Source organism: Chelon labrosus (assembly GCF_963514085.1).
Source record: "Chelon labrosus genome assembly, chromosome: 13".
Classification (NCBI taxonomy): Eukaryota; Metazoa; Chordata; class Actinopteri; order Mugiliformes; family Mugilidae; genus Chelon; species Chelon labrosus.
Window position 1 is genome coordinate 5,397,151 of NC_140346.1, and position 71,687 is coordinate 5,468,837.

The 71,687-nt window shown below is 43.2% G+C and overlaps 4 protein-coding genes across 5 annotated transcripts; 2 read left to right on the forward strand and 2 right to left on the reverse strand.

Annotated features, from left to right (window-relative positions):
• The first annotated feature begins 1,018 nt into the window (after nucleotides 1-1,018).
• On the forward strand, nucleotides 1,019-4,346 carry LOC311498327 (C5a anaphylatoxin chemotactic receptor 1-like). The gene has a single exon (XM_084558859.1). It carries the CDS (start codon nucleotides 1,111-1,113, stop codon nucleotides 2,137-2,139), a length of 1,029 nt encoding a protein of 342 aa, XP_084414985.1. The 5' UTR covers nucleotides 1,019-1,110; the 3' UTR covers nucleotides 2,140-4,346.
• A 524-nt stretch (nucleotides 4,347-4,870) lies between these two features.
• On the forward strand, nucleotides 4,871-6,909 carry LOC311497960 (C5a anaphylatoxin chemotactic receptor 1-like). The gene is made up of 2 exons (XM_084558368.1): nucleotides 4,871-4,893; nucleotides 5,108-6,909. Exon 2 carries the CDS (start codon nucleotides 5,120-5,122, stop codon nucleotides 6,143-6,145), a length of 1,026 nt encoding a protein of 341 aa, XP_084414494.1. The 5' UTR covers nucleotides 4,871-4,893; nucleotides 5,108-5,119; the 3' UTR covers nucleotides 6,146-6,909.
• On the reverse strand, nucleotides 6,907-18,322 carry LOC311497959 (dapper homolog 3-like). Of its 2 annotated transcripts, XM_084558367.1 has the most exons (4): nucleotides 17,988-18,322; nucleotides 11,227-11,359; nucleotides 10,742-10,852; nucleotides 6,907-9,802 (listed from the first exon to the last, which is right to left on the reverse strand). In XM_084558367.1, exons 1-4 carry the CDS (start codon nucleotides 18,216-18,218, stop codon nucleotides 8,277-8,279), a joined length of 2,001 nt encoding a protein of 666 aa, XP_084414493.1. In that variant the 5' UTR covers nucleotides 18,219-18,322; the 3' UTR covers nucleotides 6,907-8,276. The 2 variants fall into 2 exon arrangements, with proteins under 2 accessions (XP_084414493.1, XP_084414492.1); XM_084558366.1 differs by lacking the exon at nucleotides 10,742-10,852.
• Nucleotides 18,323-23,399: 5,077 nt separating this feature from the next.
• gramd1bb (GRAM domain containing 1Bb) lies at nucleotides 23,400-47,025 on the reverse strand. Its single transcript, XM_084558594.1, has 21 exons — nucleotides 46,101-47,025; nucleotides 43,878-43,898; nucleotides 42,062-42,085; nucleotides 40,113-40,133; nucleotides 39,446-39,469; nucleotides 33,970-34,054; nucleotides 33,128-33,231; nucleotides 32,931-33,026; nucleotides 32,521-32,601; nucleotides 32,277-32,392; nucleotides 31,322-31,478; nucleotides 30,724-30,913; nucleotides 30,436-30,579; nucleotides 30,226-30,344; nucleotides 30,001-30,143; nucleotides 29,749-29,852; nucleotides 28,293-28,593; nucleotides 27,308-27,319; nucleotides 27,055-27,162; nucleotides 25,967-26,087; nucleotides 23,400-24,327 (listed from the first exon to the last, which is right to left on the reverse strand). Exons 1-21 carry the CDS (start codon nucleotides 46,386-46,388, stop codon nucleotides 24,238-24,240), a joined length of 2,349 nt encoding a protein of 782 aa, XP_084414720.1. The 5' UTR covers nucleotides 46,389-47,025; the 3' UTR covers nucleotides 23,400-24,237.
• Between the last annotated feature and the right edge of the window lie 24,662 nt (nucleotides 47,026-71,687).

Sequence of the window (71,687 nt, forward strand, 5' to 3'; positions counted from 1 at the left end):
TCAGTTCTAGGCTAGCTTTTAGTACCGCAAGTCCAGTTGGTTTTACTGACCATCATCTTATCAGGTCTTATTTCCTTCAGCTGCAGGAAATGAATTTAATTAGTATTCTTCAGGAAACATTAAAAGTTACGCAAGGAAGTTTAAAGTTGACCACAAAAGAAGCTGCTCTCCATTTTTGCTGATGCTTCATGGGGAAGTGAAAGAAACCAATAAGCAAATTTGAAAAAAAGTTCAGTCAACTCAGTGAGTGGAAATTTTGAATTATGCACAACAGTGGAAATGATCTGTAGCTTGAATGCCATATATGAAATATAGAATTGAATATGTGTTGTGAATATTGTCAAAGTAAGAGAGTATAGGTACTGGGGAGATAGCACGCATACGTCTTTGCCTGGGGCCCCCAAAACTAAATGGACAGCTCCCTGTGCTTCTACTGCAGATGAGGAATAATGGAGAGTACATTCAATAGAAATACATATAAGCAACACCAACATATTTATGAGGATTCATATCCTGATATCACTGGTATGTTCCTGGATTTATTTTCTGTCCTTTTGTTGCCAGTGTTGTCTAAATTGTATCTACTAAAATGTATTAAACCATTGCGAATTTGATAGTGAATAAATACAAAAGGGTCTAATTAAATTGCATTGTTTTCTGATCTGTAGAATGAAGTAGTGTCAATGAGTTTTGTTTGGAAATTAACTTGGGTGTTGCTCAGATGAACCACTTGTAATCCAGAAAGGAGTCTTGTGCGCGCGCGCTTGTGTGTGTGTGTGGGGGGGGGGGGGGGGGGGGGGGGGGGGGCGCTGCTCTTTAAAGAAGAGCAGCAGCATAACTTCCTTCCAGCAGTGATAGTGAGTGAAACGCCAACAGAGATCTACTAAAGAGTAAGATGAAGTTTCATTTTTTTTTTACATTACATTTTAAATATTTAATTACATTTTTATTGTTTCTGTAAATAATTAGGAATGGTAGTGTATATTTGATTTATAATTGTTTTTTTTTTTTTATCTAAAACGTTGTCCCTCTATAGAGGCAATTTAAGCTCGACACTAGCAGTTATAATGCTTTTTAATGCTTGTTTTACATCTACAGCTTTGAAGAACCATGGACAACACCACGTACTACGACTACTCATCCTACTATGATGACTTGTCTGAGATTCTTTTGACTCCTGAGATTCACCCTATCCAGATAGCGGCTCTGGTCCTCTACGCCCTTGTGTTCCTGTTGGGTGTCCCTGGAAACGCGCTGGTGGTGTGGGTGATAGGGTTCTGCATGAAGCGCTCTGTCACATGCATGTGGTTCCTCAACTTGGCGCTGACTGATCTTCTGTGTTGCCTCTGCCTCCCTCTGCTCATGATCCCTCTTGCCCACGACGACCACTGGCACTTCGGACCGCTGGCCTGCACGCTGGTTAAGGGTCTGTTTTACCTGGTGATGTACTGCAGCGTCCTGCAGCTGGTTCTGATCAGCGTGGATCGCTTGATGCTGGTCACCAGGCCCGTGTGGTGTCAGAACCACAGGAGACCCAAACAGGCCGTCTATGGGTGCGTTGTGGTGTGGTGCCTGGCGCTCATAGGCAGCATCCCGCAGTTTGTTTACGCGCGGGAGATAACGGCAGGTGAGCACAAGCGAGAGTGCGTGATGGCGTACACTACTCCAAGTAGTGCCTGGACTTTCATGTTCTTTCGCGTCCTGCTCGGATTTGTCCTCCCGTTCCTGGTTATCGTCCTCTGTCACTTGATGGTGTACTGCAGCACGCAGAGGGGACTGTCGCGTGGTCGGAACCGCTCCAAGCGCACCCTGAGGGTCATCATCGCCGTGGTGCTGAGCTTCTTCTTGTGCTGGCTCCCCCTGCACATTGTGGACGCCCTCGTACTGGTCACCCCTCGGAATTCTCCACAGCACCCCAACATTTACGTGGCGCACGTTTTATCGCTCTGCCTGGCGTATTTCAACAGCTGCCTCAACCCCATGCTCTACGTGTGTCTGGGCCAAGACTTCAAAAACAGCATGAACCGCTCCCTGCGCAACATCCTCCACTTCATCAGCGAGGAACCGACGAGCAGGATGAACACCACTCACACAGAAACCAAGAGCACAACTAATGTAAAGGAGAATACACAAATCTGATGCTTTACTGACTTTTATAGAGACAGCTACTCTCACGAAAGACTCGCAATGGTCGAGGGGTCAGTTCTGCTCGGGTTTGACGTTAAAATGAATATTAAGACGCAATTGTATGACACATACAATGCGTTGGCAAAATTAAGTCACATTGGAAGTCTGGTCACATCCGTTCTGCTATATCTGAACTAATAAGGACTTCGATGAATATGTACAGATGTCACTAGGACTGCAGAGAACCAAAAATCAGGAACGGATTTCACAGTCAACAGTGTTTCTGTCGACGTTAACGTCTCATGCAACAACATTCTTCAGACTTCTGTTTTTTACTCACACACAGGGATGACCTCAGTGTGTTTTTATTCCCTTTTTTTATAATTCTATTTTTATGTTTTGCTTTTATGTTGGAAAAATATTCAGACTTTTTGTATTTAAAATCAAGGCCGGAATAATCGTGTAAGACATTTGATTTGCTTATGTGACTACAGAGATGTTGTCACTCATCAGTTTTGTTTTAAACCACAAGAGGGAGACACACTCCAGATCTCTGCTTTTCAATGGTTTAAAAGATGCTGGGCTGAGAAATATCAGTGACAAGACAGACCCTAAAGGCAACAGAATAGAGAAGACATTTTAAAGGTAACATGAGCTTTAGTCAGAAAAATGCAGTTCAGTCAACTGTGACTCTTAATATGTAATATAAACTCATGCTTTTTTACACCTTGTTAATGAAATAATAGTTACATAAAGTGTACGGGAATAAGAAAAGCAATAAAAAATGCGGCCAAGTACTAAAACAGAGAGATATTTTGTGTTTATTTACAAATTACATTCATTCCAAATCTAATTTTTAAAGGTGATGTCAGGGAGCTAAAAGAGGGCAACATTTTGCCACAGCAACATTTTTTTCTGTTTCTGTTCATGTTTTGTTTGTTTTCTATAATCTGTCTCTAATACAGCCTATTCCTTATTTAACATCTTCGTAGTAGATCACCACTTTGAGGTTGCTTTTGAGGACGTTTACCTGGTTTCACCTACAAATAATACCTCTATGGAGTGGGCTGGCTGAGAGATTGCTGTGGTCTGACATATCTGGAATCTGAAAAGTTTCTTAAAAAGAAATTTTGAGAAAAACAATTTTGAGATCTTTAGCGTCAGTGTTTTCCACAAAGTTGCAAAAACCTCTGGTCAGAGTTAGTTTTATTCTATTTTTCACATGCATGGTAAACCACAAAAAAAGGAAGGCAGCTCTTTGCTTTTCAACAGTTACAGATGCCACTGAGAACTGTAGTGGTTTAATAGTACTGTGATTTGTGTGTAGACTCATTTGTGAATACGTTGTACATATGGGACATGTTGTGTGTTAAAATGGTCATTATGAATGTGACAATAAAGTATTTGTCCTCTTAATACACTATGTTACTTTCTGAGGCAATGTAGCTTTTGTTTCACCTAAACCTTTTCCTTGATACTTTTATTCAGTCTTTAATTAGTATTTCCATCCTTTGTGGAGTTTGCATGTTCTCCCTGTGTCTGCGTGGGTTCTCTCCAGGTACTCCAGCTTCCTCCCGTCCAAAGATATGCTGGTTAGGTTCACTGGTGATTCTAAATTGGCCGTAGGTGTGCATGTGAGTGTGAATGGTTGTCTATCTCTCTGAGTTAGTCCTGCGATAGACTGGAGACCTGTCCAGGGCGTACAGCAAGACTATATCGAATATACATCTCCCAAAATCTCAGTTCTAGGCTAGCTTTTAGTACCGCAAGTCCAGTTGGTTTTACTGAACATCGTCTTATCAGGTCTGTTTTCTTTCAGCTGCAGGAAATTTAATTAGTATTCTTTAGGAAACCTTAAAAGTTGAGCAAGGAAGTTTAAAGTTGACCACATTGAAGTTGCTCTGCATTTTATATTGAAGAGGTTCATTTTGCCTACTTAAATACTTATATTTCACTGTTTCTTTTTAAAAGGCCAATAAAGTGAATTTTACTTTTTACCTTACAAGTTTCGGCTACTCTGTCTCTGTAGCCTTCATCAGAGGTGTCACGTGATGTTGGTGTGACGTCGTCTGTGTTGGTTTATACGGAGTTTTCCATCCCACCTGATCCAGTGTGGAGTCTGTCTCTGTAGCCTCTGATGAAGGCTACAGAGACAGAGTGGCCGAAACTTGTAAGGTAAAAAGTAAAATTCACTTTATTGGCCTTTTAAAAAGAAACAGTGAAATATTGCTCTGCATTTTTGCTGATGCTTTATGGGGAAGTGAAAGAAACCAAATAAGCAAATTCAAGGAAAGATTCAGTCAACTCAGTGAGTGGAAATTTTGAATTATGCACAACAGAGGAAAGGATGTGTAGCTTGAATGCCATAAATCAAATATAGAATTGAATATGTGTTGTGAATATTGTCAAAGTAAAAGAGTACTGGGGGGATAGCACGCATATGTCTTTGCCTGGGGCCCCCAAAACCTAAAAAAATAATAAAACATTGACAGCTCACTGTGCTTCTACTGCAGATGAGGAATAATGTAGAGTACATTCAATAGAAATACATATAAGCAACACCAACATATTTATGAGGATTCATATCGTGATATCCTGATATATGAACCACTTGTAATCCAGAAAGGAGTCTTGTGCAAGAGTGTGCGTGCGTATGTGTGGGTGTTGGGGGGGGGGGGGGGGGGGGGGGCGCTGCTCTTTAAAGGAGAGCAGCTGCATAACTTGCTTCCAGCAGTGAGTGAAACGCCAACAGAGATCTACTAAAGAGTAAGATGAAATTACATATATATATATATATATATTTTTACATTTTAAATATTTAATTACATTTTATTGTTTCTGTAAAGGGTTAGGAATGGTAGTGTATATTTGATTTATAATTGTTTTTTTTTTTTATCTAAAACGTTGTCCCTCTATAGAGGCAATTTAAGCTCGACACTAGCAGTTATAATTCTTGTTAATGCTTGTTTTACATCTACAGCTTTGAAGAACCATGGACAACACCACGTACTACGACTACTCATCCTACTATGATGACTTGTCTGAGATTCTTTTGACTCCTGAGATTCACCCTATCCAGATAGCGGCTCTGGTCCTCTACGCCCTTGTGTTCCTGTTGGGTGTCCCTGGAAACGCGCTGGTGGTGTGGGTGATAGGGTTCTGCATGAAGCGCTCTGTCACATCCATGTGGTTCCTCAACTTGGCGCTGGCTGATCTTCTGTGTTGCCTCTGCCTCCCTCTGCTCATGATCCCTCTTGCCCACGACGACCACTGGCACTTCGGACCGCTGGCCTGCACGCTGGTTAAAGGACTGTTTTACCTGGTGATGTACTGCAGCGTCCTGCAGCTGGTTCTGATCAGCGTGGATCGCTTGATGCTGGTCACCAGGCCCGTGTGGTGTCAGAACCACAGGAGACCCAAACAGGCCGTCTATGGGTGCGTTGTGGTGTGGTGCCTGGCGCTCATGGGCAGTATCCCGCAGTTTGTTTACGCGCGGGAGATTACGGCAGGTGAGCACAAGCGAGAGTGCGTGATGGCGTACACTCCAAGTAGTGCCTGGACTGTCGTGTTCTTTCGCTTCCTGCTCGGATTTGTCCTCCCGTTCCTGGTTATCGTCCTCTGTCACTTGATGGTGTACAGCAGCACGCAGAGGGGACTGTCGCGTGGTCGGAACCGCTCCAAGCGCACCCTGAGGGTCATCATCGCCGTGGTGCTGAGCTTCTTCTTGTGCTGGCTCCCCCTGCACATTGTGGACGCCCTCGAACTGGTCACCCCTCGGAATTCTCCACAGCACCCCAACATTTACGTGGCGCACGTTTTATCGCTCTGCCTGGCGTATTTCAACAGCTGCCTCAACCCCATGCTCTACGTGTGTCTGGGCCAAGGCTTCAAAAAGAGCATGAACCGCTCTCTGCGCAACATCCTCCACTTCATCAGCGAGGAACCGACGAGCAGGATGAACACCACTCACACAGAAACCAAGAGCACAACTAATGTAAAGGAGAATACACAAATCTGATGCTTTACTGACTTTTATAGAGACAGCTACTCTCACGAAAGACTCGCAATGGTCGAGGGGTCAGTTCTGCTCGGGTTTGACGTTAAAATGAATATTAAGACGCAATTGTATGACACATACAATGCCTTGACAAAATTAAGTCACATTGGAAGTCTGGTCACATCCGTTCTGCTATATCTGAACTAATAAGGACTTATGCCTCAGCAGTACAGATGTCACTAGGACTGCAGAGAACCAAAAATCAGGAACGGATTTCACAGTCAACAGTGTTTCTGTCGACGTTAACGTCTCATGCAACAACATTCTTCAGACTTCTGTTTTTTACTCACACACAGGGATGACCTCAGTGTGTTTTTATTCCCTTTTTTTTTTAATAATTCTATTTTTATGTTTTGCTTTTATGTTGGAAAAATGTTCAGACTTTTTGTATTTAAAATCAAGGCCGGAATAATCGTGTAAGACATTTGATTTGCTTATGTGATGACAGAGATGTTGTCATTCATCAGGTTTTTTTAAAACCACAAGAGGGAGACACACTCCAGATCTCTGCTTTTCAATGGTTTAAAAGATGCTGGGCTGAGAAACATCAGTGACAAGACAGACCCTAAAGGCAACAGAATAGAGAAGACATTTTAAAGGTAACATGAGCTTTAGTCAGAAAAATGCAGTTCAGTCAACTGTGACTCTTAACATATAATATAATGCTTTTTGCTCATGCTCAATGCTCATGCTTTTTTACACCTTGTTAATGAAATAATAGTTACATTAAGTGTACGGGAATAAGAAAAGCAATAAAAAAATGCGGTTAAGTACTAAAACTGAGAGACATTTTGTGTTTATTTACAAACTACATTCATTCCAAACAAGGCCACGTGATGGCATATACAAAAGCATACCTATGTACAGAGTGTGTTTGTTGGTGTCCCTGTGTTTCAATCAGTCTGTGCACCTAATCGCACCGTAAACGCATGCATGAATGTACACTTGTCCCTGACTCACAGATGTCCGGTTATTTACTCCCACTGGCTCCCAATGGACAGTCCACTGCAGTGTGAAGCCAAGATGGGACATATACTTAAAATAATCAACCCATGAAGTGAGACTGTTCTAAATGCAAACACACATTTGTTAACCTCAGTACAAATGAAAGTTCAGTCTGTAGGATATTGACTGAGTGCATTACAAATCTTAGTACCACGCAGTGAAATAGTGCTTTATTATATGGGTTTGTAAACTGAGGTTAATATCTTAAATATTTCTATATAGTTTCCAATGTGTCTCCTGGAAAGAATCACTCAAACTGGTACCGGTATGTGCGAATATATTGTCAACCAAGTCAGTACACTTCTGGTTAATGAATTCCTATTATTGATAGTGTACCCTCTCAAGATGTTTTGTCTTTGCATAGCTACTTATGCAAAATCAGAATTTTTTAGACTACGTTTCCAATAATAAATGGATATTTTGTGACTATTTACTTTAAATAGAGCTGTTCCTTTGAGAAAAATAAATACTGTTTCCTTGTTATTTGAAGAAAAAGTCATAGAATAGAGTTGAGCCGTCTGTGCCACAAAACACTTTTAGTGACGTGTTGTTTAAGATCAAGAATTGGCACAAATGTATGCGACATAGACTTGTATTGGGCCAACTCTACACTCTGTGAATTAATTAACCATAAGTGTCCGATAATTAACTATAAGGCCAACAGACATTAAGAAAAAAAAAATGGCAGCATATTCAGTCACTTAGCTTCAATGTGGTCCATGTCAACACAGTGTAGCTTGACATCAATTATCATCTGGAAAATGTCCTTTAGTTGAGTGTCTGATAGTTGCCAGCCCCAAGATAAATTTAACCAGACACTGCAGACAAAAGATCTCTTGCTAGATCTTTAATCATGACCTTCAATAAAAATGCATCCCACTAAGAACATGCTGTAATCAGAGATAGATTGAATGACAGGTTTCTTTACTTTTTTGACCAATTTGTGACCCAAGTAATGAAGGTATGAAAGATATCATAAAGGGCCTCATTATCGATGCAGTAGGTCTCATCTGTGTACTCTGACAATTGTTCTTTGACAACACAGAACCAAGTGTTATGGGTTTTAGAACTGGGTTTGACCTTCGACTCAGACAGTCGTCATGACTTTGAGCGAGCCAGAGCGGAATCGGAGAATCTTCTTTTTGAGAGCGTGGGAGGCTTTGATCTTGACAAAGGCTTTTGGTTGAGCTGAGGCGCTGGCAATGGCTTGCGGAGAAGGAGAGGATGAGGAGGAGGTAGAAGCAAGGCGGGGCGGCAGCTGCTGGGGCCACACCAGCCCCCCACTCTCATCTGAGTCACTGGACAGTGAGCTGGAGGCTGGGGAATACACCTCACTCATGCTAGACTCAGACTCTGCAGGGGCGGCAGCAGCATAGCCCTCCTCTCCCTGACAGAGAGGTGCTCTTTCATGGAATTCTTGGTGCCAGCGCTGGGTGTGCTGTTGTTGGTGGTAGTTCTGGGGTTGGGAATTGGAGCAAGAATGCCCGTGACGAGCTTTCCGAGGTGGTCGTCTATGTACCTGCCCTGGTGGGGTCTCTCCCTCGTCCTGGCTGAGCTCCAGGTTGGAGCACCAGCGTCGACTCCCATTATGGCTGTTGTTGCCCACCTGGGGTCCAGCGACCTGGCTTTGGTTCTGAGCAGGGTCCCCTCTGCCTTGGTGCCTTTCTGTAGTGCTGTACCTCCTTTCAGGGAGCACCCGTTGCCCTAATAGGCTGTTTTCAGACTGAGATCGACTGGTTTTACTGTTTGATTTCTTGGATCTCTGTCGCTCATTGTGACTTTTCTTAGATGTTCTGGACTTTGAGTTGTGGTGGTCAGGAGAGGTGACGGCTCGGTTGGGCTTAGGTTGCTCTGGATTGTAGTGTCTGGGAGAGCGAACAGGGGCATGACAGGCTTGTCCAGGGATATAGTGAGCACTTACTAAATTGTGCATGCGATGAATAGGTGGTTGTGGATGTAGATAATGCTGGGGGGATGGGGGTTCACAACAAAGGTCAAGAGCCCCAACACCACAGTTAGGGTCCAGAGAGGGCAGAGGTGATGGTAGCCTCCCAGCCAGGGAGTGTGGCCTGGACTGGGGGTAGGGAACAGGCAAATAACACTCTTCTTCCAAAGATGGGGCTTCTCCTCCACAGGCCTCCCCCTCTTGCAGGTCACAACCCCATCCCTGGCTCTTGGGGTTTGCTGAAAGGTCAACATGGGGCTGACCATGGGGGTCAGGAAGACGTTGCTCTGTGGTCTGAGAAGGAGTTCTCCTGTGTAGGGAACTGTGTCCAGAGGCACTGCAGTATGGGGGGTCAGGACTCAGGGTGGTGCGAGGCTGAGATGGCCGTGGTGAGAGGGTATGGCGCTGGAGGAGACTTAGGATGTAACCCTCCACCTTAAAAGCCTGCTGGTAGTCCTCCTCAGTGACTTGATCTTCTGCTGGTTGCTTTTGCCACTTGTGATTGGCTCCGCTGGGCTCCCAATCCCAGGACTCCACTCCTGTGCCCTCCTCAGCAATACACTCCTCAGCAATGCCCTCCAGAGGTGGGTAAGGTGCAGAGAAAGAGCGGGGCAGGGCGGTGCGAGGCACTGGTACATCAAATTCTCCATTCACCATAAGGGGGTCTCCTAATTACAGAAAGCAATACTATAGTAGGCAACGATTCACTGACATAATTATACAATTTTAACGTAACATGAAGTACAATAACAAGATGTGCAGGAGTAATAATAGGTCAACAGTCATGCATGATGCTAAGGAGTTAGCCATGCTAGTGGATCAGACACTACTTATTTGCGGAAGAGCTTTCTGCTATGTTAATAGCAGCATGCTAACATTCTCACAGCATGCCAGCTACCACACCTAACATGTTAGTTTACGATGTTAGTAAGCTAATATTTGCTAGTTAGCACTAAGCACAAAGAGCTGAGACTGGTGGAGCTGTCGTAAGTTGTTGTGTGGTCATGAAACCAGGTATTTTTACAATTTAGCTGTGGTGCTGGAGGAAAGAAAATGAGGTCACCAGATTTGCTGGGATCCATCTCCTGGAAACCAGGAATATCTGTACAAAATCCAACAAACCATGCAAGTCATCAGGGGGGTCAACTGACTAATGGACAAACGTTGTGAGCAACAGAGTCGCATCTCTAGTGTTGCTGATGAGGTTATCATCAAATGTGTTGTTTGTTGCATTAATTTCACTTGTTTGAATCCTCATTACATCAATGTGATGTTAACCACTGACTTCACTCACATGTTGATGATTCATTTATTTTTTTTCTGTCCCACATATGAGTTTACTGATTTTTCTTTCACAGAACATGAAAAGAAGTCAACAATCATAAATGCAAAACTCCACGCTCCAAGTAAAACTTAAAATCAGAGGCTACAGACACCAGTGTGTCTACTATCTTTTTCACTGCAGACATTGAGACAACTCACATTTTCTAATGCTAAAATGCAAATATTATGTGCTAATATTTGTACTAATTCACTCACACCAGTGCTATTTCCCAGGATGCACATGTGCAAGTTTAACTGTACCTCTGTCTCCAAATCTTTCTTACCCACAGACTTTGGCCTGTCGTTGGTGTAAACACAGGAAGAGACATTCTCTGTGGGCTCAGTGGAGCAAGATTTTCCTTTTGGCGACTGACCCTCACTTGACTCATAGAAACCTAGGACAAAGTGCAATTAGAGAGCCAGAAGGTATGTCTGTCTGATTTATTATAACTTGCTGATCTTTCCAGGTCTCTAAAAATATGCTGCTAGATGCAAGGAGTCTCTCACTGGATTTCATAAACAGGCCACAAAACAAAAAGACAAGCAACTGGAGCGTGAACAAACAATAAGACCAGAAATAAATCACAAACACATTGCGTGTATATTCTGAAATGAAACAGGGAAAATCCAGGCTTAGTTAGATGCAGCAGCATTTTCTTGCAACAACTGTGGATTTAATTAAAGAGCGTAAATTACAAACAAAACAAAGTGCATAAATTACATGCCTGACAGAGTTGATGAAAGAAAAGGTTTAAAACTGTGAAAGTACCAGAACTGGGTCGACTGTCACCAGTGTCGCCTTGAGCTCCATCACAGCAGCCGTCGTCGGTGTCAATCCTGAGCTCTCCCACCTGCTGCTCCAGCTCCTGAATTAAGCCCCATGGGGAACTCTGAAGAGCGCTCTGAAAAACAAGCACACACACACACACACACACACACACACACACACACACACACACAGTTTACTTGGCTGCCTGTATTTGATTGTGCTGTTGAGAAGTAGTTTCTAAGTAGATGGCTAGAAGCAACAATCTGTGATTTCAACAACAAAACAACAATTTCAAATGGTCCACTCAGTCAAATGACTTGTTTGCAGAAATACTAAGGGCGGAAGCACAGCTGTGAATCCTTCACAGTTTGTTTCTCCAGCTGCACTCCAGCTCTTATTTTTCTTTGACACTAGCTACTCATCAGTCACCTGTTGAGTTAGCCGAAAGTGTAAATGTTAGTGTTTGTGCAAGGATGCCTGTGCAATGCCTCGATGAGATGAATATCATTTATTTAGTACAAGTAAATATCTTGTTTGAAGGAGCAGTTCTAAAAACTTCAACCTTAAACATTCAAATACTGATTCAAAAAAGAAATTTGACCAAAATAAAAACACTGGCATTATGTCAAAGACATCTATGTATGGTGCGGCAGAGTTATCTGCTGAAGTTAAAATGCTAACCAGCTAGCATTGGCTCGTACTTTATCGTGTAAGACCACTTTGTACGACAGGACTGCAAAATGAGGAAGAAGAGGTCACTCATATGATGGTAGGTACTTATTTTTGTTTCATGCAGCTTACGATTTTAACCTCTTGACAATTCTATTGAAGGACAGGATTTGAAGAACAGTATAGACCCAAGATCTGTCTGGCTTAGCTCGGACCCCCATATTCTAAAACGCGGAATCTTAGTCCTTGCAGTAATAGGCGGTTTAGACTTCTGCCTTAAGTTGACACAGAGGTTACGGCATCAACACAGACACCTATGCCCAGAAATGTGCGCTTTTAGAGTACTGTGGGACCTAGACGCCTGAACTTACGCGCGCAGCATGCGCTGGTGCGAGCTGTTAATACTTGTGCTTTCGTCAGTCTGGCTTGCTCTGTAACAACGCCACCCAAACGCTAGTCAGTGCTGTGTCTTTTTTGACAGTCGGGTTAATTTTTGTTTCCACTTCCTGCTTCACTTTCAACAACGGCGACTGAAACTAAGCTTGTGTAGCTGCAGATCATCATGCAGGTTGCTTTTGTGATAATTTTTATGCTGTAGCAATGTCTGGCAATGGTGTGGTTGCTCTGATGTCCATGTGTCGTGGAACTAAATATCAGACAGCCACTGGATGCCATTGCCATACCAATTTTACATATTCTTCCCAATGCTTTTGCTAGCTAGTTTTGATCATAATTGTTCCTTACTCTGCTTCCACATTGGTTACATGTACTGGTTATGTATGGGTTATAACTGTTTTGAGTTGCACACGCTTCCTGCTTCTGCTCCTCCTTATTTATGTGCTTTTTTAGTTTAAGTCCGCTCTTATTAAACAATCACCATCCACTGTTATTTTTATGTTACACCCCTTTAGCCCTAGTGAGGTGGGTCGTAACAGTGTTTAACAGAAACAACAGCAACCCTAACTGGGGAAACATACTTCACCTCTTCTTTTACAAACTAGTTACTTTCACAAATGGGTCCTTTCTGTTTCATTGTATTCTGAAAAGCTAATTGATTGTAAAAACATTGGGCGAGTAGCTGTTGTTTCATTGTGTGCAATATTTTCTACTCCACAACACTGATAAAAATGGCTGCAATGACTCAACATGAAATGTCAAAACACATAAAGCCACAGTTCAGACGTAGATATGCACTGAATGTGGCCATCACAGGTCAAAACGGCGCATCACTGAGGAGCATCCACGCACAGCATCGCTATCTGTCACTGGGTTCTCGTACGCAAGCCAACCTGGAGGGGAAGCAGTCAGCTGGAACATGAATAATTCAAGGTTCTCTGAAGGGTAGGGGGTCGTTCTTTCGTGTGTGTGTGTGTGTGTGTGTGTGTGTGGACGGGGGGCTTACACACGCACATGCAGACACATGCTACCCAGATATACAGGCCAATATGCTTGCTCATACATTTCAGAATTTCATTAGCAAAAAAAAAGAAAGAAAGAAAGAAAACCTGAGATAATTTTATTGTTGTTGTATCTTCAACACAAGAAACTTGGACATGCTAGTTTAGCCAGCTTGACAATTTTTGTCGGTCTCCTGTCGACATCATGTGACACACATACTGACATCTGCAGACACTTATGTGCAAGCTTGGGTTAAGACACACACACGCACACACAACGGCTTCTCAGTTTGTTGGAGGCCATAGCCTACTGCAAACACTCAAGGCTCATTAAGAGACTTCATTAGCAGAAGATTGAGCGTGTCCTCATAACGAGGTGACAGTCCTTTCATTACAAACCCTCTATGACGGAGAGCCTGTCAGACAACAGATACAGGCTACTGCACTTCCAGGGTACTGTCTTTCTACGTGTCTGTGCAAATTAAACACAAGCGTACACAGGCCCGATGAGAACACCAAAGTCAGTAGATTTTTGCCCTCAGTATGAATGTCTGTGCAAATTCAACACAATGTTTGCACAACCTTGTCCATGAGCTTGATATGTTAGACTATTGCATGGAGTGCAGTGAAGCGTAGTTCAGACATTCACGTTTACCCGAAGATTAATTGCGCAACATTTCACTTTGTCCAACGTGAGCAGACATCTGCAAAACCGTTTAGCAAATGCAAACTTGCAAAAATTAAGATAATAAACATAGCAAACCTTACAGCTCAACATCATCATTCTTATCATGCCTCAGCGCATGTTTCATCAGCTCATAACGGTCAAAGAATGTGGACAGAAAACAACTCAGAGTGATCTTTTGGTCTTAAGCTTTAATCCTTTGTTCTCCAGACTAAATGCGGCCGTAATGCAAATGCGGCTGAGTGGCAATTCATCCAAGCTATGCTACCCACACAACCTCTTCACCCCGAACGCAGTAGTTTCTTTTGTCTAGACAAGGCTGCGTATTGTCTCACTATAAACAAAGCATTAGAATCATCAATATTGTTTTGTAGGGCAGAAATGAAGAGCGGGGAGCTTTGTTTTGGCTACTAGTGTGGAATACAGAAATGGCTGAGAGCCTACTGGAAATCAATAAATCAATCATGCTATTTCAAACCGTTCGACTGCTAGCCACCTCTTTGGGGACGCATGCACTCACATATGCACATCGTAGAAGCCGTGGTGCTGGTTAATAAATCATAACACTGCAGAAAACAAACAGATCTCTGTGGATGAACAATGGGATTCATACTCATGGGCTCGTCTTGCAGACTGGTCTGACTGCAATCTATTATTACTGGTGTCACACTGGTTCCCGTACACTCTGCGCACTGTATCATTGCTGTCTTACTGCATCCCATGCCCCCAGGCCGGTGGGGGATGGGGAAGACGAGAGGACACGGTGAAGCCAGCCATTAAGCTGTTACACAGTAGGTGTTCAACACATCGGGGTCATCTGTTTTTTGCGGTGAATCCAGGTGAAACCAGGACAACTTTATGATGGGAAACTGGGAGATTTCAGCTGTTACGTCATAATTTTTAAGCTCTTCCAAGTGCATATGATGAATGGAAGGCTATAGAGGCAAATATAAAGAGTATATGCTGTAATTCTGTCACACAACAGCTTTTCTGCAGGACGCTGGCACGCTTTCTCAAACATTACATCCAGGATATGGAAATCTATGGAACAGGGAACACTAGGCAGGCAGGCAGCCACACTGCTGGACCCTCTATAATTAAAGCAATGTTGTGACTGGATCCACACAGAGAAGTCTGTGTGAGGCCGGAAACACACGCACAAGAGACCCTGCCCCCCCCCCCCCCCAGTTCCACTGCTCGACTCAACCACTGATCTCTTATTTCTTTCGGCACATGGGCTTATTTTTTCACTTCTTTAGTTAATTTGAAAGAGAAAGAATTTTGCACGAACACACACGCTTCTATTTTCGTGAGGACCCTAACCCTAACCATTGCACTGACATAATGCATTCCCTAGCGCCTTACTTAACCATCTCAACTAAGCGCCTAACCCCAACCTTTACCTTAGCCATAACCCAATTGTAACCTTAACCCTAAAACCAAGTATTAACAAGTTTTAAACCTCAAAACGTTATGGGCTCCAGGATGACCTCACAAGGTTAGTATTCTGCAAGAGTTTGGCCCCCACAACTTAATAAAAACAAGAACACACACACATTCACTCAGTGTTTACATAACCATAGTGAATGGTATTCATTAGTATACTCTAACTCTGTCCAACGTGAGCAGTGGCTTGCAGGCTTGGCGGCAGAGCGGGTTGGCTGTGAAAGGAATCTCCAAAGAGAAGCCGAGCACCAAGCTGTGCTCATGTGACTGACAGCTGCGGAACCACCTCAGAGTCCATCTCAAGGTGTGGCCAGAGACACAATGCTCAATTTGTGCGCTGATGATTTGCATAGTGTCCGCAGCTTGTTTGCCTGAAAGCAGTGGAACACCAAAAAAAAAGGTTTGAGGTTTTTTTTTTTTCTTTTTGGTGCCAGAACAAAGCAGAGGAAACCATCCACGCAAGTGACCAGTCACTGCTGAGCACACTAACCGCTCAGCGCTCTCCCTAATGATGTCTTAACACAAGGACACAGACTGACTGAAGATGAGCCAGCAGCTCAGCAGAGACACACAACAAAAGAAAAAGCCACGGCAGATGCAAAAACACGATCCTGCAGAGTGATTGTATCCGTGCTTTGGTGTGCAGCCCTTTTGCATGTGCACATATTAATAAAACAGATTTGAATCTACTGATGCAGTATGTTCTTCAGAGGAAATTAAATCTAACTCAAATCAAACACTGCATGTCACACGTTTATATACAATTCATATATATTATATATTCTCTTCCACTCAGCAGGGTCGCTGGGAGGGAGGTCAGAGCTCCATGCTTTCCCAGCTGCTGTCTGGCGTCCCACAGCTGTCAACACCTCCAGCACTGTATCCAGGAGAAAAGGGCCCTCAGTCTGACAGGGGCCACATTCATACGCACGCGCACAAACACAGTGGCGGTCTCATGGGTCAGTTGTTTCTGTGTCACACGCCTGAACTATACATTTAGGAGACTTTAACCTACATGGCGAGATGAGATTGGGGATTTGGCTCGGACGCAGATGGTGACCTGATATTATGAAGACTCAATTTGAGACTTCAATTAGAATTGCGTCGGAGGGACAAAAAATATTCTCCGAGGAATTTCCCGTGTAATTACTCACACGCTCGGATAAGCAGAGCAGTTAATAAACATCGATCCGGAGACGCGTTGCGCAAAAAGAAATGGAAGGGAAAAAAAAAAGGGAAAATCTGCTATCCGGTGGGGGGAAACGTTTGACGCTCCTTCACCGGCCTTGAAAATGGCTTGCTTTCAAGTCAGTGTGTTGATGTAGAGCCAGGCTGAAATGCGCTGACAGCTCCTTCACCACCAGGGAGTATGAATTTAAGACTCGTGGCACAATGGAAATGCCTTGACCGTCATGGACATCACACATCTCTTAAAACTGATTTCTCGTTGAACCAATGCGCAAACTCAGAAATGGACTCAGTTTGAGCACAGTGCGCATACTGTGCCATACTCGGCTGAAGCCAATGTACAAGGCCACCTATGTGCGTCTTATCCTCTCGCTGGGGCCTCGATCGGCATCATTAGTATTCTGCTCCATATGCGCCTATTGTTAGGCCCCCGGCGGAGGAGAAGAGGTTAGGGAGGGAGGAAGGAGGTGTGAAGAGGAGGCGGCTGATTTAATTTCTTTTTCACCCACTTTAATAATGGCTTCCTATTGTGGCTATGCTGAGACAGCTTGCGGGCTGAGTAAGAGCAGCGACCTAACAGAAACACAATTGCACGCACAAAATAAGAACTTATGCAACATAAGGATAATAAAACCCAGGCCGCAGACGGCTGCATCCACATAGAAGTGGTTGCTCAGTGGTGCGTAAAACTTCCTGAGGGAGATGCTGTTGTGGTCAAGCCGAAAGTTTTATTTGCATTGATTAACCCAGTTTCTCTTAATTCCCCTGTTAATCCCGGGATCAGCTCGTCGCCGCCGAACATATATGTCTCAACTTTGCCTGAGCTACATCATTCGATCATATGGAAGAGAATCGCGACATAAAGGGTTAGCACCAACAGCAACGCACAAGCTGAAGGAATAACTCATTCTTTTATGATGTGCGGAAAGCACAAATGAGAGCTTGTTAAGTAGTAAAACCTACAAAAGTCTATGACGAGGGAACAATGGGCTATTAAATAGTCGGTCTGTGCCACAAACGGCGGCTGCTCCACCCCCTGATTTCGTTCCCCACCGCATAAATCTCAGCCTAAAGCACAGAGACGCATTACAGCCTTTCAAACAGAGACGCTATTTATCAAGTTGAGTAACTTTTTCTGCAGCTAGAGGTCACATCCGCACAAAAGGCGCAGCCCAAACCAGGAGTCCATCCAACGGTCAAGCAGATTAGAGTGAGGATACGCTGTAGGTTATTAGATATTCAAAACTATGCAAGACTGCATGGAAGGGGTAAAACTGGCTTATATCACAGGGTGGGGTGATTTGGCGAAAGTCAGCCTAGTCCCAGCAGTTGGAATCCAAACTCGCAGTAAAAGACACTCAGCATAAACTTCTTACCAGCTGACGCCTCAGTGTTAAGTTTTCTTGTCCCCAGCTGCTGAAACACGCCAGTTGTCCTCTGGAGCTGTCCTGGGCCAGAGGGTCTCCAAGAGCCAAAGCTCCAAGCACCAGACATTCCTGCCTCTGCCTGCGGAGCTCCAGCTCGCACAGCCCGGCCAGACTCGCCTCCAGGCGCTCCTTGGTCCGACTGCGCTCCACAGTCACCGGAAACGAGAAGGCGCGCTGCATTCTCCTCGGAAAGAATAAAAAATCCAAGGATTACTAGCAATAAAAGCTTAATTGTGTCCCCTAGATTGTATTCGTGGTCTACAATTGGCCCAGATTTACGAGCGCTATCGCAGACTATAACGGGCCATGCTGCATCCCATTCCTTGCGAGAGTATGGTTGCCTTGGAGCGGCATGGTTTCCCAGACCATCTATGCGCTATACATTTTCTATTTCGCAGCTGTCAAACGCAAGCGCGGAGCTCCGCCTTCTGCGACCAGCCACGGCGAGAAAGTGGGGAGTCATCCACCCCCTTTGTAAATCCAATCCCAGCCTTCATTGGACATGAGAGGCTGGTGGGGTGCTGCGCGTAACGCTGTCCCATCCCCCTTGATTCATTACAGTGACGCGTCGACCTCACCCATCTTCTTAGCCTGGGACTAGTGGACTACTTCAGGAAACGGTTATTTCTGGGACTACAGTCAAACACTTTATTATCCTGAAACGATCTAAATGTAACTGTAGCAACAGAGCTAAGAAAAATAACAGAAATACTGGTGGGGGAAAAACAGAGTAACAGTGAATAATACAGTGACCTCAATAGAGAGGAGGGAGTTATACATCATCACTGATCTATGCAGGATAAGAAACATCAAGGAAAACAGTTTTATTTAGTCTCCAAATTGTATAAATGGACAGCGGTACTAGTTCTTGTTTAATGGAAGTGATCACTGACTCATTATTAAAACCAGGTATCTAGGTTTACCCATCACACTTCCTGCTGCCTGCTGAGCTGCATGACTTCAGGATGCTGAGGAATGTTGGACACATTCATGTTGCCCTTATTAAGACTGTATGAATGTTTTATAAAGTGCAGATGTTTTCTGTAATGGGGCTTTAAAATGCCTAATACTGGAGAAGGGGAGTCATATGAGTTCAAGTCTTACTCAGATTTAGACCGGGGCTAACAACATTGAGACTGAAGTTAACATCACATACTGTACATATGTAACAGCTGATTAAAAATTGGGCTTAGCTCCAGCAACATGGCAGCTTTCACCAGCTGAGTTTACACAAGGCCAAGGTAATTAACAGCTCTTTTATGAAATATTAATTGAAGTGAGACAAAGGGGTGCCATAGGAGTCCTGAGGGTAGACTGCTCTGACTGCAGATGGTTATTAGAAGCTTGTACTGTAGGCTCAGCTCCCAAAATAATGCTTTCAATACGTGACATCAATATTTTACAGTCGTTTGATTTTATTTTGAAGTGCAGTAACAGATGAATATTTCATCTCTGCGTCTCATGCAATCATCCTCAGCACTACGCTCTCTCTCTCTGTGTAAAGTCTCCTGAGGTCAGACACGCTGCGTCGTGAAGGGGAACAAGCTGCATCTTACTGTTAGGGAAAATATTTGCGACTCTGTTGCAAATTTAATTAAGTGTGATTTCCTTAAAATTCATACTCCAAACACAGCAACACAATTTTTCTGTATTTTTTTACTTTTATTATTCATACTTCCAATCTCTATTTCACATGAACCGGAAAGCCACTTTTTTATATCTTCAGTCTCTATGAGGCAAAGTCATCGGCAAGTCGAAACCTACGCGCAGCGCAGGTTGGATTCTTTTGTCAGTGTGTGTGTGTGCACACCGCAGATATACACAACATATACTTACAGTATATTTATCTCATGTATAAATTTCACTAAAAGTCTAGAGATCAAAACATTTTCTAAAAAAAAAAACAAAAAAAAACAAAACAAAAAAACATACAGTAGAATTCTTTTTGAACAGAACTACACCAGTACATATTTTATCAAGACACACTTGAAGAAGAGCATTTGCTATGAGTTTGATCAGTGGTCGTCTTCGGGAGGTTGTGTGTGTGATTCCTATCGTGTGTGTTGACCAAGGCTGTTTGTTAGTACTGTGTTGCATGGGTGGCACTGCTGTCTCACTGGCCCTGTGACAGCAAGGCAAATGCCAATGGATACAGTCAGCGAAGCACACAATCCATTAGTTGTCAGAGACAAAATGCTGGCATCCAAAACGCTCGGGTTGCCTTGGTTCCACAGCTGTGCAGCGATAGCAATCGTACAATCATTCGTGTGACACAGATTAACTGTGTGAGTGCATGCTAGAAAACAAACACGGAAAACAAACATAAAAAAAAACAACAACAACCGTGAGGGCGCTAAATTCTACACACGGGTCCTTTAGGTCAGATGTGTTGGGGACAATGAGCAACTTGGGGAGCTGAAAAAAGCAAAACAAATGACTTTGCATAATTGTGTTGTGTGTCAAACTCAGGCCTGCTGTAACAGTCCCTTGGAAGCCTGAAGGAACTTTTAATTTGGACAGATGTTCAGCGTTAAAATATATAGGCCATTACAAACCTCGTCACACAGTCTTGACAGTGAAAGGAATAAAGTCGGTGTCAGTAAAACTGTATCAATCCAGCATTTACCATCTCTTCTTCAAAGAAAAAAAACTCTTTAATACACTTGAAAACAAACCTTTAAAGCATTTCATTTTCATGTAGTATATGACATTCGTGCATCATCATACACATGAAGGACAACTGACATTCAGGTCTTAAGGTCCGTGTGTGTCGTCATCGCCCAGCGCCTTCCTCAAATGTAATATACACACACACGCACACAGCAGGGATCCAGTCCTGAAGCTTTTCTGCTGTTCTCAATATGCCAGTCAGTAACATGCCATGCAGGCACACAGTAAAAATACCCTTTCCCTCCCTCAATAATCATTCAGTCGCGTCTCGTCCTGAAAAAGGACGAGAAACTTCGTTCGGATCTGCTTTATCTTGGAAGTGTTTTCACATGTCAATACTATATTTGGGCAAAAGCAACACCGTTTTTGATTAAAATCCATTACTCCACACCGAGCCTCGTCATAAACCACCAGTGTGGACGTCAAACCATAAAATAAACTCCTCCACCTTCATAGCAAACTGCTGTCAGTCTACCGTCTTTCATTCGTTACCTGAAAAGGCCTTAAAGTGCTTCACTTTCTCCGTTTTTACACAAGGAAGGTTTTTCTAGTTTTGGAAGTGCTTTCATCGTGTGTCAGCTGAAAGGGGTCTCCGTTGACAAACTCTTAAGAGATGCTCTTTGCTGCACCTAAATCCAGTATATCTATATATACGTATAATACATGACATACATGATAAATACTTCATTTAAAACAAACATGATTATTTGTGAAGGTACATTTCTACTTCTTTCTTTTGGTTCAATTTAGTTGCGTAAGGTTACTTTTCATGCTTTCACTGCATCCAAGACAGACACTTGAAATGGGGAGAGGGGAAGTATCATTTGGGCTTAAGTAGTTTTTAAAAAAATTTTTTTTTTTAAAGAAATTGTTTGATATTTTGAAAAGTGCACTTATTTTTATTTAATTTTTTTTAGTTATTTGAGAAATTAGACATCCCTCTCATTTCTGCATGTTAAATATGACACAAGAGCCAAACATATGATGAATGGAAACATTTTGTTAGGATCTCTGATACCTACAGTTTTCCTATGCTAAGCTAAGCTAAGCTAAGCTAACACACTAAGCTAAGAGATATTAACTCATAGGAAAGAACTAGTGGGGATGAAGGCGGACTTCAGTGTCAATTGTGTCTGCACTAAAAAGCTGACTTGAACAGAAACATCACAAAGACTACAGCTGGCGTATGCTGTATGTTCTGCGACTGCGTGAAAAGGAAACAACCCTCAATACCAGCAGGTGGCAGTAGTCTGTACTCGTCTTTCGAAAAAGGTGACTGGAAGAGCTGCAAACAAATCGTACAGAGCTGGCCTCTCTCCAATCATGCCCGTACAGTTTGTTCATCCCAGATGGTCATGTTGTGAAGATACTACAGTATTGGAATGTTTAGTTGAGATGGAAAACAAGAAGAACCTTCTTTGCGGGGCCTCTTGACTTTGTCGTTTCTTTTCCCGTACACTGGTTTGCTAAGCTGAACAGCCAATCAGAGTCATCTCAGTCACAGACAGACTCAATTGGCTGAAAAGCTGCCATAAGGAGTCTTGCTAGTGTCAACAGTGCAGAACACACAGCAACAAATTAGAGCCTCACTAAAGACTACTGGTATGTCTTAACATTAAGACTCATTGGCTGCTGGTTGCAGTTTTATATTTAACATGCAGAGATGAAAGGGGTATCTATCAGCTTATTTGATTTTCAGCAAGAAATAGAAGCACATTTCTCAAAATGTCAAACAGTTTTTAGCAAAGATTGGTCAAGCCACTAATGTGGTGACGTGAACAGAAGAGGGCAGAAGAAGGGTTCATCTCCAAAATGTTCTATATCCATTTACTAGAGAAAAAAGTGTCTTATTCAGTCAGAGGACTTGTCTTTTTCTGGCCGTGGATTTAATCTACTATGTTAATCTAACATTAATTCAAGCAAAGACTCAATCTTTTAGAGTAGGAGCAGTAGTAATAACTTTGTTTTCGATTCTCGGATACATCATTTTGGAACAAAACTCTTCGATTGTAAACTGTACCCTGGTGGGACTATTGCAAGGCGGCATTCAAATGCATTAGCAGTAAAAAAAAGAAAAAAAAAGAAAAAAAAAAGGCAGTCTGGCTGCAGGAGCCAGAAAAGAAAAGAAAAAAAAACAAGAAACGTACAGTGTGGAATGGTATAAATGTCACTTTTTCCAGCACACACGTGAGCGCACACGCACACAATCTCAATCTCACCCTATTCACTCACACACACACACACACACGCGCACGCGAATATAATCGCGCAAATGCAGAATCATACTTGCACACTGGACATGTCACAGACATATCTGGCATGCATTTTTAGAAGAAAAGACTTTTTTTGTTAGAAATTCTTTAACCGGTCTAGAGCTCTGATAATTTCTGTATGTACATAAATTAACAATAAATATAGGTAATGTTTATATATTTTGAAATATATATATATTAAATAATGAAATATTCTTATATATTTCAAATATATTCATAGATTTCTTTCCAATTTGAAACATCTTTAAAGAGATATAATCACAGTTTAGTAATAAAACATGTAAGAATACAGGTCTCCCTACTGGTCTGGCTGCAGAGTCCCCATGTACAAGATTCATAAGTTGTGATCAAAGTCGGGCCGTTTTTCCAGACTAATACATTCGACTTCATCAGTAGGATGAGCGTAAGGTAGGTAACACTGTGGTAGGGGAGGCCGATCATGTGATTTGTGTCTAAGGTTAAAAAGACGGGCTTAGGTCTCATCAATCTTTCAATTCTACTTTGAAACATCACACCACCATCTTCTGACAGGGAGCCAGCCCTGACAGAAAGCATACGAGGTGATCGGGACTGATCAGTGAAGCTGATCCCCCAGCTACAATACTTCTTTCCTTTAGTGGAACGACTCGGTCCTCTGATCACCTGGAGGTTTCTTAAAGGGACGCTGCAGCGAGGACCTCTAGGGGACGATTGGTTTGGAACAGTCGAGAGAGTGTAAAAAGTCATTAAGACTCGAAAGGACCCCCTCCCCCTTCCTTTGACTCTATCTCTCCTCTTCTTCTGTTCTTCTTTTTTTGACACACAGAGACTGGAACTGGACCACATTAACACTGACTGAGGGGAGCTAGGTTGTCTAAATGCATGCAGTAGTTTTCCTTCCTTCTCTCCGCCACTCCCCTGGTTGACATGGCTTACAGTAGGATGCACTTGGAAATAAAGAGAGTAGAAGGAAACGGTTATCCCACAGGTGTCGAGGAGGAGCGAGTCTCCTTCCCACCAATGCCTCATCGATGTTGGGGACACCTCAGTTCCTGTGTGCGACAGTGGGCACTTTCTGTCCACGGTTACCTCCTCTGGTTTTAACCTCTGCACGCCGGAGACGACCGCTCCTCTCTTCGTGTCTTTGGACCCCGCTCACAGTTGGTCCCACCGCCCCCCTATGTCATCCCTCTGCCTTGCTGCTGCCTGCATACTGGTTCACAAACAAAACAGGTCCTATATTGCACAGCATGCCCTCATGGCCTTATGGTGGTGTGTCAGTGATAGCGACTTCTCTTCTCTTCAGTCTCAGAGCTGTAGTCCCTTAAACCAATGCCTCGTTGAAGAGTCAATAAAGAGTCTTTCATCTGAAGAAAAGACGCAAGCAGACAAAAAGTTATATATTAGTAACAAGCAGCAATTCCATTACTACCGTTGACATAGTTGAAAGATAAAAAAAATCTGTTTTCAGATTTTGATATTGGGCAACCAGCAGCAAGTGGTGGTCATTCATACGAGAACGACATTCAATAGCCTTCTGAAGTTAATTTACTCAGGTCATATTCAATTATGGGCTACCTTTGAACGTCAGCCTTTATTTATGGCCTTTGGCTGAAGGAAGGAACAGGGATTATTGGAATTTAGCTTAGTGGAATCACAAAGCTCCCTTCAGGGCGAGGTGGTTTATTTCATTTGTGATCTGGTCGTAACTCAAAATGAAATATTTACAGAGTTTTGATGGCTTCATTTAAACGGGAAGTGTTGCAAATACATGGTTAGTGCCTTAAAGAGCATGACCCTGGTGTATTTATTGATTTATATTATTAGCGAGTAGGAGACCCTGGAATGAGTTCAGGGAGTTAACATTTTCAGGCATTTTGTTCAGCATAAAGGCTATGATGTTGTTACATATGCATGATAAATACACTGATCAGACATAACATTATGACCACCTTCCTAATACTGTGTAGGTCTCCCTTGTGCCTCTAAAACAGTTATGACTCATCAGAGAATGGACATGGGCCTTCTGAGGGTGTCCTGTGGTGTCTGGCAACAGAATGTTGTTAGTGGGGGCCTTTGGGTCCTATGGGTTGAGGAGTGGGGCCTCTGTGGATCATCCCACAGATACTTGATCAGTTTGGGATCTAGTGTATTTGGAGGCCAGGTCAACACCTTGTGCTGTTCTTCATGTTTTTTGAGTTGTTCATAAAGCGTTTTTGTGTGTGTGTCAGGCTGCCATCAAGGAGTGTCATTGCTACGGGGTGGGGGTGCCTGGTCTGGTCTAGGTGGGTGATACATGTCTAAGTAACATCCACATGAATGCCAGGTCCAAACTTTTCCCAGCAGAACATTGAATTCTCACAAAATGGTCAATGTTATTTACTTCTCCTGTCAGTGGTTTTAATGTTGTGGCTGATCAGTGTAGGAACAAATATGAACAGTTTAGCTCCTTTCTAGATTCACTGCATTCATAGAAAGTTCACACTGAGAAATCCTCTAGAAAACACAGATTGGCACGGTAGCAAACTCCATTAGTTCCATGTACTTTGCAGGCTTGACTCCTTTTTAGACCTCTGCACAGTGTTTGGCCACTCTGTGATTCCACTTGCCATTTATGGAGTGCAAAACTGTTGCTTTAGTGGCTCACATGACTCTAGTCACCAGCAGATATAATGTATGGCTCTGGCAACATCTTAAGAAAACAAGCAAGCTAGCAGCTGTGTGTAGTCTTGATCTTTTACAGTGTGCCAGGTCTGAGCAAACTGCACGACAGTTTATAAATTCAGCACAGAAATAAACACAAGCCTCCTGCCCTGTCCATCATTCCTTCACCTAACCTTCACCTTCCTTCACCCTACACAAAGGGCTGTTCAACCAGCCGGCTACAGCCATGATGAATTTAGTACATTAAATTACAGCAGCGTCTACATTCAACAGAAATTCTCTTAAGAGTTGTTTATCACAGTTTGAACGCGCAGTTGAAAGGCTCTCTTTGTGTCTGAGTACCTGGTCTAGCAGCACCACCGACGACTTGATTATCTCCCTCCACTTCTGCAGCTCGGAGTCATGGTAACGCTGCTGCGCCTCCAGAAGCTGGGCCCACTCCATCTGCGTCTGGGGCAGTTTACTGGGAAACAAACACACATACGTTAACAGCATCAGGGTGCAAGCCAGTGAAGCGTGATTTCCATTTTGAGGGACTGCCAGCTAACAGTTTGGTAAATTGTTTCAGTAAGCCCTGAGCTATTCGGGGGTAATTTTAGAAGCTCTGTGTTTTCCTGTCACACACGTCAAGGGCCATATGGATATAGTTGAGTGTGTATGTCAGGCCGTGTATGTGTGCATGTGTATGTCTTTAACTCTGGGAAAGCCAAAGAGCTGCCGAGATGGAAAAAGCATTTAAGAAAGACAGCTTGACCTTACTTTGACTCTAAAAGTTAAAGGTACCAGACAGAGAGAAAGCACCAGCTGACTCAGGCTCTGTTCAGACAGTGGTATTAACTGTCCTGAGTGATCCGACTGCAACTGACCAGCTTTAGGTAAACACTGGGAATGCATCTGAGATCCACATTAAGAGGTGGTCTGGGCCTCATGTGACCACATTCCTTCAGCACTGTGAACACACACGTGTCCTGGCCACGTTGATGGACTCAACTGACGCCATGTTGCATAAGCAGAGTTTTGCCTCATTCATTCAGAAAAAAACACACTACAGCTATTTATACCAGAGTTAAGCACAGCAAGTTAAGTATATTTACTGGTAATGATAGCCTTTTAAAATGTCCTGTCCTTGTAGCTGTTGATTATCCAAACCAATACATAAATCTAAATAGTAGTGTGTTGTCAATCATCAAAGCAGTCACGTTGATGTGTGCAAAGTAACTTCCAGGGCTGAAGTTATAACGTGACCTCAAAAATAATTAACGTCAGAGGCCGGGACAAATAAATATCCAAAATAATGAGTGAGGGAGACTTGATGCCTCATTACGTTCAACACATTGTATCATACTGCCACGTGGGGGCGCACACACAGTGAGCAGCACTGGTCGTTTATCTTACATAATCTCTAAATAAGGAAGTGTACATCTGTGTACCTTTCATGAAGCCGCAGTCCTTGCCAGGTTGTTAAGGACTGCGCCGAGTACTCCAGCATCCACAGCTTGTAGAACAGCATCATGTTGAGGAACACCAGCAGCACCAGGCTGAAGGAAGCCAAGAGAGAAACGAAATGAATGATGACTAGTAACTCATAATGGCTTTAATTTGAAATGGAAATTATATTCAAAGTGCAATGGGAAACATACAGTATGCATCTGGCCCTACTGGCTAATCAGAAAACACGTATACCTGAGACAGATCCTAGGGATGGCAATGAAAGAGGAGGAGAAAGGAGTTACACTCAGGGAAACAATGATGAGATATTTGTAAAGAAAGCAAAAAAAAAAAAAAAAAATTCCAATTGTGTAACAATACAGGACTCTTTCGAGGCCCTGTAATTGGAATGAGTACACTTTAAATTTAAATTAAATTGGCCACAGATTCAACTAAATCTGAAGGTTACATCCACATCTTCCCAGCCTCATATAATATATGTAGAGAAGACGTTGAGTTATATAAAGGTTTACCAGCTGTAGACCTGTCATGAATGGGCAAATTAGATATGGAGAACAAGAAATATTTTTTAACAAGGGTGTTTTGGGGCATTTTAACATGAAGGTCTATAGGGATTCACTCGCTTTTGCAGCCGGCAACCTGGGAACTGCAGTTTTAGCATCATTTTTCAGCTTTGGGGGGCTGCTCCCCATAAACTATAAAGCTCCTGTATTTAAAACAGATATTTTACAAAATTATTTACAGGTTTTAAACATAGATTTTCTTATTGGCAATGTTTTTACAATGTTTTTAAATTTGCACAGCTTGAGTTGCAGCATGTTCTTTGTTTGCTGTTATTGTAATGCACTAAAACCCTGGTATGTGCACAAGTAATTGGAAATAAAGTCAATTCTGATTCTGACTGTGGATATAAAATCTAATAAGTTTATCCTATTAGTTGTTTGTATGAAATGTCAGTATAATTATTGTATGATTCAGCCAGAAATGAACTTCTGACCAATACATTCTCTTGATAAATGAATAGACAGATCAATAATGAAGTCCGTGATAACATTTATGCAAATATTGTAGAAATTATGGATGAAATCATAAAACAAGTGACTCAGACAAATTTGACATGAGCATGTGTGTATGCTTGTGTCAACAGCATGTATCAAGTTTGCATTTATAACCTAATGGCCAGATATGCGTTGTGTGTGTGTTGTGATCAGTTGCGTACACAAAGCTGATGATGAGCAGCAGTTTGGAGACGCTGTACAGCGCGAGGCCCCCGGGCAGGTGATGGTGTTCTGGACTCTGGTGTCTGGTCTGCGTGGAGCCTGCCACTTGTTTGATCCTCTGAATCACTTCCTCGTCCGTCGGCGTGGTAACTGGGCTGAGGGCTTCGTCCAGGTGCTGGCTGCGCAAGTGGGGGAGCGGCCTCTTCTTTCGCCTCACCGTGGAGTTCTTCACTGCCTTGGCCTTCGGAGACAGCTGGTGGGACTCGGTCAGGATCTCCTCCAGCTTGGACAACTCCAACTCTGAGATGGTGGGAAATATCTGTTACACATAACACCCCCTTCACATGCTGCAGCCGGGGCATATACAGTATATATCAGCGTAATTTTTTATGTCTATGCTGTTTATGTTTGGACACTGACACATTTTGTATTTTATCCGTTTACCAAAATCCATTTAAGCTACAGTTAAATGGTCATAAAGGGGCAGACTGTCAGCTCTAATTTCACAGTACTGCCATCACAATTGGAGGAAAGATTCAGGAATTATAACCACACACAGTTCACACACAATGAACCCTTGTTTTCCCTGGTTTTCATGTGTTTGCTCTTGTGTCTTCCCTTGATGGTAGACTTGTGCCTACCTCCCAGAGAGTGTTCTTCACTTGACTCAGCTTCTAATTTGCCATAGAAAGGATATTGAGATCATTCGCCACTTTTGTTTTCTGTGTACATCCAGATCTTTTTATGTTGCAGAGCTCACCAGAGCGTGGAAAGATTTGTTTTGTTTTTACAGCCTAGGCATGGCCTGTTTGCCTTGCAGAAATGATAAATGAATATCGCACAACCTATCCGTGAAACGGACTTTATATAAAAATGATTGTAGTTGCTACACCTTCTAATTTGATAATACATATCTTTAAATTAAAGCTGAGTCTCTAAACTTCAGCCCTCCACTGTATATACATATACACTCACTGGACAGATCATTAGGTACATTCCAATGTAACAGTCCTGCGCTAAATCTTAGAGATGTTGATTCAACTGTGTTTTCATTTTGGAGGATGTAGGTTGTGGCGCTGTTAAACTGGATTGAATTAAACACTAAAGTATTTTTGTTGTTTAGTCTAGCCCACTGATTAAAATGTAAAAATAAAGCACAATACAATTCAATAGTACTACAAGCCACAGCCACCGTTCTGAGGCATTATAACAGTCATGAAAAATTATTTAGCGCAGGACTGTTATGTTAGAACGCACACATTTTTGCTAGTGTACCTAATGAACTGTCTACTGGTTGTATATTAATGGGTCTTCAGAAAAGAGGCAACAATGTATTTCAACTGCACATGTGCTCCATGTTTTTCCTATATTCTCTCCACTAAGTAGACATTCAGATGTCCCGTTGAAGGGACTTCACTGGCACATTACAATCAAATAAACAGAACTAAAGTTTACCAAGATGGCGGAAGTTCTCCTCAAGCCCACTCCAGAAATTTTTCTCTATGAAGCCTTTCACCAGCCCCCACGGCTGTTTCCTGTAGCGCAGCTCTGTTGATACCCTGAGAGACACACAGAAATGCATTCACTCACATAGACAGCCGTTTTTCCGTTAAAGTAGAAAAAGCAAAATATAAATTTTGGAGGTGTTTAAAAGCAATCAAATATATGATTCGAAATGGTCAGATTATGAGAGTGGCATTAACTCACCGTAACCGACACTTGTTCTTGGCCACCCGTGTGAGCATGTAGCGGTTGAGAGTGTAGAAGTAATCGTGGTAGGGCACGTCATGTGTGATGACCTCAGCATCGATAATGTAACACTCGCTCTCCTGACTAGCTTTGTATAGAGTCTGGCAAAAAACAGCAATATGTGGTTTCAATGATTGTTATTTAGAAGAGATGATCATACTGTATATCATAAGCTGCCTTTACCTGTGTCTCGGTGACTGTGGCCGTTTTGGGCGCCAGAGGGTTGGACAAAGAGATGGTGTACATGATTTCTCTGGTCTGATTCCCATCCTCCTCCTTCTTCCACGGGTGGTAAACAACGTCTAAACAGAAAAATGGTGGGAGAGAATTATGAATGAGTCCTGCCTGGAGGGACTGCATTATTTCAGAGACAGAGAGATGAAGAGTACTGACCAGAGAATCGTCTCTGTTCCATGAAGTCACTCATGAACTGAGACTCTGTGAAGAGGATGTCGTAGAGCTTGTCCACGCTGAACTTGTAGATCTCGTTGATATGCTGCCTGCCATTCAGATCCTCATGGAAGGCCTGTACCTCACCTACTTGTCGAAGAAACATGGATGACAGGTAAAAAATAAGTCTTGTTTCTTGCAATGTCTACATAATCCTGGGGCAATTCTTGAAAAGACCACACTTCCTGCTGCTGCATTATTTTATCTGAAGTGTATGTTGACTGCAGTTACCTTCGTCATGTGTTTCCGAGGAGTCGCTGAGCTCAGTGGGGATGTCTTCGTTGTCGTTGAAGTCCAGCGACGGTGAGGGGACAGGACCACCAGGCCCGCTGGTCTCGTTCTTCTCCTCCAGCAGTAGAGGCAAAGCCAGCAGCTCACCGTCTGGTAGGCAGTCCGCATATTCCTCTGCTGGGAGGTCAAACTGAGGGAATTGTCAATAATATATCATGTTAAATCTTAATCACTGATGATCCTTTAAGCTATTCTGCTCCAAATATCTTTTCCAACAGACGCAATAAGGGAATCTACACATCTCGCTTCTCTGACGGCGGTCATTTTGTTGGAAACAATCCTCTCAACAGCGCTCTGATGTAACTATTCTGTCCATCTGCGGCAAAATAGTTTGACTGGCTGAGCAGATCTCTGCTGAGCATAATGAATTCTAAACAGAGCAACTCCAGACCAAAATTCCCCCACTACAATTTTGTAGATGGGGGAACTTCAGCCTGATTTCCAGGCAAACTGTGACCCACAGAGATGGTAAACTTGACATTTCCATGCTGCCATTTAAATAGGTGTGGATGCACAGTACACAACGTCTGACACTTACTGTGATTGCTGTGTCGTGGTTGCTGGGGATGGTGCTGTTTGGGACAACCTTCTTGTGTATCGGAGGAGGGCTGCCCTCAGGCTTGGCATCTGCGCTGCTCTTTGACAAGTTGTCATTGTTGATCTCATTCTCTTCGTTGGGAATCTCTTCACTGAACCTGAAGGCACCAGAGCATGAAGCTTTACTTTCAACGCACCACATCTCACCTCCTGAAGGAGCTTCTCGAAGAACATGCAGTGTTTGTCACTTTTTTTTTTATAGTGTGACATGGCTCACGTGGTCCTGGATGAGCAGTAGTTAACAAAGAACCATTCTAATGTGGGCGGTTTTTTGTTATATTAACATTTCTGAATCTTAATGTGTGGGAAGCAACTGAAAATGAGCCCTACTTTAATTTACTAATATGGATGTAGACTATTGCCACTCACTAACAAAGCCATTATCACTTCCTTCATCTCATTTGACCTCCATTTAGACTTTGAAGTCAAACCTTCCTTTCCAATTGTCAGTTTGAGTTCACTGATCACGGCTCAGATAACATATGTGGCTCACATCTACTGTGAGTGAACTGGAAACCAGACTGACTCAAATCATGACTCTGTATTGATTTCCTCCTCAGACATGACAGGAAAATACAGGAAGAGAGAGAGGACTTTCAGGATTTCACAAAGCAGGCCAGCCAAGAAGTTTCAAGTGTCTTCAAAAGTGCAGTGTAAATTAGCTGAGGGCTAATTCGAGGAGATAAGAATGCTAAGTGTGTAATCGTTTGTCTACATGGATTACCTGACAAAGTCAGAGCGGGTTTGTATGCGCGTGCATGACTGAGCATGTGAGTATTGCTCGTCATGGCTCATATTGGGCCCACTAATTATTTTCTAGTTTGAGTTATTAGGTAATTAACTGAAGATGTTAATGGTAACCGCGGTAACGGATGCTGAGGCGTAAGCAAACTCACCCCATGGTGTTGAAGTCGTCATCAGGGGGAACATAGTCCTCGTCGTCGCTGGTTAGGCCGAGCTCGTTGCCATAGCACTGATGAACAAAGTGCCACAGCTCTTTCGGGCACAGGGGCTGCAGAAGGCGCAAACGAGTCCAAATGAGGAGTCTTGAGATTACAGTGCAGTAACATTTCTGAGATCCAAACAGTGATGTGCAGTATTTCTGTTCGCAGTATACACTCTCAGATCAGACTGGTTTACCTTGTCAAGCAGCGCATTCTGCCACAGTCTGAACATCATCATGTACGTCCTGTCTCTGGCTCCAAACGAGGTGAAGAAGTGCTGAGGAGGATGAAATGCAATCACCTATTAACTCACTTAATTAACACAGAACAAAAGTAACACTTAATATAGGGATGAAAAGAACATTTTAGGAGCCTGGTTTGAACCCATACACGACAGATTTTGGTGGCATTAACCGTAACCACTGTCCAGACACCTACTGGGGACAGGAACATGCCCCCTCTACTGGTGATAAACATTAAATCAATAATCTTCCTGTGACAAGACACACTTTACACCTCTGGACAAGGCTCTTAATGTGAAGATGATTAGATTAAAAACCGTCATGTGAAATGACAAGTATCACTCTTGGATTCTGTATCCTTTACCTTCTCATTGTCTGTGCAGACCTGGATGGCATTGGGAATGAGGCGGGCAGTCTTCTCTTTAGTCATTGAGCAGATGTCCTTTAGTCGCACTGTCAGCTACGCACAAATGCACACAGTTATAGATATATACACAGGCACGTACTGTATGGGCAAAAAAAAATAAAAAATAAGAAAAATTTCAGAGTGAACATCAATACCAGTGTTTCCCAACGGAAGATGTTGCTATAGAAACAGATCCAGTTCTCAGAGAGGTAGAGTCGTCCCTGCAGGAGGATGTCCCGTTGAAGAGCACAGGAGTAGTCTGCAGCACAAACAAGGCACAAAATCAGAGAGAAACGTGTAGATCGACACAACAACATGCAAAGACAGCTCGATGGACTGAGAGACAGGATGTAACAGGAGAAATAGGATGGATAGACAGACAAATAGACAGATAGTTAAATGGATAGAAAGAGACAGAGATCAATGAGAGATGCACCGAATAAACGCAGGGACAAACAGAATGACTGATATACAGACTGACAGGCAGATATACAGATAGAGATAACATTAGAGACAGATAGATGGATAAACAGATAAGAGAGATAGATTGAAAGTAATATAAATTAACACTGAATGACGAGCAATTTCAGAAAAATAATCCACTTGTTTAAGCACTGTTCCCTTAGATATGAACTCCTCTTCACTAAACCACGAGTGGAGGTCACACATTCTAGATTTAAGGCATTTTAAACAATAACAGCATTTATCAGAGTCGAAAAACTCAATCAACAACATGTCAACTAAACTTGTGACATTATGTGTTCATAGGAGAGTGGGGTATGTAGCTTAGAGTGTTGTCAAAGTTGTCAAGGTATCAAGACGTTTTCTTAGTTAATCAACAAAATCTACACAACGATGACATGATGTCAGAGAGTTGGAATATTTGTGTGCGTCTCCTCTCTGCACGGTGAAGATTAATCATTTTCTAATTGCTAACAAGCTGGCCGAGCCCTGCCAGCCCTCAGATGGCCCCAGTGTGTCTGTGGCGTCCACTCACCCACAATGAGCCTCTCTGTGTCGGGGAGCTGCTTGAAGAGTTTCCTGAAGTCCTCATTTCGCTGCTTGTATGTCGGGCTCAGCACCTGCAGTGACGGGGGCAGAGTGAGGAACACTGAAACTCTCTTCCAAAACACACGCTCGTGTCTTCATGCCCGCTCGCACACTGCCACGCAGCCCGGTTTATTTGTGTCCATGGATACATGAGATAACCTTGTCAAAACCACCCACAGGTTCGACCTGGTTTACTATAATTACACAGCCTGTGGGGGGTTTTGACAGGCACTAGAAATGGGAATACAGTGAATGGCAGCTATTTGTGAGAGTGCATCATTACTGACACTTGGATAACAGAGCCATTTAAAGCGCAGTCTGTAAAAGAAACAGCCCAGTGCAGGTCATTCAATACACATGCTGCTGCAATGAGGATTTATAATTCAGAAAATGAGTTACAGTATCATACTAGAAATATAAAGCAACATGTTTCTGACAATGAGGCTCTTGTTAAGTGAAAAAGGGCTTGAGCAACTGCCGAGACCTCAGTTGTAAACAAACCCGTGCACAGTTGCTTTGGTTAATGTGGTCAAACTAATTCTTGGGAACTCTGGGAAGAATATCCTCTTTAACACGATCCCACTTTTTTCTTTGGCTTAGCTTCAGCAGACTTGATTATTTGCAGAGCGAGCCTGCGATGTATAAAACCTCCCGATGTGTGCCAAAGTGAGGGGCTCTCACTGTCTGCGCCAGATGCTTTCCTGCTAAAGGAAAGCTTCAGGAAACAATGGCTGCCAGTAACAAGGGGCACACTGGAAATACTGGTGAGAGGAGAACAACACGTTCACATTAAAGTCACATGCGCCTCCTCTCTTTGCAAAACAGAAGTTGTTGAACTGCTGGAACACTGTTTTGGGAGTGTATCTTGCTTCAACTTGCCTTTGAGCAACCTCTGAAAGCATGTCAGTGACATCTCTGAAGTGAAACGCACATATACTACCACCATGTGTCCAAACACATGCCTACACTGTCGCTAAACGGATTCACTGACATTAATCTGATGACCAGTCCAAACAACAGGCCTGTGTGATCTCTAGATGAATTTAAATAGCTATGATATCATAAGCAAACCAGCTCTTCGTGTTGTTGTTTTCACCGCCCTCCTTGTGGCTCTCCAGGCGTGCGAGTGGAGGTCAACTTACAGCAGGGATCGCCTCATTGTCCCACTCGGGGTCCTGAAGGTCCGAGGAAGCCCAGCCCCACTGCCAACCCCATTCCCCTCTAGCTGGACCCTGCAGAAGCCACCCCGCCAGCGCCTCATCCAGCTCCAGCACGGCCTCCCAGTCCGCCATCGCACAGTCCTCATCCAGTTCCATATTCATCCTTCGCTGCGCCTGGATGGAAGCAAACTTTCCAAAGCGTGCCCCAGTGGGCTCCTCTGACGTTTGGAGGACTTGTCAGTTACAGTAGGTTTGGAAGAATAAGAGAAGACAGATCGTGAGTACAGTGGTTTTGGACGCCGCCCCCTGTTTTGGGTGCTGTTCCCTCTCAGCGTTGAGCAGTGGACACGGCGCACTCCAGCCACATGATCCTTGTCTCGCTCTGTCGTTCCCTGGCGCTCTCTCGCTTCCTCTCACACACACACAGGGAGAGGAGTTATGGCTGTTGCCCTCTAGTAACCCCGGCTAACAAGTCCTTTATTATCATGCCAGTCGCTTTTTCCTTTTTTTTTTTTTCTCCCCCCTGCTTACTCCTCCTAGTAAGTGTGTGAGCAGAGTGTGTGTGTGCTGCTGTCCAGATCTGAGCGCCTTGTAATTACTTTGTTTACGACCAGCAAAGAATGGGGCGAGTTTACTTTGTGGGGAGGTGGACTAATACAAACAAAGATGTGGCTGAGTTAAGAAGCTAACGCTGAGAGGAAAGAAAACGGGGGAGAGTAGAAGAAATTTTTTTTTAAACTATGTGTTGAGTCCGTCTTGCTGTCTGAACAAATGATTGAGTTATGGAGAACAGATGTGAGAATAACCTCCAGTTACCTCCGCCTGCAAAAACGACACCAACAGGCTCTGATCTAGGTCGCAAACCAGAGCTCAAAGTGAAGCGGCTGGACAATGAAACTGTAATTTTTCGGGTATCTGTTTCAATCGCTTTATGCACGCAAAGCTTCTGGAGTCCAAGCTAAAGAGCAGACTGCTGATGACTTGAATTCAGTGAAGGTATGAAAGCGTTCACTCCCTTCTTCCTGCCCTCGGTATTGAGGTCACTCATGTACTCCTGATACTGGATCACCCTGTGTTACTCTTAGCATGCAAGAAACTGCACAGCGCCTATTTTAGCAGGCCTTGAAAAACAATTCATGTCCACGTCCTCCCACTGCTCCTACCTAAAAATGTTTCAGCAGTCAAGAATGCGGGCTTAGCTATGGAGGTCTGAGTGGAGATTAGCAAAACAAAAAAGGAGAGGCAAAAACAACAGCGTTACTACGGCTTGGATTTCATTGACTCTTGCTGGATGCAGCGAACGTGTAGCCAGCATTTGTGCTCTGGAATTCAGCCATGGGTTCCACCTTTCCCCTGCTCTTAGTTCCCAGTCCTCCCTTTGAGCAGACGCTGAGGAGACAATCTGAAGCAGGGAAAATAGAGGAGTCTCGGAAAATATTCTTCTGTCGCAGGCCTCTTGGAAACTGGTGCTTTAAAAAGGCCTTCCCCCGCTGTGTGAATGCCTTTAGATCATGCGGATGAAACTTCAGATGAATTAAGTTTTAACCCTGGAAAATGCTTCTGGTGTCCCGGCTGAGGGAGATCCTCTATTTCCGCTCGTTCATTTTCCCCAATAAATCAAGCAAAGAAAGAGGCCGTTGTGACTGATGCAGCGTCCAGAGTTCAGGTGACAGTGAGCGACTTGGGATGAGGCAGGACTGCAGATACACAGTGTGTATTGATCTGGTTAACTATTAACTTGCTGGACAAACAGTAGGAGATGGAAGAGACTGGTACTGTAAACCAGGGCGGGGTTTTAGTGGGTGTTCATCCTATTAATCATAACCACATACGCTGCTATTAGGCCGTATATCATTTGACGGAAAAATCAGCCGATGTTCGTCTGTAAATCAGAGAGAGGAAGGTGTGACGCACCCTGTCTGCGTAGATGCAAACTGAAGTTCGCTCGCTGTGTAAAGTACAGATTCACCCTTGTTGCTCACTTCCTAGAGCCTGCGGCTGTGGTTACCATAGCAAATTTGTCCTGATGCAAAGCGGATAAGCAAGAGGTTTCTAGAGGGCCGCTGTGGAAGCGTGGCCAACGTGCATTTCTCTAACAGGCTCAGAACTCACACTAGGACGGATAGGTTTTTAATCAGTCTGGTTTCAGTGCTATGGGAGGTCATCACTGCCATGTAGAGGTGCACTTAAACACACACTCTCTGACATGCAGGTGGATAAAAGAGAGCACACCTGCAGATAGAGCTAAATGAACTACGCAACATTAGCGTCTGAGGCATCAGGAACACAGCCTTTTAAAGGATAAATTCACCATTATTAATAATCATTCACTACTACTACCCTCATTCACATCGCCCATTCTACACATGTAGAAATCAACATCTATTTTCAACAGTCATTTGGTGTTTTATCACAATTCGAACTATGTCAGAGGGGCTTGAAGACGGCAGAAAGGATAAGATTAGTGCTACTCTACACTTTTCTTATTGTCAATACATCTTGCAAACAGGCCAAAACCATCAATGTGTTAGTTTCTCATTTCTTTTCCCCTTTTCCGCACTGGCTTGTGGTGACATTCAGCCTATTTGTTCCTACTGAAGATGTAAAGCTTTAAAAAGAGGCCACACACCCACAGGCCTTATGCACATTTATTCTTAAATAGAAACTATCTAAGTAGGTGATCTTCTTCTTAAAAGCAGAGAGCTGAATTCATATAAACGACAGATAAGGCAGATGTCCTTCAGTCAGTATGGCATTTGGTATTTGCACTACGTTATCACATCACCGCCTAGACTAGATCTGAGAACAGTTGATAAGCTGCGTGTACAGCAGCTACAGTACCTGCCGGAGAAAAAGATTCCAGGATGTAAACTAGCTGGTAACACCTTCCAAACGTAAGTCAGTAATGATAATGTGATATTACATTACGACAATGGTCCAATAGACATCCACACCAGTAGACGTGGGGCTAAGTTCGTACACTGTCCGACAAACTACTGCTCTATATTTATGGGTTGCATATGACTGGTAGCTTACTGCGACTCATGTGAGTCAATGATTTTACATTAGAGTCAGTTTGTTGACTCATACTACTGTTACTCTATGGTTTAGTTTTTATCATCATCCCACACTTATGTGATGCCTCTTTTGTGCCCACAGTGGCCAATTCATTCAGCAAAGGTGGCATAGTCTCACATAAAGTCTTTGAGAACTGGGTTAACAGTTCATGTACAGTGTATGTCCATTTAGATGCGACTCACTTATGTGTTTTAATAGTTTTTGGAAATCAGTGCAGGCCTAAGGCAAAAAGAAATGAGAATCAGGACAAAATGGTTAGTAGGATCAATCCATTGTTGGTTTTGGTTTTTAACTAGGAGGTGCTGACAGTAAAACGTGGAATGTCACCAGATTTATCCTTTAAGCAAAGCACACTCTGTAGTATATTTGTACATGGCCCTGCTATCTTCTTGTATGTTGTGCTCGTATCCAGACATTTCCATGTGTTAAACGTTATCAGTGATAACGTTTAACACATGGTCAAAGCAACATCAGCTGTGGGTTATTACTTGTTATGATCCGTTCCAAATAGTAGGTCGGCAGAGGAAATGAGAGGGCTTTATTATGGCTGATTGGGGAAGTATTTAAGAAGCTGTCTGCTTTTTGTTTTGGACCCGCTCTCCTTTGAAGAGCAGCTCTCCATTTCCGCTATATGCAAGGCGGTTTCTGTGTTGTGTTCTTATTGCAATGACAAACCCTGAGACGGTGTCCATGTTTACCAGGACACATGAAACAGAGAAGCAAGCCACAGACTAAAGCACCATGCTCCATTCCCATGGCTCATCCAGAGGCCCTTGTGATGGCTTGTTGATTTGTTTAGTACAGGGAGGAGCTCAGCGCAGTTGTTACCACCTGCTGCATACCGAAAATAGACGTCTATGTGGTGACAGCCTTTCGACCACACCTTAGGGACTTGTAAAATACAAATCCAGAATGCTCCGACTGTCAATGCAAATGTTATGACCACTAGTTAAGAATTCATTCTGTTTTTGATAAGACTTTAGTGAGGACACACATTTATTTATGTTTATTTTAACATTACAATTACGTCCTTTTAAAGTGCGGCCTTGCTGTGAGGTGGTAACAACACTGTGTCAAGTCAATGGAATGAGAAACAGGATGGAGGGATGTTAAAATCCCTCCACTCTGACAGCAAGAGAGGAAGAAAGAAATCCAGGGTTGCACAAGAATACGAGTCATGCTTACTCTCAGGATGTGTTGTCTCTCATGCTGGGGAGAAAGGGGAAGAGTGTACACACAGGGAATAAAAAAAAAAGAAAGAAAAAACATAACATAAAAACTAAAACAACACAAAATGGGAAAAAGTCCAATAAACACACTTCTAGGGAAAACTGTGGTTTAGTTCAACGCTGTCCAACGCTCTCATTCCTGCTCAGCATGTGGGTTCAACCAACACAACAGTGCAAAAACCGAAAAAGTCTGAGAATTATGATGGTGCCAGACATTGTGCTACAGCACCACCTTGTGGTGCAAAACAAAACTACAATACTCTGGCTTTATTGAGTCTGTATGGTGTGTGTACACACAGACAAGAAGTATCTTTGGTAAATTATTTCATTATTAAATCTTGTTTATAAAGCACTTTACTAATGTAGCTTTTCCATTCTCTTGTTGTTAGAATGACCACCTGGTGCTCTTTTAAAACCATGCTAACCCTGGCTCGGCTGACCAGTAGTCTACACCAGTGGGTTTGGACAATGGACCTTTACATTTTTAAGCAGCATTTGTCATCAAAATGAGTCCAGGGCACTTCCAGAAGTCACACACATGACGTGATGTCCACACACAGGATGGTCTCACACATTCACAACAATACACACTGATTTGTATATTAAAACAAGGTGTGACTTACGTTGTACCAGCTTTGGCTTTTCTGTGGAAAGAGAAAAAGAAAGAAAAAACGGGATGTATTTAACTCTGTGACTGCCATCAAGCAATACTGCAGCAGGCTTGTAGGCTAATACAGAAATACAGAGGGTGTGCAACACGATCATCCTCCTCATAACAAGTTAGTGCTGGCGTGAGAGTCATCGCGTGCCTCTCACTCTTTCCTGACGGAACTTACAGGAAGTTCTCCACAATATTAAATTATCATGTTCTATATTAAACCTCGGCAGTGATGTAAATGCAGGCAAGGTGAAATTCTCTTCCAGTTCACTTAGGCAAGAGGAAACTGGCGAGACCTTTTGAAAATAAATCAGCTTCTTGTGTTGGTGGAACTGGAAGTAATCTCACTCCAAACCTGCTGTGTACTGAACTAGCACATTCAAGTACTGTACAAGTATACAAGAACTACAATAAGTACACGTTTCTGCCCTCAGAAAAGTCATTCATATACATTTATGGAGATGAGAGTTTTACACAACATTTTACAACCATCTGATTTTTAGCAACAGGAGAGATGTGAAAATGATCACATTAAACTGATTCCCTGGTTTTCATGAAATATTTGGTGCACTTTATACACAACCAATCATGTTCAGTTGCAGTTTTATAACAGCAGAGGGCAGCAGAGATACATCTTAATCATGTCTGTTATATGGAAACATTTTCCAGACACATAAACACATTTCCACTCCAATAGTCTAAGAGCAAAAGTACCAGAGAGGAAACATGCAGGTGATCATTCAGAGGGCCAAACAAGGAAGAGGGTATGTGTGGGCAGAAGAAGGGGAACAAAGGGGTAAATAATTAAAGCATAAAGAGCATGTGTCTGATCACAGAGGTGTGATAAACAAAAGAGTTAAGAAGCAACAAGCTCTTAGTTTCTACTACTTTAGAGGATGAGTTATAGTTAGATCTTTTACAGCATTAACTATTAAACATTACTGAATGTTGATTATAATAATACATTTTCTTATTTTGACCTTTCAGATCATCAGATGGCCGTAAAACGTGCATGCGAGCTATTTATGAAGCATTGCTTATTGTAAATCTGTCCTTCCAAAAAGCCAGCAACACTCCCCCCTCTCTTCCTGGGGTCAGCTGAGTTTTCTCTGTGCCTGACAGGGTGTGGTGGTTATCTGCCGCGTGCGGCGTTAGCAAGCAGCGAGCCGCAGACGCAGGCCCGAGGCCTGGCTGTGACGATAGCCGGGCTAATGTGGGCTAATCTGATTTGAAGGTGACAGAGACATGAGAGAGGAATTGCTTGGAGGCCACTGTCTGGATAAGGTGCGCGTGTGTGCTGTGTTTGATTTTGTGTGACTACATGCTAGTGAGGCTGGCGAGATTTACAGTGGTGCTGTTTATACAAAGAAAAACTATTTATTGTGACTGTATAGATTTGATGCATTCAAAGGCAGCAGGAGAGGGACAGACACAGAGGGAGAGACAGAGAGAGACAAGAGAGATAAAGAGACTATCAGTATTATACAATTTAAGTCTGGACTGGGACTCCTCTGTAAATCCTTACAATAGTTTGAGTCTGTTTCCCTAACCATCTAATTTAGTGTAAATTTCCCCTCATTGGAAGATGTGGATTCCAAAAATGTGTTTTTGTCAGACACATGGCTTAAAAAATAATTTCTAAAGACCAAATTTCGAGTCATATCTTTGCTTTGAAATTTGTCCAAGAACCGTCAACATTTCAAATAAACATTAGAATAAAAAGTGCCATAAATCCTTGTCTCTTAATCCTTTAATTAAGGGGAGGGGAAGCTTCACATAGGACAGGAGGGACTCAAGCTGTCAGAGGGGATACTACAGTGGTACGGCCAGACAGGAAGTGGTGGGACGTTTTTTTTTTTTTTAAAGGGGCCAGCAGGGATTGTCAATGGGTCAAATGAAAGAAGAAATGCTTACTTTAATCAGGTTTAGTCTGTCATACTGAAAGAAAATTAAAGAGAAAACAAAATGTTAACCAAAGCAGTGAGCAACATGAACAGAGAAAGAAATGGAAAATGAGATAGAGGAGGTCCAGAGAGTCCAAATACGGCTCCAAATACAACCCCAAAGTACATAACCACCGTTACTGCGCTGTTGAAGCTGACTCTCCATCTAGCTGGCGTGTTACACAAGAAGCCTGACTGATTATTGTTCTATCACCGTCACTATTTAAATTCATTATCCATTCTTGCAGAGAGGCACAGATCTTGACTGCATTAAGGTTAGGGTGATGACCTCGTCTCATGTCAGGGGTCATGTGACCACTGCGGACCACAGAGGTCGATGCAGGGGGTATTTGAACAGGGATGGGGGGAGGGTTTTGGACTGTGGCTCGGAGAAGAGCAGTGTTGCAATCAATTAGTATCTGTGTATGCGCACGAACGCTAGAGCAACATGAGAGTCTCTTTGCACCAAGCACCCATTAACTGACAGATTGGATTTCACTGTGACAACACGTTTCTGCCTTTTTCTTTTTAATACAGATACAACAGAGCTTTTTAACTGTCTAAACGCTGAGCCTACAAGATCAACAAAAAAAGTGGGATGGAGTCTGACAATGGCAAAATGAGACGGATGAAGCGACACTACAGGCGATGCACTGAAACGGGACACTAGTCTGCAGAGAAGAGGGGAGAAGGGATTCTCTCATGTGTCAACAAAGAGGATGCTCAAATAATGATGTAGTCCTGGATCTCTAGACTGGGACGCTGGCAGGATTTATGGAAGTTTATCCCCGTACAGCGGGGCAATTAGAGCACATTACCACTGTAATGAAAAGGAGAAAAGTTTGCAAAGACAGGAGTAGGACCCAGGTGTAGGTAGGGAGAAAAAGGAAGTGGAAGAAAGAACAGACATGTGTTGCCTTCAAATAGGGGCACGTTCACTGTGTCCAAGAGAAGAGACCATATGATGTGTGGCGTTTGATAAGAGTTTGATAATAAGTTTCTAGAATGTCATTTAGTGGCATCGCCTTTTTAGTGTCATGTGTTTTTTAGGAAAGTGATGATATTTCCAACTGCCTCATCCTTTCATTATGCCTTTGCATTTCTGACATTAAGTTAGCAAGTTATTAACTTGTCTCCTACAGCCAACCATTGCCTAGCAACGGTGTTCTCCCGACTTACGGCTAATGTTACCACTTGAACACCAAGCATTTTGTGTACAAGACTTCCTACGTCGTAACCACAAGCTTACGAGCTCCATTTGAAGGCAGCAATACTACAGGCAGTATTTATTTTATAGTGGATTTGTGTTGGAAACATTTATTTTAATTCCTGGAATATTCAGCCTAAGCCTCTTCACCCGGTTTCCATTATGTGCGTGTGTGTTTTTTATTGTGCTTCTTTTATTCCTCTATATTTAAAAAGCAGGATATCCCAATGTGACATTCATATGCTGTTTGTATACCAAGATTAATACAAATATTGGACAGGAAATTGCTACATTCACATCACCAGAAAGGTAAAGAAAGGAAAGGGAAGTAGAGAAAAAGGAAAGGAAGTGAGTAAGGTGGTGTGGGGCTGTTGGCTGCACGAAAGGTTCGTCTGCCTATGATTGCGGGTGCAGATGGGGCTTGCAACGGTTGCAGTGTGCACGGAGGCAGGCTGGGTTCGGGGCATTCCAAACGGGGGTTGGGACATTTCCACAGAGCAGCTCACAAGACGGGAGGTGTTGCAGAGGGAAGGTGGGCACAGCAATATTTGAAGAACAGAAAAAAAAGAGTAATGCTTACTTTGGAAAGTCGCTTGTGAGACTAGCATGCAATCAGGAGAAGAACAAAGAAAAATCAGATAGAAAAAATCAAAATGAAAAGAAATAAACTGCAAGAAGAAACAGCTGAAAGTACCAACAGAAGAGCTGAACAGTCATTATCAGATGGCACACATTATCATATGGCATGTAGCAGCAGCTGCAGCAAAGTGAGAGGGCGTGCACACTGTGTTGTGGAGACATGAAAAGAACTTAGAAAGGAGACAAAACAGAAGACGCAGATGAGGACAGAATGAGAAGGTAATAAAGGAGGGAGCGGCATGGGTTACGTCTAACGGGAGCTACACGCTACTTCAGTGAAATAACCTGAAATAATCTGTGAGTTAATTTGTGAAGGGAGATGCAGATGAGAGGGAGAACAACTCAATACTAGAATTTATCGTCTTCGATTCTTTAACGATTTGTCAAATAAAACCCTGGTCCTTACAGAAGTAAGCTTTTACATATCTACCTTCAATCGAGAATAAAAAAATCCCAACACTGAGCGAATACGTAGCTACATTTTGTCAATATGACTCAGTTCTATGCATCACTTCCTAATGTCAGACATTTAAAGTAAGCCAACTTAAGTAAAAAGCTCAGGTCTGATGATGGGTCTTTGTGTTGCTTTACCAAAGGGGAAATGTGAGACTGTGGAGCAAATGATATGTAAAAATGAAAAGGCTGGAATGGAGAGGGGAGTGCAATCTCTCCAGAGAGGGGAGAGTGATAGTTACAGCTCATTAGTCACACACCAAGTCAATAACCAATCAAAACACATATGTCAGTAAAAAAAAAAAAGGCAGGGCCAACTCTGACATATTTATGCGCTCGCAGTTAATGAATGGTTGCATACATGAGTTCACATATCATCATGACAGTCATAGAGTCAGGATAGATTACTCAGATGATATAAAACGTGGTGTGACATGTGGGCTGACCCTGATGCTGATGCTGCCTGTGGTATGACAGGAATAAATTCAAAGCAATGGCTGCTAACCCCATATTACTGCTATTGTATAGATTTGCTTCCACTTCCTTTTAGGATTGTATATTCCCGTTAGACATTAAACATTTTGGTTAAATAACCAAACCTGCACATGCATCTGCAAATTCATATTGTCTCTAATCTTTGCTGTTTTTAGTTACTAGTTTCAACTAGTCTTCAAAAGGCCTTATTCTGACCATTTTAATCTCACTACATGTCTGTGAAATAAGCACTTAGTGTCCCACAGTGAAGCTTTATTTGGGCCTGTTGAGAATCTCTCTTAACTGTGTTTGTTTACATGGACGCTAGTATTAAGCTAACCTGGAAGTCAGACAATGTGGCAGGAACTGCTGGGCCAATCAAACCATTCGGGCAGTGATGGACAGAAGAGTAACAGCGGCGTAGTCATACATATCATGTGAGCACTGTGGAGTTGAATTTGTGCTCTGATTGGTTGCAGGACTATACAATTGCAGGCAAAGGATTTTTTTCCCTTTGAAACACGCCCCATGCTTAACTCCTGATGGCCAGGCTAGTATTAGTATAAGCTAACAATCAGAATAACAGCCCAGTCAGAATGAAAAAGCATAATCAGTTGGGCCTCTCTCTGGATGGTATAAATACATTCTTATTGCGCATGTTTGTCCCATGTGGGGTAAACGTCAGTGTCGAGGGGGAGGGGACAGAAACAAAATGGCGGTGGCAAAATGTTCAGTTGTCTGAAAAGATGAACGTAGCCGGAATCAATACAGGAAGCGTCACTCTGTCTCATCTTGGTCATCTTCTTCTATTAAATTCAGTTCAGTTACATTTAGCATATTTCTGGAAGAGTCCATGCTTCACAACGGACACAACAACTTTGGGTCTTAAAAAAAAAAAATAAACTGAACTGATTGATGTTTTGGTGCTTGGGTTGCATATTTCTTTACAGGTGATTTAATTTAACGTCCATGTAAACAGTTAAATTGGAGGCTCTAATCAGAAGGGTTTCACTCAGTTTGTCCATGTAATTGCAGTCAAAGCTGGGCATTGTTGACAGTGCTCAGAGCTTTACGTGATTGCAGTGCTCCAAATGCAGAGACTTCCATCCTAAACATGTTTAAAACTTGGGTGAAAGTGCACAACATCTCAAACTGCGAGGATCGTGTCCCTCGTTCTTATCAGACGCTGGGAGAAATGCATCAGATAGGTAAAAAGGAGCAAATCCCTTTCACTCACCTTGGAGTTCTTTCCCCCGCTCCGTGCTGACTGAAGGGAGTATGTTCTCTGGACAACCTGCTCGGGCGTGGAGGGGGACTTATCAGAGGAGTGGTCTGATCCCTTCTCCACCATGTTCTCACCCTCCTGGCTCTGTGGTGTTGGAGAGCGCGAGCGTTTACGCAGGACTGGTGAGCAGGCCGGTGTGCTCTTGTTTGAGTTACTGGCAGTGCTAAAAAAAAAAAAAAGAAAAAAGAAAAAAAGACAGAGATGAAGAAAAAGGCAGGAGGAAATCACTTGCCTATTCATTCCAGCGTCATTTATTCTTACGCGAAGGCTAAGATACCAGATATCAACCGGATCAGTGTGGACAGCAGCACAACATATAAACTGTTTTCGACTTACATCACTTAGGCTTAACAGGCTTGAAGCGTGTGCTAACCCTGCTAATAACGGCTAAGCTTATGAGGGAACTCAACATCAACAACAACAGCAGCAGTGAGGAAAACAAATGAAGTAAGATCCCGTCACACGCAGGATTTTCTCACTAATGCGACACTTTAAAAGCAACAAGGAAATCAACGTGTGAGTGTTTTCAGTTGGATTAAGAAATGTCCAAATCATGAGAAATATGAGGTCTTACAGTTATTAAGGAACTTTCCATTAAACCACTAAACAGTCTCCAAAACCAGTGTGTTTGCAAAACCACTGAATCCACTCTCTAAGACACAACAACAATTAAAAGATCACACAAAATGACAGCTGACCATTCTGCTGGCAAAAGCACACCAGAAGAATGTCATTCTGTTACCTTAAATTGTGCACCATATTGATGCTTGCACGGCGATTTGCTTTAATGCCTCCGCTAAGAGCTCTCCAGTGAACTGGAAGGACTGTTGTCTCAAGACAGGGAGTCCCAGTCCATCCATTGTACACTAAGTTCCTATCAGGTAGCATCCGTGATCCAGAACTAGACACTCTCTTCTCAGCACAGACACACACACACGGCCGAGGCTCAGCGAGAAGCCATCTCCTCACAATGACAGAAGGCAACAAAAGGCTCTGTAAGTGATCTGTGTGGCAGTGCTCCTGCCAGGCCTGGTTACTTGACATGGCGTTATGCAAGCCATTACGTCACTGCCAGCCAATGGCCGCTGTTAGTGGCCATAAATTACTGATCTACTGTTTCACTCAGTGCAGCCTGGAGCTCATGATCACAGAGAGCAGCGCTGATGGCTTCTGGGTCCACCGCTCCACAAGTAGCTGTGATGTCCTCGCTTTTTAAAATTGACCAGAGGTTCTGCTTAATGCAGTGGGATAAATATTGCGCTTCCAGTATATTATAGTACTTCTGACATCAATTTATATAATTACAAAATGTCCTGCTTTTCAGTGGATGATCATTTTAACTGTACGGTATAGGACACTGTGTACCCTGCACTGACTAATGATCAGTACCTACATACATAATTAAGAGTCAATTTGTGGAAAACTCTCTTTCAAAACCATTCATTGCTGAACGTTTATAATATGAAGTGCGCGTCCACTTCTGCCACCACTCAGAGGCAGGTGATTGCCAAATGAGAGTTTGATGAGCAGGTGCTGTTTGAATTTTAAATTTGAGGATTGCGGACAGTCACCCATCGAGTTAGAAATGAGCACACGTGCACGGTGGGATGGTAGGAATTTGTGTTCATTCAGCATGATGGGCAATCTCTGTCTGTCTGAGCCAGAATAAGAAGGTTAGGACCGTGACACACCAAGGTGGCCGGTGGCCAGGGTCAGGTGGTTGGTGATCGCCTGAGACTTTAGTTTTATGTGTCCCACATGTCGGCTCTGTTTCAGTAGATTGAGCTTGTATGCCAGTGCCCGAGAAAAGATTGTGAAGTAGTAACGTAAGTAAACGACAAAGTCAGGGGTCAAACACACAGAAACGTCTTCTTTTTTTGTGTTCATCACATCTGAACATTCCAACACACATTTTCACAATGACCAAAACCTGAAGATCAACAGATCAGCATGATTCAAGAGAGGCCAGCTCTTCATGATGTTCTGTAGCTCTTCCTTGCTTCCCAGCCGATCCCATCAATTCCATTTTTCCCTCTTTTGAATGACAGATTTACGAGTGCCACCTGCTGGTACGGAGAGTTACTTCCTCTCATGCATGGGAAGAACGTAGGTGCTAGTTGGCAGTTGGCAGGTTTTAGTCTTTGTAGTGTGTTCAAGTGCAATGTTTTGGTCCAGATGCAGACAATGTCAGTCGGCCTTTGCTGCTGGTAGTTCTAGTGTGGCCTTTACACACAGAAACATCCAGTAGACATGGGTGTTGACAGGTTGACAAATGAACCCCGCAAGGGTTACAGTGGAGCAAAGACGATAGGCCACTCAGACCTTGTCGCATACCATCTCATCTCATGATCAATTTTGTCAGCGGGTGACATCCTTAACAATATTAATATTGAACATACACATTTATTGAGTCAAATACCCGTGCTTTTCCTCTAAAGGTTAATGTTTTGATTAGTGAGCGTGTTAATTTTTATGTTATGTGAGCAGAGGTGGTCTTTGTTTGCGGCAATGCAGCCTGCTGCCTCTACAAAACACTGAAGGGAAACCCTGTGGGCAACTGTGCGTGGTACTTGGAGAATACACAGCGGCCAGACTTTGGCACGAGCTCACCAGCAGAGTATACTGTAGGTGTTGTGTTCACTGTTGCTGGTTGACATGTAAATCAACACAAAGCAGAAGGAGTTCACAAACATCTTGTGTGTTTAGGGGTTTTATATGAAGGAGAGGTGATTCAGTTTTGGAGGTATTTCATGATGGGTCATTCTAAACATTCAGGGAGACTAACTTCCCTTCTAACTACCCTTCTTCTGAAAAGAAATTATGTGTTTAATAGTGACTGGTTAGGCTTTCTAACGTGTTTCTGTCAGTTCATAATGGAAAGAACAGTTGTATTAATGATGGCTCCATTCCTTTAAGAGTTGCACCAGTATGCGCAAAAACAAGACCTTGATTAAGTGGAATGCAGCCACAACTGAGATACTGGGGCTTTCTCTATTGTGACAAGTCACAATATCTCCTGTTCAGATGTCAGAAGGTCAGTCTGAAAGTACAAGGACATTATTTGCATCATCAGTACTGAAACCAGGTATAATCCTACCAAATGACGCAGAAACAACTATTTAAGATTACCAGTATATGGGAGAACTGACTACGTGTAATGTGGCATCAGAAGTGGAAACTTCAGAGTCAGTATCTTTCTTGACAACTGCAACTCTCAACCAGGTCAGAGGAACTGAGAAAGAAGAAGATTAAAGTCTGTCAGTAGTGGTAGAGTGTCTCAAATTTTATCAAATGTGCCAAATACAACAAAGGCATGTATTACATTCTACATAACACATTTAAGAAATGAGCTGGAAATAATCTGTTAAGAGAACAGCAGTAGTAGTCCCTTCTCTGAACAAATGCTTGAGGTCTGCCACAATGCACATCCTCTGTCTCAAGTTCATCTGAACATGCTAACCAACAACACAGTAAATGACTAGTCCGTGTTCCCAACCCTTAAGTAACTGCACCCACTACCACTGCATGGTCGCCCGCAAACAACGTCCTGTGCAAATACCACACAACCATGAACAATTTACTCAGTTTCCCACCTGTGCTGCAACCTATGAGTAATCTCATTTGCCAAAGGCTTTGTTACATAAAACCATCTGAGAAGTTGTCCTTGGTAACATTTTGCAAAGGGCAGACACTTAGAAAAAATACTTGGTGGTGACAGGACAAACCATGTGTCTATCTTTTGCTAAAAACAACAGGATGCAGTCTGAGGAGCTTTCAAAGCTAGCAAGCAGTCAGTGTAGTGGGCGTGTTGGTAGACAATTCTTGCTGTCTTTGTAAACTGTATAGCTAGAAGTTCCTCAAAGGATTGGTCTACATCTCTGTGGATTAGCCACAAATGTTATGAGAAGAGTGACGTACAGTGTGCCAGTGGTGCTCATCACATCCTGGTTGGTCACTATCACACACAGTAGGTTAGGGTTGAAAGGTTCAAGACTGGCTAGGGTTAAAGCCAGGCCTGATGGAAGTCATATAAATATAAAATCTTCGAATAGCATAATGTCATACATGTCAGAACAGTGGCATGGTCTATTTGGTAAAACGAAAAGTAATTGTGGTACGTAAAGGTGTTTAAAGATTGAAGAGCAATACATTTTTGACTTCGAACTGCAGTTGTGTAACAAATACAAGAAAAGCAATTAGATGCATCATATCTTATACTTTCCCTCTACGCAGAAAAAAAGCAAGGCCTGTCTGCCAGAAACCCTCGCTTGTTGTTTTTAGCAGAAGAGGGAATTCTTGGGATCACCCCTCCTCTCCAGATACATGGCGGTAAACAATGGAAACACGGATCCATCATCAGCATATGAATGACTAAACTCCATCAGCCATTCACACTTTGCAGTTTGCTCTTTGAACCAGCACTGTAAGCGTGGATAGAGTGAGCATGCAGCTGACGCTGGACCGCAGACAGGCAGACAAAAGCTTTTATCACACATGCTCTGTTAGTAACTGACTCATGAAACCCAGCACTGAGACATAAAGCGAGGGTACCTGTCGGGGCATTCTCTCTGGACTGCAATGCAAACATGCGATACACCAGTCATTGACATTTCTATGGGTTGTAACAATAAACAACCACACAGTCTGCTAGGCTAACGAGAATCAAACATAGCAATCAAAAAGCAAAAACTGATGTTTTCAGCTCCACTGACTCAAATTGTTGCATTGATCAAGTCACCTTAAGACTGCTGTCTCCGCTTACTGCCAGTGACTACTGCAGAGAGGGCTGACAAACAATTTAACAATTAAAAAGCCATATCACTCGAAGCACCGCCCACACGACTACAAAGCTCAAATAAAGCCCAGCTTAGGGTGAATATCGCTATAGCAACAGTGAGCGGAGAGAGTGGTTTAAATATTCAATGTGTGCGACTAAATATACTCAGCCAGCACTGCTGTTAGGGGTGGCGTCTGAGCATTAAATACAGCAGGGACGTAATGTGACAGACAATGCCTCACGACCCATCTGGGCTCGCTTATTGCACATTTAGCGACGTGCTGACAATGTTAATCATTTATGCGGTAAAGCATTAACATTAGATTTTACAACACTTTAGGGTACTGAAGTGGGAATTTATTCTATAGTCAAGTAGAACTTTTCATATTATGTGATTAGACATTTAAAGAAATTGTGCATTTTGAGGAGTAATAATTGTAAAGCGACAATATAACTGAAAATATGTCAGTTACCAAATGCAGTAATTTGGTAAAATGAAAAATATGATCAAAATGAATACTATTTGATCCAAATGAGGTGCTTCTAAAACTATAATCTCTTTACTTGAATATTAAAATATCATATTTTACACAGCGCAACATCTGCATACTGTGCAAGAAGGACTGGTCCCAGAGGCTCAAACATCTGCATCACAGAGCTCTGTGCAGACGACTCACTTCAAGGTGTGGATCAGAGAGGATCCCGACGTGTCGCACTCATTCAAAATAGGTCAAGCTCTTACATTTCTACCGTAAGAAAAAAAGTGAAAGAGAAACAAGCGAGCTGTTTGCACCACTTTGTTACAGTCTTTCCTTTAAATAAGCTCTAAAGCTCTAAATCCAGCCGGCTCAAGCTGTCCAAACGTTCAGCCTCACAATGGAGCCGAGTTCCGGGCCTTTCTGAGGGCCTCACTTGTTTTCACGGTTTTGCTGACCCTGGAAAATACCCATCTGGCAGCGGCCCTTCGGCTCCGTTTGGTTTGAAAAGGCCGTCAGGAGCACCATGCTCACCGGCGGCGACTGCGCATGCACGCCCGGGGGAGTGCGCATACAGTACACAGAGGCAGACATAAACATGGGCATGCGCATGAGTGAGCTGTAATGTATTCCTTCATCATGTGGACGCAGCCTACATACGCCCACATATTGAAGGAATACACTACGGCTCGCTCTGTTTCACTGAACTGATCAAATCAGGCAACAACGCACGTGTGATTTACCGACTAATGCAAACCAAAAGACCTCTGCCTTTAAATGCACCTATGCACTGTACAGATTATATAACCAAACCCACCCTACCCCACCCATCCCCTCTCTCTACACGCTAGCACTAGCACATACAGAGTCCGCCATACCCCTGCTGAAAGACACAATCCCTCAACACCTCGCCGTAGCAGCCCTCGAGGCAGCGGCAGCCCTCGTTGGCCACCGTCACACACTCAAACACCACCATGTCCTCGCAGGCAGCTCCCAGTAATGAGCTGTTCACCCAGCGGATCATCCCACGGACTGTGCACTGCACTTCCCTTTCTCTCTCGGTGTAAAAGAAGAACGGTAGCTGCACAAATAAACGGGGAGAGAGAGAGAGATAATGGATGGAAGAGGCAGGCAGGGAGATTTTCCTTAGCAGGCTTAGGGCCACTGATCTTCCCCGGCCAGCTCTGATCTCCTAATAACCAGCTTACATCGTCCTTAACAGCACCTGCCAAAGAAGAGGCACTGGTGGTCTGAGGTGCGCCTTCCCCCTCTTTTTGGACTCTCCTTCAAAATAGTACATGTTGATCTCGCTAACCAGGGAAAGTAATCACCGTGGAGGCTCTGTGTAGGTCTGGCTGAACGCAGGCAGGTAAGCAGGCAGTCGTTCCCAGCACTAACCTGCTCGTAGCCATGTAGAGAGCCGCTCCGCAGCGTTCAGCCCCTTTCAAACGGCTTCATTCACGCAGCGGGAGCCTTGGATGAGGCACAGGAGGAAGGAGGGGAGGTGGATGAGGAGAGGGGGGGGAGAGGAGAGCAGAGAGAGGGATGAGGGATAAAGGGGAGGAGGATGAACGAGTTCCGGAGCATGCCAGGAGGATGAGAGGAAAAGGAGGAGGAAGCGGACGCAGCGGAGGGAGATAAAAAGGACGTATATTCCCGACAGAGACGGAGAGAAACTGAAGCTGGACGTCGGACTTTGCTGCTCTCTTCCTATCATTCACCCTCTTCTCCTTTGTCTAATTCCGGCTGATAAGGCTCCCATGCTCTCTTAGCAACCTGCACTTTTCCATTCCCCCATTCTTCTCCCTCCACTCTACCGGCCGCCGGATCATCTGCAAGCTTATTGCTTCCCCTGGTATCCAAGCGAGGCTCTTCTCTCGCGATTTCGGTTCCTGGTGAACAGAATTTCACGGCTGCAGACTGACAATAGATGGAGGCAGATTGACGAAGAATGTGCAAGCCGTGGCAGAGGGAGAGAGAGAGAGAGAGAGACAGAGAGACAGAGAGACGGAGGGAGGGGGGTGACCGACAGAGACAGAGCAAATGAGGAAAGAGATGGCTTTCACTTTGCATTCCACCTCTACTCAGCGCTGGTGCACTGAGCCTGCTCCTTCCTCAATTATTCATGTGTTTCATGAATGGAGGGGCTGACATCACCGGCATTCAGGTCACTTTACATTCGAAGCTCCTTCTGAAATCACATAATAGCCCAGGCTTTGTGGTAAACACATTTCATGGTTCCACACAGACAGAAGGACAGAGAGACGAACACGAATCCACTTCCTTTTTCATTAAAAACTAATTCCAAATTCAAATAATGTAGGTTGAATCCTGCTGATATCCAATAAATAATTAATATGAATGTCCCATTACAAAACTATTATTAACTTGTATATTCTGGGACTTTGCTGTCCCTTAAGGCCATTGTTTTCAATTGTTGTAACATGGTCCATTAAATAAAAACAAAAGAAAACATGAAATATTTCCCATCATGCACCATTACCGCCTATTTTAAACCGTGTTGTATCCACAGCCTCGAGCGATCAAATGACATTTTAATGCATCCTCAAAAGCAACTTTAGTCATTAGTCATTTCTGCCGCAGCGTAAAGTGCTATTTGACTTGATCTCCCTGATATTTTTGTCGTTTTTTAAAAATGCTCTGCACTTATGTTATTTTTTTATAGAGCATTGTGACAATTACATTACGTCATTATGAGTTCATCATTTCAGCATTCTTAAACTAAAGATATAAAGTGGAACTATGCACAATTATCCAAACCTAGTACCGTATTTTATGCTAACAATAACCAACCTGACGCACTACACAACCACTACACTTTTTGGAAAAAGGCAGATGCTTTCAAAACATACTTTCCAGGTCAGAGTTGTCACACATACAAGAAGTTGTCAGCAGGATGCTTTGGATCTTGTGGATCTAGCATGGTCAAGTATTAAGAGCAGATCTGAAAACCTGGCCACAGCAGGAAAAGCAAGAAAAAAATGAACTATTTAATTTCCCTGGTTCCTGTTCAGAGCTCAAGTAGTTTAAACTGGCTACAGCCATGCTACTTAGGACAAATAAGTCACACACTTTTGTTAAACTCTATTTCAGTTCTACATTTCTACACTTAGTTTTTATGCACAAAACCAAATGTGAATGGAAATGGTGCAATATTTTCAAGGTTTGCTGGTACAATTGAAAACATGGAGAAAATGTATCTTACAATATACTGTAATAAAATATTATGGCGTATATACATTATTGCACAATTCATTAAACTCACATTAAGTCACACAATTAGTCAACACCTTGCTTGGTCAGAAAACACCAGGCTACGTTAGTCAGCTGTTGCAGAAAATGTCAGTTGTACCTTGAAAGGGTTTATCCACAGGATGGATCTGGAAGACCACTATTAGCTTTACAATTGTCATGATAGATACACACTCACTATAGCACTTAGAGTCATTATGAATTAAATGGTGAGCTATGAAAACCTAGAGAGAAACTTTGACACATAGAGTTCAACAGCCCAGTTATGTGTGAAATATCAACAATAAACTAAAACTAACTGGCCTTCCGAACATACCAGGAAAGGTCATTTTAAGGTACTCCATTCACACATAAATATTACTAGAGTCAGTAATCACCTCTGCATTTCAATTCAGAAGCATACTGAACTCCTAGCTGTGCTGCTGGAAAGACTTGACCCCGAGGCTGCAGCAATGCTGGCTGCCTCTGTGGGAGCGCTCAGTGGAGCTGTGCTGTGGAACAAAGGGAGCTGGTCCACTGAGCTGGACCACTGTGTGCCCAGATAAGCCTGCCTAGCCTCACACCAACAACTGACCTACTTAAGGGACCTCTATTCTCATTGTTGTCACACCCAGGGGACACGCATATGGTCAAATTGACCACATACTCACAGACATGGTATGTAATGAGCAGCCATGGGTGCAAAGCTGTTGATTCACTCATCCACTCAACCACTACCGAGTGGCATATTTGAACAGTTTAATTTCATTTTTTTTCCCTAACCGACTGATATAGATGTAAGCAGAACACACCCCTAATGCTAAAGATCCCTATGATTTTCTCCATCTTTCTGAGAGGAAGGCGTGCTGTTTACACAGTTGTCATGGCAGCACCAACGCGGTGACGCCTGGCTGGGTCGGAAATGTCTGTCAGCCTGACTGTGTCGGCCGTGCAGTTACCATGGCAGCCCGTCAAGCCATTCATGTGCACCGCCACTTGAACTGTTCCCAACTAGAGGGAGAGAGAGAGAGAGATCTGGAGGAGGGTGTGTTTGTGTGTTTGTCAGTGGGTGACGCTGATGCATAAAGGATTAACACACATGATCAGTTATCTACAAAGCCCTGGGGTTTAAGTGCACTTTGCTGTCAACATGTCCGGAGTGTCAGGAGTGATGGGGCCTGACGGCTGATGTCTCCATTTTATGCCAAACAACTTGATAATTCAGGACACTTTGGAGATAAATGTTTGTGTGGCAGCACAGTAAAAAAGTAAGCAAACACAGAGTCATATGCTACATTATGTATGTCATTACCTTTCTAAAACTATTTATGTCTATTCCCAAACCCATCACTGTAGCTTTAAGTCCCTTGCTTAATTAAAATACTTAATTATCCTTGCCATGTAGCAGCTACAGGCCTGTAACAATTCCTTGGCTGGCCTCAGTGAAGCAGTGGTCTACTGTACCTCTGGGTAAAGGAGAACCTGTTTTAACAGCAGATATAATTAAACACGCTAATTTAAATTCAAGAGCACAACTTGGTGAGGTAATTTAAGGACTCGGTGGAGATGTCAGAGAGGGGCAGGAGGGGACAGGAAACTGGCAACTGGATTAAGCCCCTGTGGGACACTTTGTCCCAGTGGGACAGGACACAGCTACAGTCATCTGCAAGGGATATACAGGCGGAAGGAGGCAGGCTGGGCGACAACGCGTTGGGGAGAGAGAGGGTGTTGGCTAGAGAGGAAGAAAGCGTAGACATTTTATACTAGCACAAGGGTCGAGTAACAGCGTAAAGTGAGGAGATGTATGGGTGACACTGTGTTTAGTTTTAAACTCAAATAAGTACCGACAGTCAGAAACACAAGCTTTGAACAAAGGACCAAAATGTCTTAATAAATGATGGGAGAAAGAAAAAAAGATTTCATGATATTTTGAATTTTTTATGAAATAAAATGACTAAGACAGTGGAAGTCTTGGAACAATGCCATCTTCCATCAGCCTGATGTAGATACTAGAGGGAGACACAGGAATCCATTGTCGCTCCCATCCCATCCGGAGACCACAAAAAATACTCCCGTCATATCCCGATCACGTGACTGCCCCCCAAAAAAATCCTGTCCCGCAAAATCCCAAGAGAAAGACTCCCAAATCCCGTCCTGCTCCTTATGTTGTTGTCTAAAGTTATCAGACTCTGTTGCCCAACTTGCCCCCCTGTAGCATGTTTGGTTAATCGAGATCAAATCACTGAGGTTGCCTCGGAAATTTAGACTACACTTAGGCTATACATGCGTCATTTTTTAATTTAATCTCCGGCTCCGTCCCGCTCCCGGCCGCTCCCGTTGATTATTTGCTCTGTCCCGTCCCTATCACGTTACCAACAGTGAAACTGACTCTCATATTCCCGCGGGAGTCCCGAAAAATTGTCACCCTCTAGAGGTGTCAACCCTACTGAGAAGTTTGATCAATAGAAATCTGCAAGTATCTTCATAATGTTTTAAACACACTTGAAGCTGAACATCGGTTCCATGCTCTCATGTATTTAATGATTTTCTTTGTAACTTCCATATGAACTATGTAAAAGAACTGTTTTATTTCCTGCACTGTGTTTATTAAACACAATAAATCAAGAAACAGATTTTTTCTGTGCTGCGTTCTACAATGAGTTTCCAATTCTCATCAAAAATATTTTTAGCAGTTTGCTAAAACAGGTGAATTTGGCACCTAATTATTTAACCTATTCATGGCACTTTTGGACATGCAAGCATACATTATGTTTTATAAGTGGCTGCATGGACAATATTTCTTAAACCCGACTGATATCATTCTGACTGAGACAGAAAATGACCATGACAGCATGTCCTATCCATCGTTGCTGCCCACATCAATTCTAGCTTTGTTTATTTGTTTACCTGATCGTGCCAGTCTGTTCTGACTGTAGTGTTTCATGAATGATCGTTATTCCGATCGACCAGTTATTCTGATTCTAAGAGGAATACTAGTGTCCATGTCACAGACCAGTGGTTTGTTACTCGTCCTTTCGGGCAAATATAAAGAACTGCAGTGTTTTGCTGAGATGCAAATGGTCTTAACATCGGAACTGGAGGGTTAGTTTTTAATTTCAGTTATATCGTGATATTAACTGTAGTGGTCTTTTTTTTTTTTCTTTTTTAATACATAAGTACATTAAAAGGGCCTGTCACATTTAGCTGTTAATGTATGCTGTTAATGAGATTTTTTAAAGTGTTCTGTGTACAGTGGGTGTAAAACGTAAAACAAAATTTAAATCAGCAGGTTTTGTGATCTAAATCTGTTTCACATAAATCATATCATTACTTTTGTGCATTTATTTTGAAAATTGGGCTGCTTTAGTTAGCTGGAACTGGGCCTGTAGCTCCAAGTACCAGTCAGTCTCAACACAGAACCTTCTGATGTTTGCCAGAAAGCAGAAAATGTTTCTTCTTCTTTCTTCTTTCAGCACGACAACAATCCAAAGCACACAGCCACATAAACAGGAGGACGTCCTCAGCAAGATAAGCCTAATGCTTTAGAAAGACATAGCTAGAGCCTAGACTTGAATCCTTTTGAAAGCCTGTGGGGCACCTGAGGAGGGCCATGCACAGGAGATGCCCTAATGTGACAGATCTGGAAGATTTTTGCAAAAAAGAACATATGGCAAGTTGACAGACTCCAATCCAAACAGACTGTAATCAAGTCATGTTCAGGGGTGTGCACACACATGCAGTTAGGCTATTCTATGCTAATGACTTATCTTTTCTTAATCACTGAAATGTGTCACATTGTTTTTCAGAGTGACTGCACTGATTGTAAAAAATAATGGTACAAAGGTTGTGGTAAAATCTAGCTTCAACAAACACTTTCATAACAGATTTTGACACTTTTTATACCCACTGAATGTCTACAGGGAAAATACGATTTTTAAATTGTCATCAGGAAAGAGCAAAGACATGTTTTATAAGGACATTCAGTTTTAACAATTAGAGGCACACACACAAGTGTTTTGGCAGTATTGAATGGACTCAGTAACATGAAGCTTTTTGGCCGTTGTACAGTTGGGTCATGGATTAACGAAAGGAAGGAGGGGAGCAGGTTCTGATTGTTCTTCTGAAAAGCTTAATGGCAAAATGGCCTTTTGTTTGAACAGGCTCCACGAGAGAAACAAGTGCATGGGCCGCTAATGTGAAGTCTTTTCATCATACATCCATTGGAGAACGGTATGTAACTGTTAGGCCTGTCCCTGAACGCAGCTTCCAGTCCATTAATAATGAGGCTGACAGACACCAAGGGAGGAAGAAGCAGCACTCCCCTTCGCAGCATGGCCTCACTGATGCTTTAATGTCGGATGGAAGAGAGTGCCTGCTCTTTAAAAATATCTTATTGTTACTGAAATATCTCACTGCAATGGCTACACATTATCCCTATAGTTGATTGCATGCGTAGTTCTGTTGCAGAAATAAAAGAAAAAGGAAAATATTCTATCTTCAGATTAATGCATGCATGACCAACCCTCCTGGACTCTGCATGAACCTTTAATACTAATTGAGGACTTTTATCCCTAAGTGATATAACAAGCATGTCTACCTGCCGTCCTCATCATTCATATCCACTGACATTACAGATACAGAAAAAATGCTGGTTATATAGACGCAGGAAGAAGAATGTGGTGAGGAACAGCACAGAGTGTAATCAGGGATGACAAATGGCTTGTGGGAAGGATACAGTAGTAGAAAAAAGAAAACGGGGCACAGGGGACAAAAAAGAGACAGAGAATTAATAAGCCGAGGCAGGGAGAGAAACGATTCTGCAGTTTCTCTCGGCTGCAGAGCCCCTGCTATGAACTAGGAGGTCCACTGTGGCCTAGCATGATGGTGCAGTGCTCTATCTGTAAGGCTGCAGTCGGGTCACGGCCTCCCCGTCCACGGTGATGTTTCCCGAGGAAGAGGGATTAATCATCACGTCATACGTTGGCCATATTCGATCTGAAAGGCCAGCCGAACAAGCAGCAGTTCATACAAAGTTAAGGTCTTCTTCATCTCCCTCTCTAATGCCGTGCATATATTAAAACGAATCCCCCCCTGTGCAGGGACCTGGAAGCTACAATTTTCAAGTCAGCCTAAAATAGCCCAGAGAGGCATTAGTGGCTCTGCATTGGCTGTTACACTCCTGGGGCTTTGGATGTATGTATGTGGAGATCTGAAGCATTAATGCAAATTTTGCTGCAAGTATCCAAATGTCTTTGATGTTTTGTTTCTGTGTGTGACGGCACTGCGCATGCGCATGCACGTATGTTGTGACTGGGCCTCAGAGCGGCGCAGATACAGACGTTATGAAGTACGACACGTAGCAGTTGAAAACACCGCCCGTTTTGATCGTAAAACCATATATAACAGAGGGGCTGGACAAATAACCAGACACACTCGAGGTGAACATGCACAGAGGTGTTTGTGTATGCAAGACTACACTCGCAGTCTGTCCGGCTGTCCTGCAGCAACAACCGGCTCGTCCACGGAGCCACGTGCGGTGAATAAGCTCCAGCTCTAGCCTGCTGTCAATGCCTCGCTGTTGCTACAGCTGCTGCTGTCGGCTGTGTGTGCACATCTGCGTCTGACTGTGTTTGTGTGAGCGTCTGTTTGTGCGTGTGTGTGTGTGTGGGGGTATTTGTGTGCAGATTTAAGTCACACCAAATGTCATACCAAGAGCAAACATCCATACACTGGGGCCACTGCCAAATCCTGAGCAATCTGCCTCTTTCTCGTCCCCTCTCTCTCTCTCTCTCGCTCTCTCTCTCACACACACACACACACACACAAGCATCTTTCTCCCTCTTCTTGACTCTTCCTTATTTTCTGACAAGTAAGTAATGTAAAAATACCCCCCTTCTTACCCCCACCCGACCCTGGCTTTCAGTCAGAGCACGCGCTGTGATAAACATACACCCGACAGAGCAGCCCGGTGTCCACTCTGAAAACCCTTTGACACTTGTCTCCCTTGACAACAACGTAGAGAAGACCATGCAAGGCTGCTTTTATTACTATGATCAATATGTCCTGTACATTACACTCCAGTTGTTATTTTCTTCTCTATTCTATCCTTGATGCAGTTTATTTGGATCATATGCCTCACAAATTAAAAGAGAAAACAACATACAGTAGTAAAACTTAAAAACACAAAAAGCTGATGCACGCTGACTGATTAGAGGTTGAAAATTTGTCAGGTTGCAACAACATATGTTGTAATTACAATGGGTGAATTTTCCTGTGGCCTGATAATCCATTCTTGTGAATAAAATGGCAGCGATGCGTTCTGGATCTCGGTCTGGTTTACAATTATGTGTGATGTTTCGTAAGCCCACCTGGGCTTGGCACACATCGCAATCACCACCAGCATCCTGAGCTATTTCACCTGTCAGGAGAAAACACGGGGTGTTAGGAAATAATCAGTTCACTGAATAAATGACCGTATCCAGAGCAGATAAATAAGCTCCTACATCCAGTGGCAGCTACTGGTTTATAGCACCTAGGGCAGTGGTGATTGAGGTATTGATTAATGGAGTGACCTTTAGGTCACACCAGTTTGCCTACCTAGCAGATTGTTCCTTCAAGAACAGAGAGAAGCGTAATAAACAATAATAACAAGAGGGAGATTTAGACTGGTTCCTCTCGACTGGTCTGGTTCATCATTTGTTCTTTAATGGAGTTTTACTCCGTAAATATGGACATTCATTCATTTATTCATTCATCTTCTGTAACCGCTTGTCCTGTGAAGGGTCGAGGTGGGGTTATCCCAGCTGACGCCAGGCAAGAGGCGGGGTACCACCATTCACACTCACATTCACACCTACGGCCAATTTAGAATCACCAATGAACCTAACCAGCATGTCTTTGGACGGTGGGAGGAAGCTGGAGTACCTGGAGAGAACCCACGCAGACACACGCCACTGTGTCGCCCTGGACTGGGTGTCTTTGCATCATATGGTATTTTTTAATTTTTTTATTGTAACATTTTGTTCTGTCGGAGAGTCGACACGTTCATGCAGTTACGTAACATATTAGAATGGCACGCACCAGGGAGCCAGCCAGACAGGTCTCTGCCATGCGTAAGACTATGGGATGCTAACAGATGGCTGTTCAGTGCAGAGTAACCTGTGTGTTTCAGCGTGCTGCAAACAGATTAACTCGGGTCAGACTCTGGTTTAATGGCGTATCTACGCTACAGAATGATAACAGAATGATAAAGAGGACCTGGATGTGTGATGCACACATCACATTGTCTGACACAGACATACTGTAGGCACTCCACCTGATTAATCTTATAAAGCTTAAGCAGAGAGGGAATTTTCCAAGCTACAGTCTGCAGTTTTATGAAGAAATGACTACAGGATTAGGAGATAGAAACATAACACACTGTCAAATATGGATATAATGACAGAGGTGTGAGGGATAAGATCAAGTCCTGCAGGGAAATGAAGAGGTCCTCATGAAAGTAAGAAGGAATGAAGGAAGCGGGACGCACGTTGCCGAAACTGCTCCCCCCCCCCTTTTTTTTCCTGCAGTGCTCTGTAATTCGTCTCTAAAAATATCAAGCAAGAGGAGGAGGCGGAGCATAAACAAACACAGGAGGAGGAGAGGATAAAAGGAGGGACGGTGGAAAAGTGCACAGGGAGCACACACTGTGGCGAAACAGGTTAGACAATAAAAAGCGAGAGCAAGGGGGCGCCTGGTTGTGGGTGAGAAGACGAGGGGAAAGGAGCGAGGAAGGCGGCGGGGAGAGAATGCCGCGGAGAGGCAGCGCGAGCATGTGTCTGCTCTTTTCCGGGCAGCCACGTGAGTGCTTCTCCTCAGCTGCTCCGCTCACACTGAGCCAGCCGGAGGGGAGCAGAGCAGGGTCGCCACAGTCACGGTGGAAAAAACACGCTAGCCCACTCTGGCTGCACAGCGTGCACACACTCTGGTCACAGGTTACTGATCCTGAGCTAGCCATTAGTACATGCTAGCACACTGGCTGCAGATTTACATAACCGTATAGAAATACACAGGTGAACATGGACAGATGGACGCGCTGTGCTATATGACAGCCCAGCCTTGCCAAGAGAGCACGTCGTCTCAGAATGACATGTCAGTGAAGCCCGCAAAAATACCAGCAAAGAGTCACAGACATCTAAGCTCCTGTCTGGGTTGTGCTTTGCATACATGAAATCCTTAAAGCTACAATGAAAAATAGGTTACATTTCAAACAGCATCAGAAAAACGCACCGAGCCCCGTCTCTGCTTTCTGTGTGTTCTTACCAGGCGAGCTTGAAGCCTTTCATTTGTACAGCGAGCAGTGTCTGACGTCCATAGCGTGTTGTGGGCACTGGACTGCCCGATCACACCGCCGCATGCTGACTGACAGCCTCCCAGTGCCTCACCTCCCATACACAGAGCAGGAGAGATGCACAGAGGGGAGAAGGGAGGAGTGGATGCAGCGACGGATGGATGGCTAGGGGCTGAAGTCTGGAAGGATGATCCTCAGCTTTGTCCGGGCATTCTGCTACATTCCATTGCTCGCTTCAAGGTGCCGCAGTGCTGAGCACTTGTGCCAGAAATTCACACCTCCCCATGGGGTTCTTCGGCTTTCCCAAAAGACAAGGAGGTGACCTGCGCTGCAACGTTCGCAACGCCAACCGCAGCATGCAGCAGAGGCAGGAGGGCTAGCGAATGCAAATGAGAGCCAGCATGACTGGACGCTGCTCCTTTCTAACTCTAAAAAGCTCTCACACTGTCCCTCCAAGCTTCTGTTTGCTCACTCAAACTCTCTCTGTCTCAGCCTCCGCTGCGGATGAAAGCTGCACTGGCTGTGCTCACAGTGAGCAGGCGCAGGATCTCTCTCCCCTCCTCCTCTCCTCCCCGCTCCCTCCCTCCCTCCCTCCCTTTCTCCTGTTCTCTCTGTCCTTTTCCCTAGATGGCTCTCTTTCTCTTTTCCTCGCCAAGATAAGCCTAGCTGGCCCGGCTTGGAGGACTAGAGCAGGGTGGCAGCCTCTGCCCATAACATCCTCTGCGCAGTGACCCCCAGCCCTGACTTCCACCCCCCTGCTGCAATTCTTTCCCCCGCCGTATTCGACTCCAGCCCTGATCAGTGTCAGCAGCTAGCGACTGTTAATCTCCTAATGCACTGAGTGTAGCGGGGTGCTCCCTGTGTTTATAGCTATGTGCTGGTGCATGTGGCCAGCATGTGATGAATCAGATGGACTTTATGGCGACTCGGCTTGCTTAGTTGGCTAATAGGTGTTTTATAGGTGCAATAACTTGAGTTGGAATCTGACTGAGGCCTTTTGTAAATCATCATTCAACCAGACCGTCAGGCCTAGCTTTATATCTGGATGCTGAAACGTTGTTCTGACTGTATAACAGCAAATGCAAGTTGCAATGTTCCATGCCCAGGTGATTAGCTTACTACTTACAGTGGTACAATATTATTTTCACAGGTAACTACATGAGGTTAAAGTTTAGGTTGGAAAACTTTCAGGACTATAACAGATAACCTGTGGGAACCAAAATAGTAACAAGTTTCAGCCTTAGCCAATTTAGCCAACCTCTCACTCTGTCAGACTGACTGTCTTTAATCTCAGTCTATCTGCATTATACATCGATCAGTTCTATCACTTTCAACTTAAGAATTAGCAGGTGAGCCGGCTACATCTGTCTAGTCAGCTGACAAAGTTCATCTAAAAATGAGGAGCCTGCTTGTGTTTATTTCTGCATCACATTTAAACCAATAGTTAAAAAAAAATTAAAAATGGTGGCGTAGCAACAGTAACTAATGAAAACAAGACCGTAGATCAAACGCCACGTAAACTACTCTTGACTACGCATTTAAAAGATTAACCTTTAAACCATCACAGTCCACTCTCAAACAGAAGTGGAAGCTTAATCTCTGCCCTTGACCACTTCAGGCCACAGGGGTCAGAGAGCGACCAATCGCTCCCTTTAACTCAAGCTGTCATCAGAAACAATGGCCTGCTTGACCACAGGCACTGGGTCAAGGTGCAGCGCATTCTTCCCCTTTAATCTTCTTAAAGCACTGCACGCAAATTACACCTCATTAGGCGTGACTAAGGCTAGCGCTAATGGAAACCAACAGACCAACAAAGATGACGTTGGTCGGCCAGCCCAGACACACATGGTCAGTGATATGTTTAATTGATATTCTTTTTTTATTATTTCTTTTTTGATTGCATTTGTTTGTGATGGCCAAGCACTTAGTAATCAGTCATATTAGAGCAAAGTATTATTATTATTATTATTATTATTATTATTATTATTGATACTGAGCTTAGCCTGCTGAGTCACTGAGTATCATTCATTCACTCCGCTTCTTCAAATGCTGTTGTTGCCAAGGGAGTGTGAGTGCATGACTGACTGATAGAGAAATGGCACACAACCAGAAAAGATAGCAGCCTTCAGATAATGCAGTCGGACTGGAGCCGTTGGTCTGGCAGGATGTACGTTTCTGTCACAGACAGGGGGGCCCTACGTAAGGCGCAGACAGATAGCAACCTCTCAGACTGAAAAATGTAGCCAACGTTAAAAGTGCCAAAAAGTGCAGTTCCTCGTATGGCCACTTGAGGCTGGTTCCAAGAGCGAGTCAAACCCCATAGACCGCCATGTTTAAAAAAAAAAAAAAAAAAAAAAAAACTGCACGCCTGAAATAAATACTTTTAACGCAGGTACAAAAATGACAACTGTAGTCGAGGGTCAATTATGCCTCACATCCACTCACGCTGCACCTCTTGCCACACGGAGCCATCGCACTCATCAGGAATACTACACATGAAGTCATGGAGGGTGCGTCCATCTTCATATACAGTCTGTGAGTTCAAGGCACTGAAGTTAACATCGAAGCCTAACTTTCATTATGTTTACACAGGCCCCATGTTGCTGCACCATTATCTGTGAATCATACCAGGCAAAGAAATGTTTCCCCTTATATAATACTTACACTAGTGAAAATACTATTGAAGAGACCGAATAGGCTTCTTTTCAGATTCAGAGTATTCAGAGTTTCAGTCAATGGACAGAGTACTACGCAAAACTGATTTGTGTTTGTGGTGTGATGGATTACAGTGCTGTCCTTTGAAAGCTAATGCACATATTAAGAAGTGAAAATGAGTGTGAACATGCAAGAGAGCTTTTAAATCTGATTTTGTAAATGTAACGACTGTAATGCAATTTGGGTTTGTACAAACTTGATCTCACGCATCTCGGAGAATCGCGGAGCAGACTAAAACAATCTATAAGCGGGGATCAATAGCTGGCGGCTGCTAACCCTCAAAGCACCTCAGACTATATTTTGATTACTTTTATCGTGGAAAACTCTCACAGGGACGAGGATCAGTGAGTGGACCTTTCAACTCCATGTCACGGGGAAGGCAGGGGCAGAAAGGAGCCAGCGCTGCCTCTCCCCGAAACACTACTGTGAATGTGGTCAGACGGCGGGGAGAGGAAAGAGAGAAAAGGAAAAGAGGCAGAGATGTAGCCGTGCTCTAATCCCTTCCCGGGGTGGAGCAGTGAGTGCTGCTACTTGAGCTCCAGTCAAGCAAGACGACAGTAAGTCACCTCACACAGAGTCCATCTGGTGCCCACCTAGTCATGGCCTGCTGACGGTGTCCCAGAAAAAACTAGCCACGGTGCACCTTACTCGTGTTAGTATAAATCATGTTAGATTACCCATGGCCATGATTCAGGCAGTAAATCTTCCAGATTTTTACTCTTAAAGAAGAAGAAGAACATCTTGACACTGCTTCCTGCACTAATGGAACGTGTATATCAAGGAGCAGGCACTGCTAAGTCCTGTCATTATTAGTCGGTGAAAAGAATAATGCTGGAGGGATCACTGTGACATTTTATCAGTTCTGCCAAACAGAAGTCTAGTACAATACCCTCTGTGTTATAGCAGTTTTACATTTGCCTATAAAAGTATAACTGTTAAGAACTGTGGACTTATACTGAACCTCATTTCCGCAATTTTGGATTAATAAGGAGCTGGGAACCGCAAAGATGGCGACACCCGGAGCCCCCACACTCTACAGAAACCCTGTTCGTAATGTCATCAATGTCCAAGCGCAGTCAGTGGGAATTCTAAATCGACGCCTAACTTTGGAGATGTTTCCACAAAGTTGCTACAAAATTATCTGAGACATTTTATTAGTTCGGCATATCCAAGGTCTGGTACAGTACCTTTTGTGCTACAGCAGTTTTCATTTTAACATTTAAAGAACTGTGTACTGTTCTCATTCTGAGATATTAGACTAGACTTTAGCTTTGTACGGCACACGCACAAAGGCTGGGCTTTAAATATACTTTGGTTCGTCAAAGCAATAGGAGGAAAGTATAACACGACACCATCCAGTCTGATCAATGAACGATGGATTCCAGGCAGCAGAATAAAAATCTTTAATATTGGAAATACGATATTTTGCTGCCTTTTGAACCGGGGCTGATTTATTTTGTCCACTGTAGGTTTCTCGGGTCTTTCGTCCTGTAGTCGATTGTAGTTTAACTCAGCTGCTTTGTTCAGTAGCTGTTAACACGGTGGTGCTGAATGGACAGCTCCTCTCAAGAAGAGTCAAACAGGCAGTGAGATGGTTCTTCTCACTGACGCCACCTGCTGGCCGAATCACGGCTGGTGCAACTATGGGAAAATATTTGATAAAGGTGCTCCCCCTGGAGTCAGGCAAATCGATTTCCTCTCATGTTAATGTTCATTGAATTACACTCCACTTCCCTGAACTCATGCTACATTCAAGGTGCCTAGTATTTGAGTCACTCCAAAAATAATACACAGTTATCTAAAATTAAAATACATTTTTAGATTAATTTTTAAAATAAAAAGAATAAACGACCGAGTTCTGACTTTATGAGTGAGTTGTGCCTTGACGTAGAGTAGTAATTTGTGAGTCAACAGGAGTCATGTGATTTCTTTTTTAGCATCCCTAATCTGGCCCAGAGATTTTTCATTTATTTCTAAGAATAGCCTTGTCAGATAATCTGGATTAATCCCTCTACACTGCTTTGTGGGATTGGATGGCATGGTGAGCTTGACTTCTCCCATTGTGCCCAGTGGGCAGCATGGATTTGCACCATTCTCCTCCAACACAAATAACCACGCACCCATGTAGGCATCTTTACTATGTGATCGGAGAGGGGAACAGGCGATCATGTGACTGGCCAGCCGGTTTGTTTATTGATGAACTGACTGTGGTGGATAATCTGAGTTGTCAAGGTCACAGTGGGGAGAGAGGGCACACAGTCACAGCCTGCAGACACGGGCGTACAGTTAGGTCCATGAATGCTTGAACATTGGTGTATTTGTTGTTATTGTATGTGTTCATCAAACCACGTTCAAGTTTGTGTTATATATCTCAGAATGTACCAGACTGTTGCTTTGTTGATCCTGCTTTCTCTCTCACAGATTTGGTTTGTTTTTGCAGCCTAATGATGGTCGGCTTCACTGGCATTGAAAGTTACTTTGAACACCTGTTGGGTTCACACTTATCAAACGATAAGGAAATATCTCACAGCTGTCCATGAAACAGTGAAATGTCTTCTTAAAATAAGGAACTGTGTATAAATGGTAATATAATTCCAACGGCTTTTCTCCAATGAGGATGTCAGTCCTCTCAAATTAAAGTACCTTTTTAACGCCCATAACGGATTTTTTTCAAGCAATTCATACACATGGTTTAGATGGTGCTTTAAACTCTAAGTCTACTGAGGTATATATCATATGTTCTGTAGTATTCTTGTGTTCTCTCAGGGTCTGTGCCTGGGAAACAGACAGATAGCTGAAAGAAGGAGTGAACAGTGTGACCTCCAGCAGATAAGAAGCAGAAAACAGACCTACTTCGGTGTATTCTTTGCTGATTTGCTGATCTCAACTGTTCGGTGCTTTATCTGTGCTGTCAGCCCATCTGCAGATGCTGAATTAAACGCCCAGGAAGAGCAGAGTGTTCTGACTTCTTATGTTCCGACAGAAATTTCCACCACACCCGATACGTTTTCGCTCCCTTTTCAAAACTCACGTTGCAGACAAAACACATGATAAAACGTACAATGACTGGATTTTGAGCAGATAACACCAAACCAGAAAACAAAGATATTTGAGAAATAAATGATCATAAGTATCGTGGGAAGAGGGGCCATGAAGTAAAGTTAATCAATAGGATATTAAAATCATTACATACTGGGTAGTGTAAAGAGGCAAAATCGAAAAACAAAAAGACTTCTGTCAGAGGGGCATGTAAAGAATGAGATATAACTTGAACTTTCATTAAATTAAGTATGAACTACGATTACAGAACAATCTTTTTTTTTTTTTTAATGTTATGTTTCTTATTTAATCCCTTATGGGGAAATTCTATATCCACATTAAATCCATTCATTCATTCACAGGGTGGTGTATACAGTGCCCAGTGAACAGTTTTAGACCTTAGCAGCTTCTCAAGGAATCTTAGCCATGGACGTGGGGGCGATGGGTGACCTTCGCTGTGACTTTAAAGTCTCCATGCTCCTTCTCTTCCCACTAACCAACAGCCACCTGGTATGGAGGAGGTGATACAGACTCACATGAACGATTAACAGAGGCAACAGATGAGCCGGAAACACACAGGCAACGTCTCACAGTAAAAAATAAGGTTAAACAGATGCAAACAACTACAGATAGCGGCTCAAAGGGAGGCCTGAGCAAATGTAACATTACCCCGAAAACACACGAGCAGCAGACATGACGCTGGGGGCAGAGGAGATGCTACGCAGACAGCCAACATCGACTAGAACATAAAAGCAGCTCGGGGAGGGAGAGTGAAAGACGGAACGGTGACAGCGACGGGAAAACGCGTAACATGTTCCGACAGCAAAGACGAGCAGCACTGCGAGGGATTGATATCATGTTCAATATTAGGCTGACCCAAACACTGATATGGTGAAATACAGATAGCCTTCTGCATGCCTGTCACGTGTGCCATGAATAAAAGAACAAAGTACAGCACGTGCTGGCATTAAAGCAGTCATTTAAAAAAAAAAGAGAAAAAAAAAGAAAGAAAGTCTTCCACTTCCTGTTTCTGCTGCAGCAAGCAGGATGAAAATAGACCGATGTTTCTTTTTCAGTGAACCTCCAACAGACATGTCCATAATTACTAAACAAAGCAAGAAGGAGAAGAGAGGAAGACAGAGGTGGAGGAAACATGGAATATGGGATCATCCCTATTAGTTTAAACAACACTGTAGGACTACAGAGTAGGCTACACAATAGCATATATACCAGGGTAGTTTGTTCCTGGTTAAGCAGTACAATCCTAGTTATGTAGTCTTCACAAATCAGCGGAAACGTAACCAAGAAGACTGCAGAGAAGTGGTTCGCAAAATGGAGACGACATGCTCCGAAATGTGGGATTGCCTTGCACGTGCAGTTAGGGACGTGCATGTTTTCATCTCAGGAGACCTTCAAATACCGAACGGAGGATTCTGCAAAATGACCTGTGATCCAGTGCTGCCAGTGGCTGCGATCTTGAGCCACTTGAGACATTGCAGCAATGTACAGTATGTGTGCTTAGTGGGTGTCTGATTACCTGTTGAATAATTAAACTCTTAATGGCGCACTGTATATTAATGATCAGGTTACAACCGTAGGCTATGGAGATTGAATGAAATGACTCTTCAGTGCAGATTCATTGGAGCTTAAATAGCCGCTACAAAACAAGGATGCAACGACCAATGTTTTTGTTATTGCAAATATTCTTTTAATGGAAAAAAGCTTTTGAAAAAAGCCCAAATTAACCAACACTTTATGTTACCACTAATATACACGGTGTGTTGAATGTTCTTCTGGGAAACCTGGATTTCCGGCATTTATGTGGATGTCACTTTGATGCGTACCACCACATGAACACTGTTACAGAACAGCCCCATGGCAGCGTCAAGGGGGGTGTTCTTTCCATCCTTTCGCCATATCTAACATCTTCCTATCAGAACTGGTATTAACTTTTTCAGCAAATCGTGCTACAGGAGCACATCTGTTGGCCTCCATTCCCCTCATGCATAAACCAGAAGCAGTTAGTCTTGTCCCTAGGCTAAAAGTGAATTACTATTTTATACATTGATGTGAACAAAATAAATAAATCGAAGAAGATTCCACTGAAATTATGTTTTATTGGTTGTTTTTTAGATTTTCTTTATTGACCTGTGTATTTACCTCAGGGAGCAGTTTGGTGGTTTGGAGCTTGCATGTGACCTTATAGTCTCAAAGCCGCTTCACTAACCACTCCTCCATGGCTTTCAAATGTATACAGCAGACTACCTGGTTTATGCTCATGAACCTCCTTTCACTGTATGAATGATGGTGACGACGATGATGCTTGAAATAGTTTTAGCCGCCACTTTCTAACCTCAGCCGGTCTGACATCCTCAGTAACATATGAGATGCAGCCGTTTCACTCTCTGTGACCGCTTTTCGGGCGTGAGCTGCAGCCTCTCTAGACGTGCTGCATGCCATTAGCCCTCTCTGAAACACTGCGAGCACGCTGCTTTCACAACACCTTTTGTCTGAACTGCTTCCCCTTATGCTAGTTTTCTTTCATCTCTCTGTTTTGACAGCTTGCTGATGACATAAAATTTCAAAATCGAGGTTTAGCGCGACGTTTCATTTCACAGTTTGCAAACGTTCAGGTTCTGGGATCAGTATGATAGAGCCTAGCAGAGAGAAACATCAGACAAGTCAAAAGATATAGCTGCACACATTAATATTTAATGATCCAAACAAGGTGTAAAAAAAATACTTCAGACAAGTACGCTAAAGCTACCATTCACCATAAAACCAACCAGTGCAAATAATTGTAATCATCCCTAACAATATGGTATTGCTCTTGAGACATTTGTAATGGATTTGTAAAAGTATTTTAGCTAGCAAACATATCCTATCCAATGAGTTAAGACTGTTTCATATTCGGTGCTCTACTGAAGGTAATTGGCTAGCAGTGGCTGTGT

Bases quoted from the DNA above. Each gene is read 5' to 3' on its own strand.
- LOC311497959 (XM_084558367.1), bottom strand. From the start codon at position 18,218: ATGCAGCGCGCCTTCTCGTTTCCGGTGACTGTGGAGCGCAGTCGGACC. The intron at 10,853-11,226 runs GTACTTTCACAG...ACTTTGTCCTAG, and splicing joins TGACAGTCGACCCAGTTCTG to GTTTCTATGAGTCAAGTGAG. The intron at 9,803-10,741 runs GTAAGAAAGATT...TTCTGTAATTAG, and splicing joins CGACAGGCCAAAGTCTGTGG to GAGACCCCCTTATGGTGAAT.
- gramd1bb (XM_084558594.1), bottom strand. From the start codon at position 46,388: ATGAATAGGCAAGTGATTTCCTCCTGCCTTTTTCTTCATCTCTGTCTT. The intron at 42,086-43,877 runs GTAAGCATTACT...ATTTTCTTTCAG, and splicing joins CTCACAAGCGACTTTCCAAA to TATGACAGACTAAACCTGAT. The intron at 40,134-42,061 runs GTAAGCATTTCT...CTCTTTCCACAG, and splicing joins ACAGACTAAACCTGATTAAA to AAAAGCCAAAGCTGGTACAA.
- LOC311498327 (XM_084558859.1), top strand. From the start codon at position 1,111: ATGGACAACACCACGTACTACGACTACTCATCCTACTATGATGACTTG.
- LOC311497960 (XM_084558368.1), top strand. From the start codon at position 5,120: ATGGACAACACCACGTACTACGACTACTCATCCTACTATGATGACTTG.